This window comes from Diceros bicornis, unplaced genomic scaffold (genome assembly GCF_020826845.1).
Source record: "Diceros bicornis minor isolate mBicDic1 unplaced genomic scaffold, mDicBic1.mat.cur scaffold_61_ctg1, whole genome shotgun sequence".
NCBI lineage: Eukaryota > Metazoa > Chordata > Mammalia > Perissodactyla > Rhinocerotidae > Diceros > Diceros bicornis.
In genome coordinates, this window is record NW_026691491.1 from 3,893,935 (window position 1) to 3,962,335 (window position 68,401).

Sequence of the window (68,401 nt, forward strand, 5' to 3'; positions counted from 1 at the left end):
CCGAGCCAGGCTTGCAGTGGCCCTGGCGTGACACCTGCCACCTCAGGCAGAGGGCCTCCCGCGTGCCCTCCATGGCGGGTTTCTCCCCGGAGCCGTGGCCTGGGCACTAGGAAGGCCGGGCCTCCCCGACTCCCGGGAGGAGGGGCTAGCCCAGTTGCGCCCAGGCCCCCAAACCCTCTGGTGCCATCTGCCTGTCTCGGCACTTCTGACTCCACAGAGCCTTTCCTACATCTGGGCTGCCTGCCGTGGCAAAGTGCAGGCGTGGGGTGAGGCCATGGTTTTGTCTTTCCAGGAAAAAATGAGCCCCTGGCCGAAGCAGCAGGCCCAGGCACAGCCTTGAGCTTGAAGCCCAGTAGGTCTGTGGCCCTCAGGGCCAGAGCCATGCTTTCAAGGCAGGGAAGCGGCCTGCAAGCTGAGTGGGAGTGGGGGAGGGGAGGGAGACAGCTGAAGCCGAGTCCAGAAGGGCGGCGATGGAAGAGCTGCAGCTGGGTCAGAGCCTGGAGGGAGGGCGGGGCCATCACTGAGGACCCCCCGAGGCCAGCCCTAGGCCCTGGCGGTCGCGCAGGCGCCCTTGGCCTGTGCGGTGTGTGGGGGGTTGAACCCAAGCCCGCAGGGCTCCCGGAGCGGCCAGAGAAAGAAGGGCCCATGGAGAGGTAGGCGACGTGGGCAGGGGGCGCCACCTTACTCTCCTCAGCTCCCTGAGGGAGAGAGAGAGAGACAGAGACAGAGAGAGAGATCCCTGACCTCTGAGTCTCTGCCTCCACCGCTGGCTGGTGCCAACTCACGCGCCATCCCACTTCCAGCCATCACCCCCACGCCTGCCTTGGGGCCAGCCCCACCACAGACAGGCCCGTTGGTTCCTGCTCACCTCTGTGCCGTCCCTTCCCGACCTGACCCCAGTGCAGGGGATAAGCTTCAGACAAGTCTTTCCATGTCCCTCTGCATGACAATAGACTTCCTCCCCTCTCCCATTCCACAGGCCCACCCGGGACAGCCACCTTTGTCATTAGCTCAGGAGAGGATGCAAGATGAGAATCTCTGCTATTGTGTGGGGAGACTCAGTTTCCCGGGTTTCCCCCATGGACACATGTTCTTCAGCTGGGTCTGATTTTCTCCAGACAAGCTGTCTTGGGAAGGATTTGGCCAGCCCTAAGAACCTGAAGGGAAAGGGCGGAGGGGGGTTCTCTCTCTGCCCCCGACAGCCCCGAGCTGGGTCGGTCCCTCAGACCTGGCCAGGGGCACCCCATCCCCCGGCGCCCTTCCCCGGGGCATCCAAGGGCAGGCTCGGCGCCAGCCCCACCCCGCTCGCCACTGCCCGACCATCGTCCTCCCTCGGGGGGCCTGGGCAGGACAGGGACCCGGCTGTGGGAGGCCTCCAGATCTCAGGCCTGGCACACCGTTTACCAGGCTGCTTCCTCCTCTGACGGGGGCCCAGCACACGCCCCAGGAGACTTGGCAGCCGCCCCCAGGGCTCTATCCTCTGGAACTCGTCCCCTTGGAAGGGGCCTGGCCCAGGTGCCAGGTTCGGCTGGTCGGCCAGCCTCCTTTGGAGAAAGCAGGCAAGCCGAGCCAGGCTTGCAGTGGCCCTGGCGTGACACCTGCCACCTCAGGCAGAGGGCCTCCCGCGTGCCCTCCATGGCGGGTTTCTCCCCGGAGCCGTGGCCTGGGCACTAGGAAGGCCGGGCCTCCCCGACTCCCGGGAGGAGGGGCTAGCCCAGTTGCGCCCTGGCCCCCAAACCCTCTGGTGCCATCTGCCTGTCTCGGCACTTCTGACTCCACAGAGCCTTTCCTACATCTGGGCTGCCTGCCGTGGCAAAGTGCAGGCGTGGGGTGAGGCCATGGTTTTGTCTTTCCAGGAAAAAATGAGCCCCTGGCCGAAGCAGCAGGCCCAGGCAGAGCCTTGAGCTTGAAGCCCAGTAGGTCTGTGGCCCTCAGGGCCAGAGCCATGCTTTCAAGGCAGGGAAGCGGCCTGCAAGCTGAGTGGGAGTGGGGGAGGGGAGGGAGACAGCTGAAGCCGAGTCCAGAAGGGCGGCGATGGAAGAGCTGCAGCTGGGTCAGAGCCTGGAGGGAGGGCGGGGCCTTCACTGAGGACCCCCCGAGGCCAGCCCTAGGCCCTGGCGGTCGCGCAGGCGTCCTTGGCCTGTGCGGTGTGTGGGGGGTTGAACCCAAGCCCGCAGGGCTCCCGGAGCGGCCAGAGAAAGAAGGGCCCATGGAGAGGTAGGCGAGGTGGGCAGGGGGCGCCACCTTACTCTCCTCAGCTCCCTGAGGGAGAGAGAGAGAGACAGAGACAGAGAGAGAGATCCCTGACCTCTGAGTCTCTGCCTCCACCGCTGGCTGGTGCCAACTCACGCGCCATCCCACTTCCAGCCATCACCCCCACGCCTGCCCCGGGCCCGCCTCACCACAGAGAGGCCGGTTGGTTCCTGCTCACCTCTGTGCCGTCCCTTCCCGACCTGACCCCAGTGCAGGGGATAAGCTTCAGACAAGTCTTTCCATGTCCCTCTGCATGACAATAGACTTCCTCCCCTCTCCCATTCCACAGGCCCACCCGGGACAGCCACCTTTGTCATTAGCTCAGGAGAGGATGCAAGATGAGAATCTCTGCTATTGTGTGGGGAGACTCAGTTTCCCGGGTTTCCCCCATGGACACATGTTCTTCAGCTGGGTCTGATTTTCTCCAGACAAGCTGTCTTGGGAAGGATTTGGCCAGCCCTAAGAACCTGAAGGGAAAGGGCGGAGGGGGGTTCTCTCTCTGCCCCCGACAGCCCCGAGCTGGGTCGGTCCCTCAGACCTGGCCAGGGGCATCCCATCCCCCGGCGCCCTTCCCCGGGGCATCCAAGGGCAGGCTTGGCGCCAGCCCCACCCCGCTCGCCACTGCCCGACCATCGTCCTCCCTCGGGGGGCCTGGGCAGGACAGGGACCCGGCTGTGGGAGGCCTCCAGATCTCAGGCCTGGCACACCGTTTACCAGGCTGCTTCCTCCTCTGACGGGGGCCCAGCACACGCCCCAGGAGACTTGGCAGCCGCCCCCAGGGCTCTATCCTCTGGAACTCGTCCCCTTGGAAGGGGCCTGGCCCAGGTGCCAGGTTCGGCTGGTCGGCCAGCCTCCTTTGGAGAAAGCAGGCAAGCCGAGCCAGGCTTGTAGTGGCCCTGGCGTGACACCTGCCACCTCAGGCAGAGGGCCTCCCGCGTGCCCTCCATGGCGGGTTTCTCCCCGGAGCCGTGGCCTGGGCACTAGGAAGGCCGGGCCTCCCCGACTCCCGGGAGGAGGGGCTAGCCCAGTTGCGCCCAGGCCCCCAAACCCTCTGGTGCCATCTGCCTGTCTCGGCACTTCTGACTCCACAGAGCCTTTCCTACATCTGGGCTGCCTGCCGTGGCAAAGTGCAGGCGTGGGGTGAGGCCATGGTTTTGTCTTTCCAGGAAAAAATGAGTCCCTGGCCGAAGCAGCAGGCCCAGGCAGAGCCTTGAGCTTGAAGCCCAGTAGGTCTGTGGCCCTCAGGGCCAGAGCCATGCTTTCAAGGCAGGGAAGCGGCCTGCAAGCTGAGTGGGAGTGGGGGAGGGGAGGGAGACAGCTGAAGCCGAGTCCAGAAGGGCGGCGATGGAAGAGCTGCAGCTGGGTCAGAGCCTGGAGGGAGGGCGGGGCCATCACTGAGGTCCCCCCGAGGCCAGCCCTAGGCCCTGTTGGTCGCGCAGGCGCCCTTGGCCTGTGCGGTGTGTGGGGGGTTGAACCCAAGCCCGCAGGGCTCCCGGAGCGGCCAGAGAATGAAGGGCCCATGGAGAGGTAGGCGAGGTGGGCAGGGGGCGCCACCTTACTCTCCTCAGCTCCCTGAGGGAGAGAGAGAGAGACAGAGACAGAGAGAGAGATCCCTGACCTCTGAGTCTCTGCCTCCACCGCTGGCTGGTGCCAACTCACGCGCCATCCCACTTCCAGCCATCACCCCCACGCCTGCCTTGGGGCCAGCCCCACCACAGACAGGCCCGTTGGTTCCTGCTCACCTCTGTGCCGTCCCTTCCCGACCTGACCCCAGTGCAGGGGATAAGCTTCAGACAAGTCTTTCCATGTCCCTCTGCATGACAATAGACTTCCTCCCCTCTCCCATTCCACAGGCCCACCCGGGACAGCCACCTTTGTCATTAGCTCAGGAGAGGATGCAAGATGAGAATCTCTGCTATTGTGTGGGGAGACTCAGTTTCCCGGGTTTCCCCCATGGACACATGTTCTTCAGCTGGGTCTGATTTTCTCCAGACAAGCTGTCTTGGGAAGGATTTGGCCAGCCCTAAGAACCTGAAGGGAAAGGGCGGAGGGGGGTTCTCTCTCTGCCCCCGACAGCCCCGAGCTGGGTCGGTCCCTCAGACCTGGCCAGGGGCATCCCATCCCCCGGCGCCCTTCCCCGGGGCATCCAAGGGCAGGCTTGGCGCCAGCCCCACCCCGCTCGCCACTGCCCGACCATCGTCCTCCCTCGGGGGGCCTGGGCAGGACAGGGACCCGGGTGTGGGAGGCCTCCAGATCTCAGGCCTGGCACACCGTTTACCAGGCTGCTTCCTCCTCTGACGGGGGCCCAGCACACGCCCCAGGAGACTTGGCAGCCGCCCCCAGGGCTCTATCCTCTGGAACTCGTCCCCTTGGAAGGGGCCTGGCCCAGGTGCCAGGTTCGGCTGGTCGGCCAGCCTCCTTTGGAGAAAGCAGGCAAGCCGAGCCAGGCTTGCAGTGGCCCTGGCGTGACACCTGCCACCTCAGGCAGAGGGCCTCCCGCGTGCCCTCCATGGCGGGTTTCTCCCCGGAGCCGTGGCCTGGGCACTAGGAAGGCCGGGCCTCCCCGACTCCCGGGAGGAGGGGCTAACCCAGTTGCGCCCTGGCCCCCAAACCCTCTGGTGCCATCTGCCTGTCTCGGCACTTCTGACTCCACAGAGCCTTTCCTACATCTGGGCTGCCTGCCGTGGCAAAGTGCAGGCGTGGGGTGAGGCCATGGTTTTGTCTTTCCAGGAAAAAATGAGTCCCTGGCCGAAGCAGCAGGCCCAGGCAGAGCCTTGAGCTTGAAGCCCAGTAGGTCTGTGGCCCTCTGGGCCAGAGCCATGCTTTCAAGGCAGGGAAGCGGCCTGCAAGCTGAGTGGGAGTGGGGGAGGGGAGGGAGACAGCTGAAGCCAAGTCCAGAAGGGCGGCGATGGAAGAGCTGCAGCTGGGTCAGAGCCTGGAGTGAGGGCGGGGCCTTCACTGAGGACCCCCGAGGCCAGCCCTAGGCCCTGGCGGTCGCGCAGGCGCCCTTGGCCTGTGCGGTGTGTGGGGGGTTGAACCCAAGCCCGCAGGGCTCCCGGAGCGGCCAGAGAAAGAAGGGCACATGGAGAGGCAGGCGAGGTGGGCAGGGGGCGCCACCTTACTCTCCTCAGCTCCCTGAGGGAGAGAGAGAGAGACAGAGACAGAGAGAGAGATCCCTGACCTCTGAGTCTCTGCCTCCACCGCTGGCTGGTGCCAACTCACGCGCCATCCCACTTCCAGCCATCACCCCCACGCCTGCCCGGGGGCCAGCCCCACCACAGACATGCCGGTTGGTTCCTGCTCACCTCTGTGCTGTCCCTTCCCGACCTGACCCCAGTGCAGGGGATAAGCTTCAGACAAGTCTTTCCATGTCCCTCTGCATGACAATAGACTTCCTCCCCTCTCCCATTCCACAGGCCCACCCGGGACAGCCACCTTTGTCATTAGCTCAGGAGAGGATGCAAGATGAGAATCTCTGCTATTGTGTGGGGAGACTCAGTTTCCCGGGTTTCCCCCATGGACACATGTTCTTCAGCTGGGTCTGATTTTCTCCAGACAAGCTGTCTTGGGAAGGATTTGGCCAGCCCTAAGAACCTGAAGGGAAAGGGCGGAGGGGGGTTCTCTCTCTGCCCCCGACAGCCCCGAGCTGGGTCGGTCCCTCAGACCTGGCCAGGGGCACCCCATCCCCCGGCGCCCTTCCCCGGGGCATCCAAGGGCAGGCTCGGCGCCAGCCCCACCCCGCTCGCCACTGCCCGACCATCGTCCTCCCTCGGGGGGCCTGGGCAGGACAGGGACCCGGCTGTGGGAGGCCTCCAGATCTCAGGCCTGGCACACCGTTTACCAGGCTGCTTCCTCCTCTGACGGGGGCCCAGCACACGCCCCAGGAGACTTGGCAGCCGCCCCCAGGGCTCTATCCTCTGGAACTCGTCCCCTTGGAAGGGGCCTGGCCCAGGTGCCAGGTTCGGCTGGTCGGCCAGCCTCCTTTGGAGAAAGCAGGCAAGCCGAGCCAGGCTTGCAGTGGCCCTGGCGTGACACCTGCCACCTCAGGCAGAGGGCCTCCCGCGTGCCCTCCATGGCGGGTTTCTCCCCGGAGCCGTGGCCTGGGCACTAGGAAGGCCGGGCCTCCCCGACTCCCGGGAGGAGGGGCTAGCCCAGTTGCGCCCTGGCCCCCAAACCCTCTGGTGCCACCTGCCTGTCTCGGCACTTCTGACTCCACAGAGCCTTTCCTACATCTGGGCTGCCTGCCGTGGCAAAGTGCAGGCGTGGGGTGAGGCCATGGTTTTGTCTTTCCAGGAAAAAATGAGCCCCTGGCCGAAGCAGCAGGCCCAGGCAGAGCCTTGAGCTTGAAGCCCAGTAGGTCTGTGGCCCTCAGGGCCAGAGCCATGCTTTCAAGGCAGGGAAGCGGCCTGCAAGCTGAGTGGGAGTGGGGGAGGGGAGGGAGACAGCTGAAGCCGAGTCCAGAAGGGCGGCCATGGAAGAGCTGCAGCTGGGTCAGAGCCTGGAGGGAGGGCGGGGCCTTCACTGTGGACCTCCCCCCCCGGGGCCAGCCCTTGGCCCTGGCGGTCACGCATGCGCCCTTGGCCTGTGCGGTGTGTGGGGGGTTGAACCCAAGCCCGCAGGGCTCCCGGAGCGGCCAGAGAAAGGAGGGCCCATCGAGGGAGGCGAGGTGGGCAGGGGGCGCCACCTTACTCTCCTCAGCTCCCTGAGGGAGAGAGAGAGAGACAGAGACAGAGAGAGAGATCCCTGACCTCTGAGTCTCTGCCTCCACCGCTGGCTGGTGCCAACTCACGCGCCATCCCACTTCCAGCCATCACCCCCACGCCTGCCCCGGGGCCCGCCTCACCACAGAGAGGCCGGTTGGTTCCTGCTCACCTCTGTGCCGTCCCTTCCCAACCTGACCCCAGTGCAGGGGATAAGCTTCAGACAAGTCTTTCCATGTCCCTCTGCATGACAATAGACTTCCTCCCCTCTCCCATTCCACAGGCCCACCCGGGACAGCCACCTTTGTCATTAGCTCAGGAGAGGATGCAAGATGAGAATCTCTGCTATTGTGTGGGGAGACTCAGTTTCCCGGGTTTCCCCCATGGACACATGTTCTTCAGCTGGGTCTGATTTTCTCCAGACAAGCTGTCTTGGGAAGGATTTGGCCAGCCCTAAGAACCTGAAGGGAAAGGGCGGAGGGGGGTTCTCTCTCTGCCCCCGACAGCCCCGAGCTGGGTCGGTCCCTCAGACCTGGCCAGGGGCACCCCATCCCCCGGCGCACTTCCCCGGGGCATCCAAGTGCAGGCTCGGCGCCAGCCCCACCCCGCTCGCCACTGCCCGACCATCGTCCTCCCTCGGGGGGCCTGGGCAGGATAGGGACCCGGCTGTGGGAGGCCTCCAGATCTCAGGCCTGGCACACCGTTTACCAGGCTGCTTCCTCCTCTGACGGGGGCCCAGCACACGCCCCAGGAGACTTGGCAGCCGCCCCCAGGGCTCTATCCTCTGGCACTCGTCCCCTTGGAAGGGGCCTGGCCCAGGTGCCAGGTTCAGCTGGTCGGCCAGCCTCCTTTGGAGAAAGCAGGCAAGCCGAGCCAGGCTTGCAGTGGCCCTGGCGTGACACCTGCCACCTCAGGCAGAGGGCCTCCCGCGTGCCCTCCATGGCGGGTTTCTCCCCGGAGCCGTGGCCTGGGCACTAGGAAGGCCGGGCCTCCCCGACTCCCGGGAGGAGGGGCTAACCCAGTTTCGCCCTGGCCCCCAAACCCTCTGGTGCCATCTGCCTGTCTCGGCACTTCTGACTCCACAGAGCCTTTCCTACATCTGGGCTGCCTGCCGTGGCAAAGTGCAGGCTTGGGGTGAGGCCATGGTTTTGTCTTTCCAGGAAAAAATGAGCCCCTGGCCGAAGCAGCAGGCCCAGGCAGAGCCTTGAGCTTGAAGCCCAGTAGGTCTGTGGCCCTCAGGGCCAGAGCCATGCTTTCAAGGCAGGGAAGCGGCCTGCAAGCTGAGTGGGAGTGGGGGAGGGGAGGGAGACAGCTGAAGCCGAGTCCAGAAGGGCGGCGATGGAAGAGCTGCAGCTGGGTCAGAGCCTGGATGGAGGGCGGGGCCTTCACTGAGGACCCCCCGAGGCCAGCCCTAGGCCCTGGCGGTCACGCAGGCGCCCTTGGGGTGTGCGGTGTGTGGGGGGTTGAACCCAAGCCCGCAGGGCTCCCGGAGCGGCCAGAGAAAGAAGGGCCCATGGAGAGGTAGGCGAGGTGGGCAGGGGGCGCCAGCTTACTCTCCTCAGCTCCCTGAGGGAGAGAGAGAGAGACAGAGACAGAGAGAGAGATCCCTGACCTCTGAGTCTCTGCCTCCACCGCTGGCTGGTGCCAACTCACGCGCCATCCCACTTCCAGCCATCACCCCCACGCCTGCCCTGGGGCCAGCCCCACCACAGACAGGCCGGTTGGTTCCTACTCACCTCTGTGCAGTCCCTTCCCGACCTGACCCCAGTGCAGGGGATAAGCTTCAGACAAGTCTTTCCATGTCCCTCTGCATGACAATAGACTTCCTCCCCTCTCCCATTCCACAGGCCCACTCGGGACAGCCACCTTTGTCATTAGCTCAGGAGAGGATGCAAGATGAGAATCTCTGCTATTGTGTGGGGAGACTCAGTTTCCCGGGTTTCCCCCATGGACACATGTTCTTCAGCTGGGTCTGATTTTCTCCAGACAAGCTGTCTTGGGAAGGATTTGGCCAGCCCTAAGAACCTGAAGGGAAAGGGCGGAGGGGGGTTCTCTCTCTGCCCCCGACAGCCCCGAGCTGGGTCGGTCCCTCAGACCTGGCCAGGGGCAGCCCATCCCCGGCGCCCTTCCCCGGGGCATCCAAGGGCAGGCTCGGCGCCAGCCCCACCCCGCTCGCCACTGCCCGACCATCGTCCTCCCTCGGGGGGCCTGGGCAGGACAGGGACCCGGCTGTGGGAGGCCTCCAGATCTCAGGCCTGGCACACCGTTTACCAGGCTGCTTCCTCCTCTGACGGGGGCCCAGCACACGCCCCAGGAGACTTGGCAGCCGCCCCCAGGGCTCTATCCTCTGGAACTCGTCCCCTTGGAAGGGGCCTGGCCCAGGTGCCAGGTTCGGCTGGTCGGCCAGCCTCCTTTGGAGAAAGCAGGCAAGCCGAGCCAGGCTTGCAGTGGCCCTGGCGTGACACCTGCCACCTCAGGCAGAGGGCCTCCCGCGTGCCCTCCATGGCGGGTTTCTCCCCGGAGCCGTGGCCTGGGCACTAGGAAGGCCGGGCCTCCCCGACTCCCGGGAGGAGGGGCTAGCACACTTGCGCCCTGGCCCCCAAACCCTCTGGTGCCATCTGCCTGTCTCGGCACTTCTGACTCCACAGAGCCTTTCCTACATCTGGGCTGCCTGCCGTGGCAAAGTGCAGGCGTGGGGTGAGGCCATGGTTTTGTCTTTCCAGGAAAAAATGAGCCCCTGGCCGAAGCAGCAGGCCCAGGCAGAGCCTTGAGCTTGAAGCCCAGTAGGTCTGTGGCCCTCAGGGCCAGAGCCATGCTTTCAAGGCAGGGAAGCGGCCTGCAAGCTGAGTGGGAGTGGGGGAGGGGAGGGAGACAGCTGAAGCCGAGTCCAGAAGGGCGGCAATGGAAGAGCTGCAGCTGGGTCAGAGCCTGGAGGGAGGGCGGGGCCTTCACTGAGGACCCCCGCCCCCCGAGGCCAGCCCTAGGCCCCGGCGGTCACGCATGCGCCCTTGGCCTGTGCGGTGTGTGGGGGGTTGAACCCAAGCCCGCAGGGCTCCCGGAGCGGCCAGAGAAAGGAGGGCCCATGGAGAGGTAGGCGAGGTGGGCAGGGGGCGCCACCTTACTCTCCTCAGCTCCCTGAGGGAGAGAGAGAGAGACAGAGACAGAGAGAGAGATCCCTGACCTCTGAGTCTCTGCCTCCACCGCTGGCTGGTGCCAACTCACGCGCCATCCCACTTCCAGCCATCACCCCCACGCCTGCCCTGGGGCCCACCTCACCACAGAGAGGCCGGTTGGTTCCTGCTCACCTCTGTGCTGTCCCTTCCCGACCTGACCCCAGTGCAGGGGATAAGCTTCAGACAAGTCTTTCCAAGTCCCTCTGCATGACAATAGACTTCCTCCCCTCTCCCATTCCACAGGCCCACCCGGGACAGCCACCTTTGTCATTAGCTCAGGAGAGGATGCAAGATGAGAATCTCTGCTATTGTGTGGGGAGACTCAGTTTCCCGGGTTTCCCCCATGGACACATGTTCTTCAGCTGGGTCTGATTTTCTCCAGACAAGCTGTCTTGGGAAGGATTTGGCCAGCCCTAAGAACCTGAAGGGAAAGGGCGGAGGGGGGTTCTCTCTCTGCCCCCGACAGCCCCGAGCTGGGTCGGTACCTCAGACCTGGCCAGGGGCACCCCATCCCCCGGCGCCCTTCCCCGGGGCATCCAAGGGCAGGCTCGGCGCCAGCCCCACCCCGCTCGCCACTGCCCGACCATCGTCCTCCCTCGGGGGGCCTGGGCAGGACAGGGACCCGGCTGTGGGAGGCCTCCAGATCTCAGGCCTGGCACACACCGTTTACCAGGCTGCTTCCTCCTCTGACGGGGGCCCAGCACACGCCCCAGGAGACTTGGCAGCCGCCCCCAGGGCTCTAGCCTCTGGAACTCGTCCCCTTGGAAGGGGCCTGGCCCAGGTGCCAGGTTCGGCTGGTCGGCCAGCCTCCTTTGGAGAAAGCAGGCAAGCCGAGCCAGGCTTGCAGTGGCCCTGGCGTGACACCTGCCACCTCAGGCAGAGGGCCTCCCGCGTGCCCTCCATGGCGGGTTTCTCCCCGGAGCCGTGGCCTGGGCACTAGGAAGGCCGGGCCTCCCCGACTCCCGGGAGGAGGGGCTAGCCCAGTTGCGCCCTGGCCCCCAAACCCTCTGGTGCCGTCTGCCTGTCTCGGCACTTCTGACTCCACAGAGCCTTTCCTACATCTGGGCTGCCTGCCGTGGCAAAGTGCAGGCGTGGGGTGAGGCCATGGTTTTGTCTTTCCAGGAAAAAATGAGCCCCTGGCCGAAGCAGCAGGCCCAGGCAGAGCCTTGAGCTTGAAGCCCAGTAGGTCTGTGGCCCTCAGGGCCAGAGCCATGCTTTCAAGGCAGGGAAGCGGCCTGCAAGCTGAGTGGGAGTGGGGGAGGGGAGGGAGACAGCTGAAGCCGAGTCCAGAAGGGCGGCGATGGAAGAGCTGCAGCTGGGTCAGAGCCTGGAGGGAGGGCGGGGCCTTCACTGAGGACAACCCCCCCACCGAGGCCAGCCCTAGGCCCCGGCGGTCACGCATGCCCCCTTGGCCTGTGCGGTGTGTGGGGGGTTGAACCCAAGCCCGCAGGGCTCCCGGAGCGGCCAGAGAAAGAAGGGCCCATGGAGAGGTAGGCGAGGTGGGCAGGGGGCGCCACCTTACTCTCCTCAGCTCCCTGAGGGAGAGAGAGAGAGACAGAGACAGAGAGAAATCCCTGACCTCTGAGTCTCTGCCTCCACCGCTGGCTGGTGGCAACTCACGCGCCATCCCACTTCCAGCCATAACCCCCACGTCTGCCCAGGGCCCAGCCCCACCACAGACAGGCAGGTTGGTTCCTGCTCACCTCTGTGCCGTCCCTTCCCGACCTGACCCCAGTGCAGGGGATAAGCTTCAGACAAGTCTTTCCATGTCCCTCTGCATGACAATAGACTTCCTCCCCTCTCCCATTCCACAGGCCAACCCGGGACAGCCACCTTTGTCATTAGCTCAGGAGAGGATGCAAGATGAGAATCTCTGCTATTGTGTGGGGAGACTCAGTTTCCCGGGTTTCCCCCATGGACACATGTTCTTCAGCTGGGTCTGATTTTCTCCAGACAAGCTGTCTTGGGAAGGATTTGGCCAGCCCTAAGAACCTGAAGGGAAAGGGCGGAGGGGGGTTCTCTCTCTGCCCCCGACAGCCCCGAGCTGGGTCGGTCCCTCAGACCTGGCCAGGGGCATCCCATCCCCCGGCGCCCTTCCCCGGGGCATCCAAGGGCAGGCTCGGCGCCAGCCCCACCCCGCTCGCCACTGCCCGACCATCGTCCTCCCTCGGGGGGCCTGGGCAGGACAGGGACCCGGCTGTGGGAGGCCTCCAGATCTCAGGCCTGGCACACCGTTTACCAGGCTGCTTCCTCCTCTGACGGGGGCCCAGCACACGCCCCAGGAGACTTGGCAGCCGCCCCCAGGGCTCTATCCTCTGGAACTCGTCCCCTTGGAAGGGGCCTGGCCCAGGTGCCAGGTTCGGCTGGTCGGCCAGCCTCCTTTGGAGAAAGCAGGCAAGCCGAGCCAGGCTTGCAGTGGCCCTGGCGTGACACCTGCCACCTCAGGCAGAGGGCCTCCCGCGTGCCCTCCATGGCGGGTTTCTCCCCGGAGCCGTGGCCTGGGCACTAGGAAGGCCGGGCCTCCCCGACTCCCGGGAGGAGGGGCTAGCCCAGTTGCGCCCTGGCCCCCAAACCCTCTGGTGCCGTCTGCCTGTCTCGGCACTTCTGACTCCACAGAGCCTTTCCTACATCTGGGCTGCCTGCCGTGGCAAAGTGCAGGCGTGGGGTGAGGCCATGGTTTTGTCTTTCCAGGAAAAAATGAGCCCCTGGCCGAAGCAGCAGGCCCAGGCAGAGCCTTGAGCTTGAAGCCCAGTAGGTCTGTGGCCCTCAGGGCCAGAGCCATGCTTTCAAGGCAGGGAAGCGGCCTGCAAGCTGAGTGGGAGTGGGGGAGGGGAGGGAGACAGCTGAAGCCGAGTCCAGAAGGGCGGCGATGGAAGAGCTGCAGCTGGGTCAGAGCCTGGAGGGAGGGCGGGGCCTTCACTGAGGACCCCCCCCCCACCGAGGCCAGCCCTAGGCCCCGGCGGTCACGCATGCCCCCTTGGCCTGTGCGGTGTGTGGGGGGTTGAACCCAAGCCCGCAGGGCTCCCGGAGCGGCCAGAGAAAGAAGGGCCCATGGAGAGGTAGGCGAGGTGGGCAGGGGGCGCCACCTTACTCTCCTCAGCTCCCTGAGGGAGAGAGAGAGAGACAGAGACAGAGAGAAATCCCTGACCTCTGAGTCTCTGCCTCCACCGCTGGCTGGTGGCAACTCACGCGCCATCCCACTTCCAGCCATAACCCCCACGTCTGCCCCGGGCCCAGCCCCACCACAGACAGGCAGGTTGGTTCCTGCTCACCTCTGTGCCGTCCCTTCCCGACCTGACCCCAGTGCAGGGGATAAGCTTCAGACAAGTCTTTCCATGTCCCTCTGCATGACAATAGACTTCCTCCCCTCTCCCATTCCACAGGCCAACCCGGGACAGCCACCTTTGTCATTAGCTCAGGAGAGGATGCAAGATGAGAATCTCTGCTATTGTGTGGGGAGACTCAGTTTCCCGGGTTTCCCCCATGGACACATGTTCTTCAGCTGGGTCTGATTTTCTCCAGACAAGCTGTCTTGGGAAGGATTTGGACAGCCCTAAGAACCTGAAGGGAAAGGGCGGAGGGGGGTTCTCTCTCTGCCCCCGACAGCCCCGAGCTGGGTGGGTCCCTCAGACCTGGCCAGGGGCATCCCATCCCCCGGCGCCCTTCCCCGGGGCATCCAAGGGCAGGCTCGGCGCCAGCCCCACCCCGCTCGCCACTGCCCGACCATCGTCCTCCCTCGGGGGGCCTGGGCAGGACAGGGACCCGGCTGTGGGAGGCCTCCAGATCTCAGGCCTGGCACACCGTTTACCAGGCTGCTTCCTCCTCTGACGGGGGCCCAGCACACGCCCCAGGAGACTTGGCAGCCGCCCCCAGGGCTCTATCCTCTGGAACTCGTCCCCTTGGAAGGGGCCTGGCCCAGGTGCCAGGTTCGGCTGGTCGGCCAGCCTCCTTTGGAGAAAGCAGGCAAGCCGAGCCAGGCTTGCAGTGGCCCTGGCGTGACACCTGCCACCTCAGGCAGAGGGCCTCCCGCGTGCCCTCCATGGCGGGTTTCTCCCCGGAGCCGTGGCCTGGGCACTAGGAAGGCCGGGCCTCCCGGACTCCCGGGAGGAGGGGCTAACCCAGTTGCGCCCTGGCCCCCAAACCCTCTGGTGCCGTCTGACTGTCTCGGCACTTCTGACTCCACAGAGCCTTTCCTACATCTGGGCTGCCTGCCGTGGCAAAGTGCAGGCGTGGGGTGAGGCCATGTTTTGTCTTTCCAGGAAAAAATGAGCCCCTGGCCGAAGCAGCAGGCCCAGGGCAGAGCCTTGAGCTTGAAGCCCAGTAGGTCTGTGGCCCTCAGGGCCAGAGCCATGCTTTCAAGGCAGGGAAGCGGCCTGCAAGCTGAGTGGGAGTGGGGGAGGGGAGGGAGACAGCTGAAGCCGAGTCCAGAAGGGCGGCGATGGAAGAGCTGCAGCTGGGTCAGAGCCTGGAGGGAGGGCGGGGCCTTCACTGAGGACCCCCCGAGGCCAGCCCTAGGCCCTGGCGGTCGCGCAGGCTCCCTTGGGATGTGCGGTGTGTGGGGGGTTGAACCCAAGCCCGCAGGGCTCCCGGAGCGGCCAGAGAAAGAAGGGGCCCATGGAGAGGTAGGCGAGGTGGGCAGGGGGCGCCAGCTTACTCTCCTCAGCTCCCTGAGGGAGAGAGAGAGAGACAGAGACAGAGAGAGAGATCCCTGACCTCTGAGTCTCTGCCTTCCACCGCTGGCTGGTGCCAACTCACGCGCCATCCCACTTCCAGCCATCACCCCCACGCCTGCCCTGGGGCCAGCCCCACCACAGACAGGCCGGTTGGTTCCTACTCACCTCTGTGCCGTCCCTTCCCCGACCTGACCCCAGTGCAGGGGATAAGCTTCAGACAAGTCTTTCCATGTCCCTCTGCATGACAATAGACTTCCTCCCCTCTCCCATTCCACAGGCCCACTCGGGACAGCCACCTTTGTCATTAGCTCAGGAGAGGATGCAAGATGAGAATCTCTGCTATTGTGTGGGGAGACTCAGTTTCCCGGGTTTCCCCCATGGACACATGTTCTTCAGCTGGGTCTGATTTTCTCCAGACAAGCTGTCTTGGAAGGATTGGCCAGCCTAAGAACCTGAAGGGAAAGGGCGGAGGGGGGTTCTCTCTCTGCCCCCCGACAGCCCCGAGCTGGGTCGGTCCCTCAGACCTGGCCAGGGGCACCTCAGACCTGGCCAGGGGCACCCCATCCCCCGGCGCCCTTCCCCGGGGCATCCAAGGGCAGGCTCGGCGCCAGCCCCACCCCGCTCGCCACTGCCCGACCATCGTCCTCCCTCGGGGGGCCTGGGCAGGACAGGGACCCGGCTGTGGGAGGCCTCCAGATCTCAGGCCTGGCACACCGTTTACCAGGCTGCTTCCTCCTCTGACGGGGGCCCAGCACACGCCCCAGGAGACTTGGCAGCCGCCCCCAGGGCTCTATCCTCTGGAACTCGTCCCCTTGGAAGGGGCCTGGCCCAGGTGCCAGGTTCGGCTGGGCGGCCAGCCTCCTTTGGAGAAAGCAGGCAAGCCGAGCCAGGCTTGCAGTGGCCCTGGCGTGACACCTGCCACCTCAGGCAGAGGGCCTCCCGCGTGCCCTCCATGGCGGGTTTCTCCCCGGAGCCGTGGCCTGGGCACTAGGAAGGCCGGGCCTCCCCGACTCCCGGGAGGAGGGGCTAACCCAGTTGCGCCCTGGCCCCCAAACCCTCTGGTGCCATCTGCCTGTCTCGGCACTTCTGACTCCACAGAGCCTTTCCTACATCTGGGCTGACTGCCGTGGCAAAGTGCAGGCGTGGGGTGAGGCCATGGTTTTGTCTTTCCAGGAAAAAATGAGCCCCTGGCCGAAGCAGCAGGCCCAGGCAGAGCCTTGATCTTGAAGCCCAGTAGGTCTGTGGCCCTCAGGGCCAGAGCCATGCTTTCAAGGCAGGGAAGCGGCCTGCAAGCTGAGTGGGAGTGGGGGAGGGGAGGGAGACAGCTGAAGCCGAGTCGAGAAGGGCGGCGATGGAAGAGCTGCAGCTGGGTCAGAGCCTGGAGGGAGGGCGGGGCCTTCACTGAGGACCCCCCGAGGCCAGCCCTAGGCCCTGGCGGTCGCGCAGACGCCCTTGGCCTGTGCGGTGTGTGGGGGGTTGAACCCAAGCCCGCAGGGCTCCCGGAGCGGCCAGAGAAAGAAGGGCCCATGGAGAGGTAGGCGAGGTGGGCAGGGGGCGCCACCTTACTCTCCTCAGCTCCCTGAGGGAGAGAGAGAGAGACAGAGACAGAGAGAGAGATCCCTGACCTCTGAGTCTCTGCCTCCACCGCTGGCTGGTGCCAACTCACGCGCCATCCCACTTCCAGCCATCACCCCCACGCCTGCCCCGGGGCCAGCCCCACCACAGACAGGCCGGTTGGTTCCTGCTCACCTCTGTGCCGTCCCTTCCCGACCTGACCCCAGTGCAGGGGATAAGCTTCAGACAAGTCTTTCCATGTCCCTCTGCATGACAATAGACTTCCTCCCCTCTCCCATTCCACAGGCCCACCCGGGACAGCCACCTTTGTCATTAGCTCAGGAGAGGATGCAAGATGAGAATCTCTGCTATTGTGTGGGGAGACTCAGTTTCCCGGGTTTCCCCCATGGACACATGTTCTTCAGCTGGGTCTGATTTTCTCCAGACAAGCTGTCTTGGGAAGGATTTGGCCAGCCCTAAGAACCTGAAGGGAAAGGGCGGAGGGGGGTTCTCTCTCTGCCCCCGACAGCCCCGAGCTGGGTCGGTCCCTCAGACCTGGCCAGGGACACCCCATCCCCCGGCGCCCTTCCCCGGGGCATCCAAGGGCAGGCTCGGCGCCAGCCCCACCCCGCTCGCCACTGCCCGACCATCGTCCTCCCTCGGGGGGCCTGGGCAGGACAGGGACCCGGCTGTGGGAGGCCTCCATATCTCAGGCCTGGCACACCGTTTACCAGGCTGCTTCCTCCTCTGACGGGGGCCCAGCACACGCCCCAGGAGACTTGGCAGCCGCCCCCAGGGCTCTATCCTCTGGAACTCGTCCCCTTGGAAGGGGCCTGGCCCAGGTGCCAGGTTCGGCTGGTCGGCCAGCCTCCTTTGGAGAAAGCAGGCAAGCCGAGCCAGGCTTGCAGGTCGCCCCTGGCGTGACACCTGCCACCTCAGGCAGAGGGCCTCCTGCGTGCCCTCCATGGCGGGTTTCTCCCCGGAGCCGTGGCCTGGGCACTAGGAAGGCCGGGCCTCCCCGACTCCCGGGAGGAGGGGCTAGCCCAGTTGCGCCCTGGCCCCCAAACCCTCTGGTGCCACCTGCCTGTCTCGGCACTTCTGACTCCACAGAGCCTTTCCTACATCTGGGCTGCCTGCCGTGGCAAAGTGCAGGCGTGGGGTGAGGCCATGGTTTTGCCTTTCCAGGAAAAAATGAGCCCCTGGCCGAAGCAGCAGGCCCAGGCAGAGATTTGAGCTTGAGCCCAGTAGGTCTGTGGCCCTCAGGGCCAGAGCCATGCTTTCAAGGCAGGGAAGCGGCCTGCAAGCTGAGTGGGAGTGGGGGAGGGGAGGGAGACAGCTGAAGCCGAGTCCAGAAGGGCGGCGATGGAAGAGCTGCAGCTGGGTCAGAGCCTGGAGGGAGGGCGGGGCCTTCACTGAGGACCCCCCCCCCCAGGCCAGCCCTTGGCCCCGGTGGTCACCCATGCGCCCTTGGCCTGTGCGGTGTGTGGGGGGTTGAACCCAAGCCCGCAGGGCTCCCGGAGCGGCCAGAGAAAGGAGGGCCCATGGAGAGGTAGGCGAGGTGGGCAGGGGGCGCCACCTTACTCTCCTCAGCTCCCTGAGGGAGAGAGAGAGAGACAGAGACAGAGAGAGAGATCCCTGACCTCTGAGTCTCTGCCTCCACCGCTGGCTGGTGCCAACTCACGCGCCATCCCACTTCCAGCCATCACCCCCACGCCTGCCCCGGGGCCCACCTCACCACAGAGAGGCCGGTTGGTTCCTGCTCACCTCTGTGCCGTCCCTTCCCGACCTGACCCCAGTGCAGGGGATAAGCTTCAGACAAGTCTTTCCATGTCCCTCTGCATGACAATAGACTTCCTCCCCTCTCCCATTCCACAGGCCCACCCGGGACAGCCACATTTGTCATTAGCTCAGGAGAGGATGCAAGATGAGAATCTCTGCTATTGTGTGGGGAGACTCAGTTTCCCGGGTTTCCCCCATGGACACATGTTCTTCAGCTGGGTCTGATTTTCTCCAGACAAGCTGTCTTGGGAAGGATTTGGCCAGCCCTAAGAACCTGAAGGGAAAGGGCGGAGGGGGGTTCTCTCTCTGCCCCCGACAGCCCCGAGCTGGGTCGGTCCCTCAGACCTGGCCAGGGGCAGCCCATCCCCCGGCGCCCTTCCCCGGGGCATCCAAGGGCAGGCTCGGCGCCAGCCCCACCCCGCTCGCCACTGCCCGACCATCGTCCTCCCTCGGGGGGCCTAGGCAGGACAGGGACCCGGCTGTGGGAGGCCTCCAGATCTCAGGCCTGGCACACCGTTTACCAGGCTGCTTCCTCCTCTGACGGGGGCCCAGCACACGCCCCAGGAGACTTGGCAGCCGCCCCCAGGGCTCTATCCTCTGGAACTCGTCCCCTTGGAAGGGGCCTGGCCCAGGTGCCAGGTTCGGCTGGTCGGCCAGCCTCCTTTGGAGAAAGCAGGCAAGCCGAGCCAGGCTTGCAGTGGCCCTGGCGTGACACCTGCCACCTCAGGCAGAGGGCCTCCCGCGTGCCCTCCATGGCGGGTTTCTCCCCGGAGCCGTGGCCTGGGCACTAGGAAGGCCGGGCCTCCCCGACTCCCGGGAGGAGGGGCTAGCCCACTTGCGCCCTGGCCCCCAAACCCTCTGGTGCCATCTGCCTGTCTCGGCACTTCTGACTCCACAGAGCCTTTCCTACATCTGGGCTGCCTGCCGTGGCAAAGTGCAGGCGTGGGGTGAGGCCATGGTTTTGTCTTTCCAGGAAAAAATGAGCCCCTGGCCGAAGCAGCAGGCCCAGGCAGAGCCGAGATCTTGAAGACCAGTAGGTCTGTGGCCCTCAGGGCCAGAGCCATGCTTTCAAGGCAGGGAAGCGGCCTGCAAGCTGAGTGGGAGTGGGGGAAGGGAGGGAGACAGCTGAAGCCGAGTCCAGAAGGGCGGCGATGGAAGAGCTGCAGCTGGGTCAGAGCCTGGAGGGAGGGCGGGGCCTTCACTGAGGACCCCCCGAGGCCAGCCCTAGGCCCTGGCGGTCGCGCAGGCGCCCTTGGCCTGTGCGGTGTGTGGGGGGTTGAACCCAAGCCCGCAGGGCTCCCGGAGCGGCCAGAGAAAGAAGGGCCCTTGGAGAGGTAGGCGAGGTGGGCAGGGGGCGCCACCTTACTCTCCTCAGCTCCCTGAGGGAGAGAGAGAGAGACAGAGACAGAGAGAGAGATCCCTGACCTCTGAGTCTCTGCCTCCACCGCTGGCTGGTGCCAACTCACGCGCCATCCCACTTCCAGCCATCACCCCCAAGCCTGCCCCGGGGCCAGCCCCACCACAGACAGGCCGGTTGGTTCCTGCTCACCTCTGTGCCGTCCCTTCCCAACCTGACCCCAGTGCAGGGGATAAGCTTCAGACAAGTCTGTCCATGTCCCTCTGCATGACAATAGACTTCCTCCCCTCTCCCATTCCACAGGCCCACCCGGGACAGCCACCTTTGTCATTAGCTCAGGAGAGGATGCAAGATGAGAATCTCTGCTATTGTGTGGGGAGACTCAGTTTCCCGGGTTTCCCCCATGGACACATGTTCTTCAGCTGGGTCTGATTTTCTCCAGACAAGCTGTCTTGGGAAGGATTTGGCCAGCCCTAAGAACCTGAAGGGAAAGGGCGGAGGGGGGGTTCTCTCTCTGCCCCCGACAGCCCCGAGCTGGGTCGGTCCCTCAGACCTGGCCAGGGGCAGCCCATCCCCCGGCGCCCTTCCCCGGGGCATCCAAGGGCAGGCTCGGCACCAGCCCCACCCCGCTCGCCACTGCCCGACCATCGTCCTCCCTCGGGGGGCCTGGGCAGGACAGGGACCCGGCTGTGGGAGGCCTCCATATCTCAGGCCTGGCACACCGTTTACCAGGCTGCTTCCTCCTCTGACGGGGGCCCAGCACACGCCCCAGGAGACTTGGCAGCCGCCCCCAGGGCTCTATCCTCTGGAACTCGTCCCCTTGGAAGGGAAGGGGCCTGGCCCAGGTGCCAGGTTCGGCTGGTCGGCCAGCCTCCTTTGGAGAAAGCAGCAAGCCGAGCCAGGCTTGCAGTCGCCCTGGCGTGACACCTGACCCCTCAGCAGAGGGCCTCCTGCGTGCCCTCCATGGCGGGTTTCTCCCCGGAGCCGTGGCCTGGGCACTAGGAAGGCCGGGCCTCCCCGACTCCCGGGAGGAGGGGCTAGCCCAGTTGCGCCCTGGCCCCCAAACCCTCTGGTGCCACCTGCCTGTCTCGGCACTTCTGACTCCACAGAGCCTTTCCTACATCTGGGCTGCCTGCCGTGGCAAAGTGCAGGCGTGGGGTGAGGCCATGGTTTTGTCTTCAGGAAAAAATGAGCCCCTGGCCGAAGCAGCAGGCCCAGGCAGAGCCTTGAGCTTGAAGCCCAGTAGGTCTGTGGCCCTCAGGGCCAGAGCCATGCTTTCAAGGCAGGGAAGCGGCCTGCAAGCTGAGTGGGAGTGGGGGAAGGAGGGAGACAGCTGAAGCCGAGTCCAGAAGGGCGGCGATGGAAGAGCTGCAGCTGGGTCAGAGCCTGGAGGGAGGGCGGGGCCTTCACTGAGGACCCCCCGAGGCCAGCCCTAGGCCCTGGCGGGTCGCACAGGCGCCCTTGGCCTGTGCGGTGTGTGGGGGTTGAACCCAAGCCCGCAGGGCTCCCGGAGCGGCCAGAGAAAGAAGGGCCCATGGAGAGGTAGGCGAGGTGGGCAGGGGGCCACCAGCTTACTCTCCTCAGCTCCCTGAGGGAGAGAGAGAGAGACAGAGACAGAGAGAGAGATCCCTGACCTCTGAGTCTCTGCCTCCACCGCTGGCTGGTGCCAACTCACGCGCCATCCCACTTCCAGCCATCACCCCCATGCCTGCCCTGGGGCCAGCCCCACCACAGACAGGCCGGTTGGTTCCTGCTCACCTCTGTGCCGTCCCTTCCCGACCTGACCCCAGTGCAGGGGATAAGCTTCAGACAAGTCTTTCCATGTCCCTCTGCATGACAATAGACTTCCTCCCCTCTCCCATTCCACAGGCCCACCCGGGACAGCCACCTTTGTCATTAGCTCAGGAGAGGATGCAAGATGAGAATCTCTTCTAATGTGTGGGGAGACTCAGTTTCCCGGGTTTCCCCCATGGACACATGTTCTTCAGCTGGGTCTGATTTTCTCCAGACAAGCTGTCTTGGGAAGGATTTGGCCAGCCCTAAGAACCTGAAGGGAAAGGGCGGAGGGGGGTTCTCTCTCTGCCCCCGACAGCCCCGAGCTGGGTCGGTCCCTCAGACCTGGCCAGGGGCATCCCATCCCCCGGCGCCCTTCCCCGGGGCATCCAAGGGCAGGCTCGGCGCCAGCCCCACCCCGCTCGCCACTGCCCGACCATCGTCCTCCCTCGGGGGGCCTGGGCAGGACAGGGACCCGGCTGTGGGAGGCCTCCAGATCTCAGGCCTGGCACACCGTTTACCAGGCTGCTTCCTCCTCTGATGGGGGCCGAGCACACGCCCCAGGAAACTTGGCAGCCGCCCCCAGGGCTCTATCCTCTGGAACTCGTCCCCTTGGAAGGGGCCTGGCCCAGGTGCCAGGTTCGGCTGGTCGGCCAGCCTCCTTTGGAGAAAGCAGGCAAGCCGAGCCAGGCTTGCAGTGGCCCTGGCGTGACACCTGCCACCTCAGGCAGAGGGCCTCCCGCGTGCCCTCCATGGCGGGTTTCTCCCCGGAGCCGTGGCCTGGGCACTAGGAAGGCCGGGCCTCCCCGACTCCCGGGAGGAGGGGCTAGCCCACTTGCGCCCTGGTCCCCAAACCCTCTGGTGCCACCTGCCTGTCTCGGCACTTCTGACTCCACAGAGCCTTTCCTACATCTGGGCTGCCTGCCGTGGCAAAGTGCAGGCGTGGGGTGAGGCCATGGTTTTGTCTTTCCAGGAAAAAATGAGCCCCTGGCCGAAGCAGCAGGCCCAGGCAGAGCCTTGAGCTTGAAGCCCAGTAGGTCTGTGGCCCTCAGGGCCAGAGCCATGCTTTCAAGGCAGGGAAGCGGCCTGCAAGCTGAGTGGGAGTGGGGGAGGGGAGAGAGACAGCTGAAGCCCAGTCCAGAAGGGCGGCTATGGAAGAGCTGCAGCTGGGTCAGAGCCTGGAGGGAGGGCGGGGCCTTCACTGAGGACCCCCCCCACCCAGGCCAGCCCTTGGCCCCGGCGGTCACGCATGCGCCCTTGGCCTGTGCGGTGTGTGGGGGGTTGAACCCAAGCCCGCAGGGCTCCCGGAGCGGCCAGAGAAAGAAGGGCCCATGGAGAGGTAGGCGAGGTGGGCAGGGGGCGCCAGCTTACTCTCCTCAGCTCCCTGAGGGAGAGAGAGAGAGACAGAGACAGAGAGAGAGATCCCTGACCTCTGAGTCTCTGCCTCCACCGCTGGCTGGTGCCAACTCACGCGCCATCCCACTTCCAGCCGTCACCCCCACGCCTGCCCAGGGGCCAGCCCCACCACAGACAGGCCGGTTGGTTCCTGCTCACCTCTGTGCCGTCCCTTCCCGACCTGACCCCAGTGCAGGGGATAAGCTTCAGACAAGTCTTTCCATGTCCCTCTGCATGACAATAGACTTCCTCCCCTCTCCCATTCCACAGGCCCACCCGGGACATCCACCTTTGTCATTAGCACAGGAGAGGATGCAAGATGAGAATCTCTGCTATTGTGTGGGGAGACTCAGTTTCCCGGGTTTCCCCCATGGACACATGTTCTTCAGCTGGGTCTGATTTTCTCCAGACAAGCTGTCTTGGGAAGGATTTGGCCAGCCCTAAGAACCTGAAGGGAAAGGGCGGAGGGGGGTTCTCTCTCTGCCCCCGACAGCCCCGAGCTGGGTCGGTCCCTCAGACCTGGCCAGGGACACCCCATCCCCCGGCGCCCTTCCCCGGGGCATCCAAGGGCAGGCTCGGCGCCAGCCCCACCCCGCTCGCCACTGCCCGACCATCGTCCTCCCTCGGGGGGCCTGGGCAGGACAGGGACCCGGCTGTGGGAGGCCTCCATATCTCAGGCCTGGCACACCGTTTACCAGGCTGCTTCCTCCTCTGACGGGGGCCCAGCACACGCCCCAGGAGACTTGGCAGCGGCCCCCAGGGCTCTATCCTCTGGAACTCGTCCCCTTGGAAGGGGCCTGGCCGAGGTGCCAGGTTCGGCTGGTCGGCCAGCCTCCTTTGGAGAAAGCAGGCAAGCCGAGCCAGGCTTGCAGTCGCCCTGGCGTGACACCTGCCACCTCAGGCAGAGGGCCTCCTGCGTGCCCTCCATGGCGGGTTTCTCCCCGGAGCCGTGGCCTGGGCACTAGGAAGGCCGGGCCTCCCCGACTCCCGGGAGGAAGGGCTAGCCCAGTTGCGCCCTGGCCCCCAAACACTCTGGTGCCACCTGCCTGTCTCGGCACTTCTGACTCCACAGAGCCTTTCCTACATCTGGGCTGCCTGCCGTGGCAAAGTGCAGGCGTGGGGTGAGGCCATGGTTTTGTCTTTCCAGGAAAAAATGAGCCCCTGGCCGAAGCAGCAGGCCCAGGCAGAGCCTTGAGCTTGAAGCCCAGTAGGTCTGTGGCCCCCAGGGCCAGAGCCATGCTTTCAAGGCAGGGAAGCGGCCTGTAAGCTGAGTGGGAGTGGGGGAGGGGAGGGAGACAGCTGAAGCCTAGTCCAGAAGGGCGGCGATGGAAGAGCTGCAGCTGGGTCAGAGCCTGGAGGGAGGGCGGGGCCTTCACTGAGGACCCCCCCCCCAGGCCAGCCCTTGGCCCCGGCGGTCACGCATGCGCCCTTGGCCTGTGCGGTGTGTGGGGGGTTGAACCCAAGCCCGCAGGGCTCCCGGAGCGGCCAGAGAAAGGAGGGCCCATGGAGAGGTAGGCGAGGTGGGCAGGGGGCGCCACCTTACTCTCCTCAGCTCCCTGAGGGAGAGAGAGAGAGACAGAGACAGAGAGAGAGATCCCTGACCTCTGAGTCTCTGCCTCCACCGCTGGCTGGTGCCAACTCACGCGCCATCCCACTTCCAGCCATCACCCCCACGCCTGCCCCGGGGCCCGCCTCACCACAGAGAGGCCGGTTGGTTCCTGCTCACCTCTGTGCCGTCCCTTCCCGACCTGACCCCAGTGCAGGGGATAAGCTTCAGACAAGTCTTTCCATGTTCCTCTGCATGACAATAGACTTCCTCCCCTCTCCCATTCCACAGGCCCACCCGGGACATCCACCTTTGTCATTAGCTCAGGAGAGGATGCAAGATGAGAATCTCTGCTATTGTGTGGGGAGACTCAGTTTCCCGGGTTTCCCCCATGGACACATGTTCTTCAGCTGGGTCTGATTTTCTCCAGACAAGCTGTCTTGGGAAGGATTTGGCCAGCCCTAAGAACCTGAAGGGAAAGGGCGGAGGGAGGTTCTCTCTCTGCCCCCGACAGACCCGAGCTGGGTCGGTCCCTCAGACATGGCCAGGGGCAGCCCATCCCCCGGCGCCCTTCCCCGGGGCATCCAAGGGCAGGCTCGGCGCCAGCCCCACCCCGCTCGCCACTGCCCGACCATCGTCCTCCCTCGGGGGGCCTGGGCAGGATAGGGACCCGGCTGTGGGAGGCCTCCAGATCTCAGGCCTGGCACACCGTTTACCAGGCTGCTTCCTCCTCTGACGGGGGCCCAGCACACGCCCCAGGAGACTTGGCAGCCGCCCCCAGGGCTCTATCCTCTGGCACTCGTCCCCTTGGAAGGGGCCTGGCCCAGGTGCCAGGTTCAGCTGGTCGGCCAGCCTCCTTTGGAGAAAGCAGGCAAGCCGAGCCAGGCTTGCAGTGGCCCTGGCGTGACACCTGCCACCTCAGGCAGAGGGCCTCCCGCGTGCCCTCCATGGCGGGTTTCTCCCCGGAGCCGTGGCCTGGGCACTAGGAAGGCCGGGCCTCCCCGACTCCCGGGAGGAGGGGCTAACCCAGTTGCGCCCTGGCCCCCAAACCCTCTGGTGCCATCTGCCTGTCTCGGCACTTCTGACTCCACAGAGCCTTTCCTACATCTGGGCTGCCTGCCGTGGCAAAGTGCAGGCGTGGGGTGAGGCCATGGTTTTGTCTTTCCAGGAAAAAATGAGCCCCTGGCCGAAGCAGCAGGCCCAGGCAGAGCCTTGAGCTTGAAGCCCAGTAGGTCTGTGGCCCTCAGGGCCAGAGCCATGCTTTCAAGGCAGGGAAGCGGCCTGCAAGCTGAGTGGGAGTGGGGGAGGGGAGGGAGACAGCTGAAGCCGAGTCCAGAAGGGCGGCGATGGAAGAGCTGCAGCTGGGTCAGAGCCTGGAGGGAGGGCGGGGCCTTCACTGAGGACCCCCCGAGGCCAGCCCTAGGCCCTGGCGGTCGCGCAGGCGCCCTTGGCCTGTGCGGTGTATGGGGGGTTGAACCCAAGCCCGCAGGGCTCCCGGAGCGGCCAGAGAAAGAAGGGCCCATGGAGAGGTAGGGGAGGTGGGCAGGGGGCGCCACCTTACTCTCCTCAGCTCCCTGAGGGAGAGAGAGAGAGACAGAGACAGAGAGAGAGATCCCTGACCTCTGAGTCTCTGCCTCCACCGCTGGCTGGTGCCAACTCACGCGCCATCCCACTTCCAGCCATCACCCCCACGCCTGCCCCGGGGCCAGCCCCACCACAGACAGGCCGGTTAGTTCCTGCTCACCTCTGTGCAGTCCCTTCCCGACCTGACCCCAGTGCAGGGGATAAGCTTCAGACAAGTCTTTCCATGTCCCTCTGCATGACAATAGACTTCCTCCCCTCTCCCATTCCACAGGCCCACCCGGGACAGCCACCTTTGTCATTAGCTCAGGAGAGGATGCAAGATGAGAATCTCTGCTATTGTGTGGGGAGACTCATTTTCCCGGGTTTCCCGCAGGGACACATGTTCTTCAGCTGGGTCTGATTTTCTCCAGACAAGCTGTCTTGGGAAGGATTTGGCCAGCCCTAAGAACCTGAAGGGAAAGGGCGGAGGGGGGTTCTCTCTCTGCCCCCGACAGCCCCGAGCTGGGTCGGTCCCTCAGACCTGGCCAGGGGCATCCCATCCCCCGGCGCCCTTCCCCGGGGCATCCAAGGGCAGGCTCGGCGCCAGCCCCACCCCGCTCGCCACTGCCCGACCATCGTCCTCCCTCGGGGGGCCTGGGCAGGACAGGGACCCGGCTGTGGGAGGCCTCCAGATCTCAGGCCTGGCACACCGTTTACCAGGCTGCTTCCTCCTCTGATGGGGGCCCAGCACACGCCCCAGGAAACTTGGCAGCCGCCCCCAGGGCTCTATCCTCTGGAACTCGTCCCCTTGGAAGGTGCCTGGCCCAGGTGCCAGGTTCGGCTGGTCGGCCAGCCTCCTTTGGAGAAAGCAGGCAAGCCGAGCCAGGCTTGCAGTGGCCCTGGCGTGACACCTGCCACCTCAGGCAGAGGGCCTCCCGCGTGCCCTCCATGGCGGGTTTCTCCCCGGAGCCGTGGCCTGGGCACTAGGAAGGCCGGGCCTCCCCGACTCCCGGGAGGAGGGGCTAGCCCACTTGCGCCCTGGTCCCCAAAACCTCTGGTGCCACCTGCCTGTCTCGACACTTCTGACTCCACAGAGCCTTTCCTACATCTGGGCTGCCTGCCGTGGCAAATTGCAGGCGTGGGGTGAGGCCATGGTTTTGTCTTTCCAGGAAAAAATGAGCCCCTGGCCGAAGCAGCAGGCCCAGGCAGAGCCTTGAGCTTGAAGCCCAGTAGGTCTGTGGCCCTCAGGGCCAGAGCCATGCTTTCAAGGCAGGGAAGCGGCCTGCAAGCTGAGTGGGAGTGGGGGAGGGGAGGGAGACAGCTGAAGCCCAGTCCAGAAGGGCGGCGATGGAAGAGCTGCAGCTGGGTCAGAGCCTGGAGGGAGGGCGGGGCCTTCACTGAGTACCCCACCCACCCAGGCCAGCCCTTGGCCCCGGCGGTCACGCTTGCGCCCTTGGCCTGTGCGGTGTGTGGGGGGTTGAACCCAAACCCGCAGGGCTCCCGGAGCGGCCAGAGAAAGGAGGGCCCATGGAGAGGTAGGCGAGGTGGGCAGGGGGCGCCACCTTACTCTCCTCAGCTCCCTGAGGGAGAGAGAGAGAGACAGAGACAGAGAGAGAGATCCCTGACCTCTGAGTCTCTGCCTCCACCGCTGGCTGGTGCCAACTCACGCGCCATCCCACTTCCAGCCATCACCCCCACGCCTGCCCCGGGGCCCGCGTCACCACAGAGAGGCCGGTTGGTTCCTGCTCACCTCTGTGCCGTCCCTTCCTGACCTGACCCCAGTGCAGGGGATAAGCTTCAGACAAGTCTTTCCATGTCCCTCTGCATGACAATAGACTTCCTCCCCTCTCCCATTCCACAGGCCCACCCGGGACATCCACCTTTGTCATTAGCTCAGGAGAGGATGCAAGATGAGAATCTCTGCTATTGTGTGGGGAGACTCAGTTTCCCGGGTTTCCCCCATGGACACATGTTCTTCAGCTGGGTCTGATTTTCTCCAGACAAGCTGTCTTGGGAAGGATTTGGCCAGCCCTAAGAACCTGAAGGGAAAGGGCGGAGGGAGGTTCTCTCTCTGCCCCCGACAGACCCGAGCTGTGTCGGTCCCTCAGACATGGCCAGGGGCAGCCCATCCCCCGGCGCCCTTCCCCGGGGCATCCAAGGGCAGGCTCGGCGCCAGCCCCACCCCGCTCGCCACTGCCCGACCATCGTCCTCCCTCGGGGGGCCTGGGCAGGATAGGGACCCGGCTGTGGGAGGCCTCCAGATCTCAGGCCTGGCACACCGTTTACCAGGCTGCTTCCTCCTCTGACGGGGGCCCAGCACACGCCCCAGGAGACTTGGCAGCCGCCCCCAGGGCTCTATCCACTGGCACTCGTCCCCTTGGAAGGGGCCTGGCCCAGGTGCCAGGTTCAGCTGGTCGGCCAGCCTCCTTTGGAGAAAGCAGGCAAGCCGAGCCAGGCTTGCAGTGGCCCTGGCGTGACACCTGCCACCTCAGGCAGAGGGCCTCCCGCGTGCCCTCCATGGCGGGTTTCTCCCCGGAGCCGTGGCCTGGGCACTAGGAAGGCCGGGCCTCCCCGACTCCCGGGAGGAGGGGCTAACCCAGTTGCGCCCTGGCCCCCAAACCCTCTGGTGCCATCTGCCTGTCTCGGCACTTCTGACTCCACAGAGCCTTTCCTACATCTGGGCTGCCTGCCGTGGCAAAGTGCAGGCGTGGGGTGAGGCCATGGTTTTGTCTTTCCAGGAAAAAATGAGCCCCTGGCCGAAGCAGCAGGCCCAGGCAGAGCCTTGAGCTTGAAGCCCAGTAGGTCTGTGGCCCTCAGGGCCAGAGCCATGCTTTCAAGGCAGGGAAGCGGCCTGCAAGCTGAGTGGGAGTGGGGGAGGGGAGGGAGACAGCTGAAGCCGAGTCCAGAAGGGCGGCGATGGAAGAGCTGCAGCTGGGTCAGAGCCTGGAGGGAGGGCGGGGCCTTCACTGAGGACCCCCCGAGGCCAGCCCTAGGCCCTGGCGGTCGCGCAGGCGCCCTTGGCCTGTGCGGTGTGTGGGGGGTTGAACCCAAGCCCGCAGGGCTCCCGGAGCGGCCAGAGAAAGAAGGGCCCATGGAGAGGTAGGGGAGGTGGGCAGGGGGCGCCACCTTACTCTCCTCAGCTCCCTGAGGGAGAGAGAGAGAGACAGAGACAGAGAGAGAGATCCCTGACCTCTGAGTCTCTGCCTCCACCGCTGGCTGGTGCCAACTCACGCGCCATCCCACTTCCAGCCATCACCCCCCACGCCTGCCCCGGGGCCAGCCCCACCACAGACAGGCCGGTTAGTTCCTGCTCACCTCTGTGCTGTCCCTTCCCGACCTGACCCCAGTGCACGGGATAAGCTTCAGACAAGTCTTTCCATGTCCCTCTGCATGACAATAGACTTCCTCCCCTCTCCCATTCCACAGGCCCACCCGGGACAGCCACCTTTGTCATTAGCTCAGGAGAGGATGCAAGATGAGAATCTCTGCTATTGTGTGGGGAGACTCAGTTTCCCGGGTTTCCCGCATGGACACATGTTCTTCAGCTGGGTCTGATTTTCTCCAGACAAGCTGTCTTGGGAAGGATTTGGCCAGCCCTAAGAACCTGAAGGGAAAGGGCGGAGGGGGGTTCTCTCTCTGCCCCCGACAGCCCCGAGCTGGGTCGGTCCCTCAGACCTGGCCAGGGGCAGCCCATCCCCCGGCGCCCTTCCCCGGGGCATCCAAGGGCAGGCTCGGCGCCAGCCCCACCCCGCTCGCCACTGCCCGACCATCGTCCTCCCTCGGGGGGCCTGGGCAGGACAGGGACCCGGCTGTGGGAGGCCTCCAGATCTCAGGCCTGGCACACCGTTTACCAGGCTGCTTCCTCCTCTGATGGGGGCCCAGCACACGCCCCAGGAAACTTGGCAGCCGCCCCCAGGGCTCTATCCTCTGGAACTCGTCCCCTTGGAAGGTGCCTGGCCCAGGTGCCAGGTTCGGCTGGTCGGCCAGCCTCCTTTGGAGAAAGCAGGCAAGCCGAGCCAGGCTTGCAGTGGCCCTGGCGTGACACCTGCCACCTCAGGCAGAGGGCCTCCCGCGTGCCCTCCATGGCGGGTTTCTCCCCGGAGCCGTGGCCTGGGCACTAGGAAGGCCGGGCCTCCCCGACTCCCGGGAGGAGGGGCTAGCCCAGTTGCGCCCTGGTCCCCAAACCCTCTGGTGCCACCTGCCTGTCTCGGCACTTCTGACTCCACAGAGCCTTTCCTACATCTGGGCTGCCTGCCGTGGCAAAGTGCAGGCGTGGGGTGAGGCCATGGTTTTGTCTTTCCAGGAAAAAATGAGCCCCTGGCCGAAGCAGCAGGCCCAGGCAGAGCCTTGAGCTTGAAGCCCAGTAGGTCTGTGGCCCTCAGGGCCAGAGCCATGCTTTCAAGGCAGGGAAGCGGCCTGCAAGCTGAGTGGGAGTGGGGGAGGGGAGGGAGACAGCTGAAGCCCAGTCCAGAAGGGCGGCGATGGAAGAGCTGCAGCTGGGTCAGAGCCTGGAGGGAGGGCGGGGCCTTCACTGAGGACCCCCCCCCACCGAGGCCAGCCCTAGGAACCGGCGGTCACGCATGCCCCCTTGGCCTGTGCGGTGTGTGGGGGGTTGAACCCAAGCCCGCAGGGCTCCCGGAGCGGCCAGAGAAAGACGGGCCCATGGAGAGGTAGGCGAGGTGGGCAGGGGGCGCCACCTTACTCTCCTCAGCTCCCTGAGGGAGAGAGAGAGAGACAGAGACAGAGAGAAATCCCTGACCTCTGAGTCTCTGCCTCCACCGCTGGCTGGTGGCAACTCACGCGCCATCCCACTTCCAGCCATAACCCCCACGTCTGCCCCGGGCCCAGCCCCACCACAGACAGGCAGGTTGGTTCCTGCTCACCTCTGTGCCGTCCCTTCCCGACCTGACCCCAGTGCAGGGGATAAGCTTCAGACAAGTCTTTCCATGTCCCTCTGCATGACAATAGACTTCCTCCCCTCTCCCATTCCACAGGCCCACCCGGGACAGCCACCTTTGTCATTAGCTCAGGAGAGGATGCAAGATGAGAATCTCTGCTATTGTGTGGGGAGACTCAGTTTCCCGGGTTTCCCCCATGGACACATGTTCTTCAGCTGGGTCTGATTTTCTCCAGACAAGCTGTCTTGGGAAGGATTTGGCCAGCCCTAAGAACCTGAAGGGAAAGGGCGGAGGGGGGTTCTCTCTCTGCCCCCGACAGCCCCGAGCTGGGTCGGTCCCTCAGACCTGGCCAGGGACACCCCATCCCCCGGCGCCCTTCCCCGGGGCATCCAAGGGCAGGCTCGGCGCCAGCCCCACCCCGCTCGCCACTGCCCGACCATCGTCCTCCCTCGGGGGGCCTGGGCAGGACAGGGACCCGGCTGTGGGAGGCCTCCAGATCTCAGGCCTGGCACACCGTTTACCAGGCTGCTTCCTCCTCTGACGGGGGCCCAGCACACGCCCCAGGAGACTTGGCAGCCGCCCCCAGGGCTCTATCCTCTGGAACTCGTCCCCTTGGAAGGGGCCTGGCCCAGGTGCCAGGTTCGGCTGGTCGGCCAGCCTCCTTTGGAGAAAGCAGGCAAGCCGAGCCAGGCTTGCAGTGGCCCTGGCGTGACACCTGCCACCTCAGGCAGAGGGCCTCCCGCGTGCCCTCCATGGCGGGTTTCTCCCCGGAGCCGTGGCCTGGGCACTAGGAAGGCCGGGCCTCCCCGACTCCCGGGAGGAGGGGCTAACCCAGTTGCGCCCTGGCCCCCAAACCCTCTGGTGCCGTCTGACTGTCTCGGCACTTCTGACTCCACAGAGCCTTTCCTACATCTGGGCTGCCTGCCGTGGCAAAGTGCAGGCGTGGGGTGAGGCCATGGTTTTGTCTTTCCAGGAAAAAATGAGCCCCTGGCCGAAGCAGCAGGCCCAGGCAGAGCCTTGAGCTTGAAGCCCAGTAGGTCTGTGGCACTGAGGGCCAGAGCCATGCTTTCAAGGCAGGGAAGCAGCCTGCAAGCTGAGTGGGAGTGGGGGAGGGGAGGGAGACAGCTGAAGCAGAGTCCAGAAGGGCGGCGATGGAAGAGCTGCAGCTGGGTCAGAGCCTGGAGGGAGGGCGGGGCCTTCACTGAGGACCCCCCGAGGCCAGCCCTAGGCCCTGGCGGTCGCGCAGGCGCCCTTGGGGTGTGCGGTGTGTGGGGGGTTGAACCCAAGCCCGCAGGGCTCCCGGAGCGGCCAGAGAAAGAAGGGCCCATGGAGAGGTAGGCGAGGTGGGCAGGGGGCGCCAGCTTACTCTCCTTAGCTCCCTGAGGGAGAGAGAGAGAGACAGAGACAGAGAGAGAGATCCCTGACCTCTGAGTCTCTGCCTCCACCGCTGGCTGGTGCCAACTCACACGCCATCCCACTTCCAGCCATCACCCCCATGCCTGCCCTGGGGCCAGCCCCACCACAGACAGGCCGGTTGGTTCCTGCTCACCTCTGTGCCGTCCCTTCACTACCTAACCCCAGTGCAGGGGATAAGCTTCAGACAAGTCTTTCCATGTCCCTCTGCATGACAATAGACTTCCTCCCCTCTCCCATTCCACAGGCCCACCCGGGACAGCCACCTTTGTCATTAGCTCAGGAGAGGATGCAAGATGAGAATCTCTGCTAATGTGTGGGGAGACTCAGTTTCCCGGGTTTCCCCCATGGACACATGTTCTTCAGCTGGGTCTGATTTTCTCCAGACAAGCTGTCTTGGGAAGGATTTGGCCAGCCCTAAGAACCTGAAGGGAAAGGGCGGAGGGGGGTTCTCTCTCTGCCCCCGACAGCCCCGAGCTGGGTCGGTCCCTCAGACCTGGCCAGGGGCACCCCATCCCCCGGCGCCCTTCCCCGGGGCATCCAAGGGCAGGCTCGGCGCCAGCCCCACCCCGCTCGCCACTGCCCGACCATCGTCCTCCCTCGGGGGGCCTGGGCAGGACAGGGACCCGGCTGTGGGAGGCCTCCAGATCTCAGGCCTGGCACACCGTTTACCAGGCTGCTTCCTCCTCTGACGGGGGCCCAGCACACGCCCCAGGAGACTTGGCAGCCGCCCCCAGGGCTCTAGCCTCTGGAACTCGTCCCCTTGGAAGGGGCCTGGCCCAGGTGCCAGGTTCGGCTGGTCGGCCAGCCTCCTTTGGAGAAAGCAGGCAAGCCGAGCCAGGCTTGCAGTGGCCCTGGCGTGACACCTGCCACCTCAGGCAGAGGGCCTCCCGCGTGCCCTCCATGGCGGGTTTCTCCCCGGAGCCGTGGCCTGGGCACTAGGAAGGCCGGGCCTCCCCGACTCCCGGGAGGAGGGGCTAACCCAGTTGCGCCCTGGCCCCCAAACCCTCTGGTGCCATCTGCCTGTCTCGGCACTTCTGACTCCACAGAGCCTTTCCTACATCTGGGCTGCCTGCCGTGGCAAAGTGCAGGCGTGGGGTGAGGCCATGGTTTTGTCTTTCCAGGAAAAAATGAGCCCCTGGCCGAAGCAGCAGGCCCAGGCAGAGCCTTGAGCTTGAAGCCCAGTAGGTCTGTGGCCCTCAGGGCCAGAGCCATGCTTTCAAGGCAGGGAAGCGGCCTGCAAGCTGAGTGGGAGTGGGGGAGGGGAGGGAGACAGCTGAAGCCGAGTCCAGAAGGGCGGCGATGGAAGAGCTGCAGCTGGGTCAGAGCCTGGAGGGAGGGCGGGGCCTTCACTGAGGACCCCCCGAGGCCAGCCCTAGGCCCTGGCGGTCGCGCAGGCGCCCTTGGCCTGTGCGGTGTGTGGGGGGTTGAACCCAAGCCCGCAGGGCTCCCGGAGCGGCCAGAGAAAGAAGGGCCCATGGAGAGGTAGGGGAGGTGGGCAGGGGGCGCCACCTTACTCTCCTCAGCTCCCTGAGGGAGAGAGAGAGAGACAGAGACAGAGAGAGAGATCCCTGACCTCTGAGTCTCTGCCTCCACCGCTGGCTGGTGCCAACTCACGCGCCATCCCACTTCCAGCCATCACCCCCACGCCTGCCCCGGGGCCAGCCCCACCACAGACAGGCCGGTTAGTTCCTGCTCACCTCTGTGCTGTCCCTTCCCGACCTGACCCCAGTGCACGGGATAAGCTTCAGACAAGTCTTTCCATGTCCCTCTGCATGACAATAGACTTCCTCCCCTCTCCCATTCCACAGGCCCACCCGGGACAGCCACCTTTGTCATTAGCTCAGGAGAGGATGCAAGATGAGAATCTCTGCTATTGTGTGGGGAGACTCAGTTTCCCGGGTTTCCCGCATGGACACATGTTCTTCAGCTGGGTCTGATTTTCTCCAGACAAGCTGTCTTGGGAAGGATTTGGCCAGCCCTAAGAACCTGAAGGGAAAGGGCGGAGGGGGGTTCTCTCTCTGCCCCCGACAGCCCCGAGCTGGGTCGGTCCCTCAGACCTGGCCAGGGGCAGCCCATCCCCCGGCGCCCTTCCCCGGGGCATCCAAGGGCAGGCTCGGCGCCAGCCCCACCCCGCTCGCCACTGCCCGACCATCGTCCTCCCTCGGGGGGCCTGGGCAGGACAGGGACCCGGCTGTGGGAGGCCTCCAGATCTCAGGCCTGGCACACCGTTTACCAGGCTGCTTCCTCCTCTGATGGGGGCCCAGCACACGCCCCAGGAAACTTGGCAGCCGCCCCCAGGGCTCTATCCTCTGGAACTCGTCCCCTTGGAAGGTGCCTGGCCCAGGTGCCAGGTTCGGCTGGTCGGCCAGCCTCCTTTGGAGAAAGCAGGCAAGCCGAGCCAGGCTTGCAGTGGCCCTGGCGTGACACCTGCCACCTCAGGCAGAGGGCCTCCCGCGTGCCCTCCATGGCGGGTTTCTCCCCGGAGCCGTGGCCTGGGCACTAGGAAGGCCGGGCCTCCCCGACTCCCGGGAGGAGGGGCTAGCCCAGTTGCGCCCTGGTCCCCAAACCCTCTGGTGCCACCTGCCTGTCTCGGCACTTCTGACTCCACAGAGCCTTTCCTACATCTGGGCTGCCTGCCGTGGCAAAGTGCAGGCGTGGGGTGAGGCCATGGTTTTGTCTTTCCAGGAAAAAATGAGCCCCTGGCCGAAGCAGCAGGCCCAGGCAGAGCCTTGAGCTTGAAGCCCAGTAGGTCTGTGGCCCTCAGGGCCAGAGCCATGCTTTCAAGGCAGGGAAGCGGCCTGCAAGCTGAGTGGGAGTGGGGGAGGGGAGGGAGACAGCTGAAGCCCAGTCCAGAAGGGCGGCGATGGAAGAGCTGCAGCTGGGTCAGAGCCTGGAGGGAGGGCGGGGCCTTCACTGAGGACCCCCCCCCACCGAGGCCAGCCCTAGGAACCGGCGGTCACGCATGCCCCCTTGGCCTGTGCGGTGTGTGGGGGGTTGAACCCAAGCCCGCAGGGCTCCCGGAGCGGCCAGAGAAAGACGGGCCCATGGAGAGGTAGGCGAGGTGGGCAGGGGGCGCCACCTTACTCTCCTCAGCTCCCTGAGGGAGAGAGAGAGAGACAGAGACAGAGAGAAATCCCTGACCTCTGAGTCTCTGCCTCCACCGCTGGCTGGTGGCAACTCACGCGCCATCCCACTTCCAGCCATAACCCCCACGTCTGCCCCGGGCCCAGCCCCACCACAGACAGGCAGGTTGGTTCCTGCTCACCTCTGTGCCGTCCCTTCCCGACCTGACCCCAGTGCAGGGGATAAGCTTCAGACAAGTCTTTCCATGTCCCTCTGCATGACAATAGACTTCCTCCCCTCTCCCATTCCACAGGCCCACCCGGGACATCCACCTTTGTCATTAGCTCAGGAGAGGATGCAAGATGAGAATCTCTGCTATTGTGTGGGGAGACTCAGTTTCCCGGGTTTCCCCCATGGACACATGTTCTTCAGCTGGGTCTGATTTTCTCCAGACAAGCTGTCTTGGGAAGGATTTGGCCAGCCCTAAGAACCTGAAGGGAAAGGGCGGAGGGGGGTTCTCTCTCTGCCCCCGACAGCCCCGAGCTGGGTCGGTCCCTCAGACCTGGCCAGGGACACCCCATCCCCCGGCGCCCTTCCCCGGGGCATCCAAGGGCAGGCTCGGCGCCAGCCCCACCCCGCTCGCCACTGCCCGACCATCGTCCTCCCTCGGGGGGCCTGGGCAGGACAGGGACCCGGCTGTGGGAGGCCTCCAGATCTCAGGCCTGGCACACCGTTTACCAGGCTGCTTCCTCCTCTGACGGGGGCCCAGCACACGCCCCAGGAGACTTGGCAGCCGCCCCCAGGGCTCTATCCTCTGGAACTCGTCCCCTTGGAAGGGGCCTGGCCCAGGTGCCAGGTTCGGCTGGTCGGCCAGCCTCCTTTGGAGAAAGCAGGCAAGCCGAGCCAGGCTTGCAGTGGCCCTGGCGTGACACCTGCCACCTCAGGCAGAGGGCCTCCCGCGTGCCCTCCATGGCGGGTTTCTCCCCGGAGCCGTGGCCTGGGCACTAGGAAGGCCGGGCCTCCCCGACTCCCGGGAGGAGGGGCTAACCCAGTTGCGCCCTGGCCCCCAAACCCTCTGGTGCCGTCTGACTGTCTCGGCACTTCTGACTCCACAGAGCCTTTCCTACATCTGGGCTGCCTGCCGTGGCAAAGTGCAGGCGTGGGGTGAGGCCATGGTTTTGTCTTTCCAGGAAAAAATGAGCCCCTGGCCGAAGCAGCAGGCCCAGGCAGAGCCTTGAGCTTGAAGCCCAGTAGGTCTGTGGCACTGAGGGCCAGAGCCATGCTTTCAAGGCAGGGAAGCAGCCTGCAAGCTGAGTGGGAGTGGGGGAGGGGAGGGAGACAGCTGAAGCCGAGTCCAGAAGGGCAGCGATGGAAGAGCTGCAGCTGGGTCAGAGCCTGGAGGGAGGGCGGGGCCTTCACTGAGGACCCCCCGAGGCCAGCCCTAGGCCCTGGCGGTCGCGCAGGCGCCCTTGGGGTGTGCGGTGTGTGGGGGGGTTGAACCCAAGCCCGCAGGGCTCCCGGAGCGGCCAGAGAAAGAAGGGCCCATGGAGAGGTAGGCGAGGTGGGCAGGGGGCGCCAGCTTACTCTCCTTAGCTCCCTGAGGGAGAGAGAGAGAGACAGAGACAGAGAGAGAGATCCCTGACCTCTGAGTCTCTGCCTCCACCGCTGGCTGGTGCCAACTCACACGCCATCCCACTTCCAGCCATCACCCCCATGCCTGCCCTGGGGCCAGCCCCACCACAGACAGGCCGGTTGGTTCCTGCTCACCTCTGTGCGGTCCCTTCACTACCTGACCCCAGTGCAGGGGATAAGCTTCAGACAAGTCTTTCCATGTCCCTCTGCATGACAATAGACTTCCTCCCCTCTCCCATTCCACAGGCCCACCCGGGACAGCCACCTTTGTCATTAGCTCAGGAGAGGATGCAAGATGAGAATCTCTGCTAATGTGTGGGGAGACTCAGTTTCCCGGGTTTCCCCATGGACACATGTTCTTCAGCTGGGTCTGATTTTCTCCAGACAAGCTGTCTTGGGAAGGATTTGGCCAGCCCTAAGAACCTGAAGGGAAAGGGCGGAGGGGGGTTCTCTCTCTGCCCCCGACAGCCCCGAGCTGGGTCGGTCCCTCAGACCTGGCCAGGGGCAGCCCATCCCCCGGCGCCCTTCCCCGGGGCATCCAAGGGCAGGCTCGGCGCCAGCCCCACCCCGCTCGCCACTGCCCCGACCATCGTCCTCCCTCGGGGGGCCTGGGCAGGACAGGGACCCGGCTGTGGGAGGCCTCCAGATCTCAGGCCTGGCACACCGTTTACCAGGCTGCTTCCTCCTCTGACGGGGGCCCAGCACACGCCCCAGGAGACTTGGCAGCCGCCCCCAGGGCTCTAGCCTCTGGAACTCGTCCCCTTGGAAGGGGCCTGGCCCAGGTGCCAGGTTCGGCTGGTCGGCCAGCCTCCTTTGGAGAAAGCAGGCAAGCCGAGCCAGGCTTGCAGTGGCCCTGGCGTGACACCTGCCACCTCAGGCAGAGGGCCTCCCGCGTGCCCTCCATGGCGGGTTTCTCCCCGGAGCCGTGGCCTGGGCACTAGGAAGGCCGGGCCTCCCGACTCCCGGGAGGAGGGGCTACCCAGTTGCGCCCTGGCCCCCAAACCCTCTGGTGCCATCTGCCTTTCTCGGCACTTCTGACTCCACAGAGCCTTTCCTACATCTGGGCTGCCTGCCGTGGCAAAGTGCAGGCGTGGGGTGAGGCCATGGTTTTGTCTTTCCAGGAAAAAATGAGCCCCTGGCCGAAGGAGCAGGCCCAGGCAGAGCCTTGATCTTGAAGCCCAGTAGGTCTGTGGCCCTCAGGGCCAGAGCCATGCTTTCAAGGCAGGGAAGCGGCCTGCAAGCTGAGTGGGAGTGGGGGGAGGGGAGGGAGACAGCTGAAGCCGAGTCCAGAAGGGCGGCGATGGAAGAGCTGCAGCTGGGTCAGAGCCTGGAGGGAGGGCGGGGGCCTTCACTGAGGACCCCCCGAGGCCAGCCCTAGGCCCTGGCGGTCGCGCAGGCGCCCTTGGCCTGTGCGGTGTGTGGGGGGTTGAACCCAAGCCCGCAGGGCTCCCGGAGCGGCCAGAGAAAGAAGGGCCCATGGAGAGGTAGGCGAGGTGGGCAGGGGGCGCCACCTTACTCTCCTCAGCTCCCTGAGGGAGAGAGAGAGAGACAGAGACAGAGAGAGAGATCCCTGACCTCTGAGTCTCTGCCTCCACCGCTGGCTCGTGCCAACTCACGCGCCATCCCACTTCCAGCCATCACCCCCACGCCTGCCCCGGGGCCAGCCCCACCACAGACAGGCCGGTTGGTTCCTGCTCACCTCTGTGAAGTCCCTTCCCAACCTGACCCCAGTGCAGGGGATAAGCTTCAGACAAGTCTTTCCATGTCCCTCTGCATGACAATAGACTTCCTCCCCTCTCCCATTCCACAGGCCCGCCCTGGACAGCCACCTTTGTCATTAGCTCAGGAGAGGATGCAAGATGAGAATCTCTGCTATTGTGTGGGGAGACTCAGTTTCCCGGGTTTCCCCCATGGACACATGTTCTTCAGCTGGGTCTGATTTTCTCCAGACAAGCTGTCTTGGGAAGGATTTGGCCAGCCCTAAGAACCTGAAGGGAAAGGGCGGAGGGGGGGTTCTCTCTCTGCCCCCGACAGCCCCGAGCTGGGTCGGTCCCTCAGACCTGTCCAGGGGCAGCCCATCCCCCGGCGCCCTTCCCCGGGGCATCCAAGGGCAGGCTCGGCGCCAGCCCCACCCCGCTCGCCACTGCCCGACCATCGTCCTCCCTCGGGGGGGCCTGGGCAGGACAGGGACCCGGCTGTGGGAGGCCTCCAGATCTCAGGCCTGGCACACCGTTTACCAGGCTGCTTCCTCCTCTGATGGGGGGCCCAGCACACGCACCAGGAAACTTGGCAGCCGCCCCCAGGGCTCTATCCTCTGGAACTCGTCCCCTTGGAAGGGGCCTGGCCCAGGTGCCCGGTTCGGCTGGTCGGCCAGCCTCCTTTGGAGAAAGCAGGCAAGCCGAGCCAGGCTTGCAGTGGCCCTGGCGTGACACCTGCCACCTCAGGCAGAGGGCCTCCCGCGTGCCCTCCATGGCGGGTTTCTCCCCGGAGCCGTGGCCTGGGCACTAGGAAGGCCGGGCCTCCCCGACTCCCGGGAGGAGGGGCTAGCCCAGTTGCGCCCTGGCCCCCAACCCTCTGGTGCCACCTGCCTGTCTCGGCACTTCTGACTCCACAGAGCCTTTCCTACATCTGGGCTGCCTGCCGTGGCAAAGTGCAGGCGTGGGGTGAGGCCATGGTTTTGTCTTTCCAGGAAAAAATGAGCCCCTGGCCGAAGCAGCAGGCCCAGGCAGAGCCTTGAGCTTGAAGCCCAGTAGGTCTGTGGCCCTCAGGGCCAGAGCCATGCTTTCAAGGCAGGGAAGCGGCCTGCAAGCTGAGTGGGAGTGGGGGAGGGGAGGGAGACAGCTGAAGCCCAGTCCAGAAGGGCGGCGATGGAAGAGCTGCAGCTGGGTCAGAGCCTGGAGGGAGGGCGGGGCCTTCACTGAGGACCCCCCGAGGCCAGCCCTAGGCCCTGGCGGTCGCGCAGGCGCCCTTGGCCTGTGCGGTGTGTGGGGGGTTGAACCCAAGCAGCCCGCAGGGCTCCCGGAGCGGCCAGAGAAAGAAGGGCCCATGGAGAGGTAGGCGAGGTGGGCAGGGGGCGCCAGCTTACTCTCCTCAGCTCGCTGAGGGAGAGAGAGAGAGACAGAGACAGAGAGAGAGATCCCTGACCTCTGAGTCTCTGCCTCCACCGCTGGCTGGTGCCAACTCACGCGCCATCCCACTTCCAGCCATCACCCCCACGCCTGCCCCGGGGCCAGCCCCACCACAGACAGGCCGGTTGGTTCCTGCTCACCTCTGTGCCGTCCCTTCCCGACCTGACCCCAGTGCAGGGGATAAGCTTCAGACAAGTCTTTCCATGTCCCTCTGCATGACAATAGACTTCCTCCCCTCTCCCATTCCACAGGCCCACCCGGGACATCCACCTTTGTCATTAGCTCAGGAGAGGATGCAAGATGAGAATCTCTGCTATTGTGTGGGGAGACTCAGTTTCCCGGGTTTCCCCCATGGACACATGTTCTTCAGCTGGGTCTGATTTTCTCCAGACAAGCTGTCTTGGGAAGGATTTGGCCAGCCCTAAGAACCTGAAGGGAAAGGGCGGAGGGGGGTTCTCTCTCTGCCCCCAACAGCCCCGAGCTGGGTCGGTCCCTCAGACCTGGCCAGGGGCATCCCATCCCCCGGCGCCCTTCCCCGGGGCATCCAAGGGCAGGCTCGGCGCCAGCCCCACCCCGCTCGCCACTGCCCGACCATCGTCCTCCCTCGGGGGGCCTGGGCAGGACAGGGACCTGGCTGTGGGAGGCCTCCAGATCTCAGGCCTGGCACACCGTTTACCAGGCTGCTTCCTCCTCTGACGGGGGCCCAGCACACGCCCCAGGAGACTTGGCAGCCGCCCCCAGGGCTCTATCCTCTGGAACTCGTCCCCTTGGAAGGGGCCTGGCCCAGGTGCAAGGTTCGGCTGGTCGGCCAGCCTCCTTTGGAGAAAGCAGGCAAGCCGAGCCAGGCTTGCAGTGGCCCTGGCGTGACACCTGCCACCTCAGGCAGAGGGCCTCCCGCGTGCCCTCCATGGCGGGTTTCTCCCCGGAGCCGTGGCCTGGGCACTAGGAAGGCCGGGCCTCCCCGACTCCCGGGAGGAGGGGCTAACCCAGTTGCGCCCTGGCCCCCAAACCCTCTGGTGCCGTCTGACTGTCTCGGCACTTCTGACTCCACAGAGCCTTTCCTACATCTGGGCTGCCTGCCGTGGCAAAGTGCAGGCGTGGGGTGAGGCCATGGTTTTGTCTTTCCAGGAAAAAATGAGCCCCTGGCCGAAGGAGCAGGCCCAGGCAGAGCCTTGAGCTTGAAGCCCAGTAGGTCTGTGACCCTCAGGGCCAGAGCCTTGCTTTCAAGGCAGGGAAGCGGCCTGCAAGCTGAGTGGGAGTGGGGGAGGGGAGGGAGACAGCTGAAGCCGAGTCGAGAAGGGCGGCGATGGAAGAGCTGCAGCTGGGTCAGAGCCTGGAGGGAGGGCGGGGGCCTTCACTGAGGACCCCCCCGAGGCCAGCACTAGGCCTGGCGGTCGCGCAGGCGCCCTTGGCCTGTGCGGTGTGTGGGGGGTTGAACCCAAGCCCGCAGGGCTCCCGGAGCGGCCAGAGAAAGAAGGGCCCATGGAGAGGTAGGCGAGGTGGGCAGGGGGCGCCAGCTTACTCTCCTCAGCTCCCTGAGGGAGAGAGAGAGAGACAGAGACAGAGAGAGAGATCCCTGACCTCTGAGTCTCTGCCTCCACCGCTGGCTGGTGCCAACTCACGCGCCATCCCACTTCCAGCCATCACCCCCACGCCTGCCCTGGGGCCAGCCCCACCACAGACAGGCCGGTTGGTTCCTGCTCACCTCTGTGCCGTCCCTTCCCGACCTGACCCCAGTGCAGGGGATAAGCTTCAGACAAGTCTTTCCATGTCCCTCTGCATGACAATAGACTTCCTCCCCTCTCCCATTCCACAGGCCCACTCGGGACAGCCACCTTTGTCATTAGCTCAGGAGAGGATGCAAGATGAGAATCTCTGCTATTGTGTGGGGAGACTCAGTTTCCCGGGTTTCCCCCATGGACACATGTTCTTCAGCTGGGTCTGATTTTCTCCAGACAAGCTGTCTTGGGAAGGATTTGGCCAGCCCTAAGAACCTGAAGGGAAAGGGCGGAGGGGGGTTCTCTCTCTGCCCCCGACAGCCCCGAGCTGGGTCGGTCCCTCAGACCTGGCCAGGGGCAGCCCATCCCCCGGCGCCCTTCCCCGGGGCATCCAAGGGCAGGCTCGGCGCCAGCCCCACCCCGCTCGCCACTGCCCGACCATCGTCCTCCTTCGGGGGGCCTGGGCAGGACAGGGACCCGGCTGTGGGAGGCCTCCAGATCTCAGGCCTGGCACACCGTTTACCAGGCTGCTTCCTCCTCTGACGGGGGCCCAGCACACGCCCCAGGAGACTTGGCAGCCGCCCCCAGGGCTCTATCCTCTGGAACTCGTCCCCTTGGAAGGGGCCTGGCCCAGGTGCAAGGTTCGGCTGGTCGGCCAGCCTCCTTTGGAGAAAGCAGGCAAGCCGAGCCAGGCTTGCAGTGGCCCTGGCGTGACACCTGCCACCTCAGGCAGAGGGCCTCCCGCGTGCCCTCCATGGCGGGTTTCTCCCCGGAGCCGTGGCCTGGGCACTAGGAAGGCCGGGCCTCCCCGACTCCCGGGAGGAGGGGCTAACCCAGTTGCGCCCTGGCCCCCAAACCCTCTGGTGCCGTCTGACTGTCTCGGCACTTCTGACTCCACAGAGCCTTTCCTACATCTGGGCTGCCTGCCGTGGCAAAGTGCAGGCGTGGGGTGAGGCCATGGTTTTGTCTTTCCAGGAAAAAATGAGCCCCTGGCCGAAGCAGCAGGCCCAGGCAGAGCCTTGAGCTTGAAGCCCAGTAGGTCTGTGGCCCTCAGGGCCAGAGCCATGCTTTCAAGGCAGGGAAGCGGCCTGCAAGCTGAGTGGGAGTGGGGGAGGGGAGGGAGACAGCTGAAGCCGAGTCCAGAAGGGCGGCGATGGAAGAGCTGCAGCTGGGTCAGAGCCTGGAGGGAGGGCGGGGCCTTCACTGAGGACCCCCCCCCCCCCCCCCGATTCCAGCCCTAGGGCCTGGCGGTCGCGCAGGCGCCCTTGGCCTGTGCGGTGTGTGGGGGGTTGAACCCAAGCCCGCAGGGCTCCCGGAGCGGCCAGAGAAAGAAGGGCCCATGGAGAGGTAGGCGAGGTGGGCAGGGGGCGCCAGCTTACTCTCCTCAGCTCCCTGAGGGAGAGAGAGAGAGAAAGAGACAGAGAGAGAGATCCCTGACCTCTGAGTCTCTGCCTCCACCGCTGGCTGGTGCCAACTCACGCGCCATCCCACTTCCAGCCATCACCCCCACGCCTGCCCCGGGGCCCGCCTCACCACAGAGAGGCCGGTTGGTTCCTGCTCACCTCTGTGCCGTCCCTTCCCGACCTGACCCCAGTGCAGGGGATAAGCTTCAGACAAGTCTTTCCATGTCCCTCTGCATGACAATAGACTTCCTCCCCTCTCCCATTCCACAGGCCCACCCGGGACAGCCACCTTTGTCATTAGCTCAGGAGAGGATGCAAGATGAGAATCTCTGCTATTGTGTGGGGAGACTCAGTTTCCCGGGTTTCCCCCATGGACACATGTTCTTCAGCTGGGTCTGATTTTCTCCAGACAAGCTGTCTTGGGAAGGATTTGGCCAGCCCTAAGAACCTGAAGGGAAAGGGCGGAGGGGGGTTCTCTCTCTGCCCCCGACAGCCCCGAGCTGGGTTGGTCCCTCAGACCTGGCCAGGGGCATCCCATCCCCCGGCGCCCTTCCCCGGGGCATCCAAGGGCAGGCTCGGCGCCAGCCCCACCCCGCTCGCCACTGCCCGACCATCGTCCTCCCTCGGGGGGCCTGGACAGGACAGGGACCCGGCTGTGGGAGGCCTCCAGATCTCAGGCCTGGCACACCGTTTACCAGGCTGCTTCCTCCTCTGACGGGGGCCCAGCACACGCCCCAGGAGACTTGGCAGCCGCCCCCAGGGCTCGATCCTCTGGAACTCGTCCCCTTGGAAGGGGCCTGGCCCAGGTGCCAGGTTCGGCTGGTCGGCCAGCCTCCTTTGGAGAAAGCAGGCAAGCCGAGCCAGGCTTGCAGTGGCCCTGGCGTGACACCTGCCACCTCAGGCAGAGGGCCTCCCGCGTGCCCTCCATGGCGGGTTTCTCCCCGGAGCCGTGGCCTGGGCACTAGGAAGGCCGGGCCTCCCCGACTCCCGGGAGGAGGGGCTAGCCCAGTTGCGCCCTGGCCCCCAAACCCTCTGGTGCCATCTGCCTGTCTCGGCACTTGTGACTCCACAGAGCCTTTCCTACATCTGGGCTGCCTGCCGTGGCAAAGTGCAGGCGTGGGGTGAGGCCATGGTTTTGTCTTTCCAGGAAAAAATGAGCCCCTGGCCGAAGCAGCAGGCCCAGGCAGAGCCTTGAGCTTGAAGCCCAGTAGGTCTGTGGCCCTCAGGGCCAGAGCCATGCTTTCAAGGCAGGGAAGCGGCCTGCAAGCTGAGTGGGAGTGGGGGAGGGGAGGGAGACAGCTGAAGCCGAGTCCAGAAGGGCGGCGATGGAAGAGCTGCAGCTGGGTCAGAGCCTGGAGGGAGGGCGGGGCCTTCACTGAGGACGCCCCCCCCCCCCCCCCGAGGCCAGCCCTAGGCCCCAGTGGTAAGGCATGCGCCCTTGGCCTGTGCGGTGTGTGGGGGGTTGAACCCAAGCCCGCAGGGCTCCTGGAGCGGCCAGAGATAGAAGGGCCCATTGAGAGGTAGGCGAGGTGGGCAGGGGGCGCCACCTTACTCTCCTCAGCTCCCTGAGGGAGAGAGAGAGAGACAGAGACAGAGAGAGAGATCCCTGACCTCTGAGTCTCTGCCTCCACCGCTGGCTGGTGCCAACTCACGCGCCATCCCACTTCCAGCCATCACCCCCACGCCTGCCCCGGGGCCAGCCCCAGCACAGAGAGGCCGGTTGGTTCCTGCTCACCTCTGTGCCGTCCCTTCCCGACCTGACCCCAGTGCAGGGGATAAGCTTCAGACAAGTCTTTCCATGTCCCTCTGCATGACAATAGACTTCCTCCCCTCTCCCATTCCACAGGCCCACCCGGGACAGCCACCTTTGTCATTAGCTCAGGAGAGGATGCAAGATGAGAATCTCTGCTATTGTGTGGGGAGACTCAGTTTCCCGGGTTTCCCCCATGGACACATGTTCTTCAGCTGGGTCTGATTTTCTCCAGACAAGCTGTCTTGGGAAGGATTTGGCCAGCCCTAAGAACCTGAAGGGAAAGGGCGGAGGGGGGTTCTCTCTCTGCCCCCGACAGCCCCGAGCTGGGTCGGTCCCTCAGACCTGGCCAGGGGCATCCGATCCCCCGGCGCCCTTCCCCGGGGCATCCAAGGGCAGGCTCGGCGCCAGCCCCACCCCGCTCGCCACTGCCCGACCATCGTCCTCCCTCGGGGGGCCTGGGCAGGACAGGGACCCGGCTGTGGGAGGCCTCCAGATCTCAGGCCTGGCACACCGTTTACCAGGCTGCTTCCTCCTCTGACGGGGGCCCAGCACACGCCCCAGGAGACTTGGCAGCCGCCCCCAGGGCTCTATCCTCTGGAACTCGTCCCCTTGGAAGGGGCCTGGCCCAGGTGCCAGGTTCGGCTGGTCGGCCAGCCTCCTTTGGAGAAAGCAGGCAAGCCGAGCCAGGCTTGCAGTGGCCCTGGCGTGACACCTGCCACCTCAGGCAGAGGGCCTCCCGCGTGCCCTCCATGGCGGGTTTCTCCCCGGAGCCGTGGCCTGGGCACTAGGAAGGCCGGGCCTCCCCGACTCCCGGGAGGAGGGGCTAGCCCAGTTGCGCCCTGGCCCCCAAACCCTCTGGTGCCATCTGCCTGTCTCGGCACTTCTGACTCCACAGAGCCTTTCCTACATCTGGGCTGCCTGCCGTGGCAAAGTGCAGGCGTGGGGTGAGGCCATGGTTTTGTCTTTCCAGGAAAAAATGAGCCCCTGGCCGAAGCAGCAGGCCCAGGCAGAGCCTTGAGCTTGAAGCCCAGTAGGTCTGTGGCCCTCAGGGCCAGAGCCATGCTTTCAAGGCAGGGAAGCGGCCTGCAAGCTGAGTGGGAGTGGGGGAGGGGAGGGAGACAGCTGAAGCCGAGTCCAGAAGGGCGGCGATGGAAGAGCTGCAGCTGGGTCAGAGCCTGGAGGGAGGGCGGGGCCTTCACTGAGCACCCCCCGAGGCCAGCCCTAGGCCCTGGCGGTCGCGCAGGCGCCCTTGGCCTGTGCGGTGTGTGGGGGGTTGAACCCAAGCCCGCAGGGCTCCTGGAGCGGCCAGAGATAGAAGGGCCCATGGAGAGGTAGGCGAGGTGGGCAGGGGGCGCCACCTTACTCTCCTCAGCTCCCTGAGGGAGAGAGAGAGAGACAGAGACAGAGAGAGAGATCCCTGACCTCTAAGTCTCTGCCTCCACCGCTGGCTGGTGCCAACTCACGCGCCATCCCACTTCCAGCCATCACCCCCACGCCTGCCCCGGGGCCAGCCCCACCACAGAGAGGCCGGTTGGTTCCTGCTCACCTCTGTGCCGTCCCTTCCCAACCTGACCCCAGTGCAGGGGATAAGCTTCAGACAAGTCTTTCCATGTCCCTCTGCATGACAATAGACTTCCTCCCCTCTCCCATTCCACAGGCCCACCCGGGACAGCCACCTTTGTCATTAGCTCAGGAGAGGATGCAAGATGAGAATCTCTGCTATTGTGTGGGGAGACTCAGTTTCCCGGGTTTCCCCCATGGACACATGTTCTTCAGCTGGGTCTGATTTTCTCCAGACAAGCTGTCTTGGGAAGGATTTGGCCAGCCCTAAGAACCTGAAGGGAAAGGGCGGAGGGGGGTTCTCTCTCTGCCCCCGACAACCCCGAGCTCGGTCGGTCCCTCAGACCTGGCCAGGGGCATCCCATCCCCCGGCGCCCTTCCCCGGGGCATCCAAGGGCAGGCTCGGCGCAAGCCCCACCCCGCTCGCCACTGCCCGACCATCGTCCTCCCTCGGGGGGCCTGGGCAGGACAGGGACCCGGCTGTGGGAGGCCTCCAGATCTCAGGCCTGGCACACCGTTTACCAGGCTGCTTCCTCCTCTGACGGGGGCCCAGCACACGCCCCAGGAGACTTGGCAGCCGCCCCCAGGGCTCTATCCTCTGGAACTCGTCCCCTTGGAAGGGGCCTGGCCCAGGTGCCAGGTTCGGCTGGTCGGCCAGGCTCCTTTGGAGAAAGCAGGCAAGCCGAGCCAGGCTTGCAGTGGCCCTGGCGTGACACCTGCCACCTCAGGCAGAGGGCCTCCCGCGTGCCCTCCATGACGGGTTTCTCCCCGGAGCCGTGGCCTGGGCACTAGGAAGGCCGGGCCTCCCCGACTCCCGGGAGGAGGGGCTAGCCCACTTGCGCCCTGGCCCCCAAACCCTCTGGTGCCATCTGCCTGTCTCGGCACTTCTGACTCCACAGAGCCTTTCCTACATCTGGGCTGCCTGCCGTGGCAAAGTGCAGGCGTGGGGTGAGGCCATGGTTTTGTCTTTCCAGGAAAAAATGAGCCCCTGGCCGAAGCAGCAGGCCCAGGCAGAGCCTTGAGCTTGAAGCCCAGTAGGTCTGTGGCCCTCAGGGCCAGAGCCATGCTTTCAAGGCAGGGAAGCGGCCTGCAAGCTGAGTGGGAGTGGGGGAGGGGAGGTAGACAGCTGAAGCCAAGTCCAGAAGGGCGGCGATGGAAGAGCTGCAGCTGGGTCAGAGCCTGGAGGGAGGGCGGGGCCTTCACTGAGGACCCCCCCCCCCCGAGGCCAGCCCTAGGCCCCAGTGGTAACGCATGCGCCCTTGGCCTGTGCGGTGTGTGGGGGTTTGAACCCAAGCCCGCAGGGCTCCTGGAGCGGCCAGAGATAGAAGGGCCCATGGAGAGGTAGGCGAGGTGGGCAGGGGGCGCCACCTTACTCTCCTCAGCTCCCTGAGGGAGAGAGAGAGAGACAGAGACAGAGGGAGAGATCCCTGACCTCTGAGTCTCTGCCTCCACCGCTGGCTGGTGCCAACTCACGCGCCATAACACTTCCAGCCATCACCCCCACGCCTGCCCCGGGGCCAGCCCCACCACAGAGAGGCCGGTTGGTTCCTGCTCACCTCTGTGCCCTCCCTTCCCGACCTGACCCCAGTGCAGGGGATAAGCTTCAGACAAGTCTTTCCATGTCCCTCTGCATGACAATAGACTTCCTCCCCTCTCCCATTCCACAGGCCCACCCGGGACAGCCACCTTTGTCATTAGCTCAGGAGAGGATGCAAGATGAGAATCTCTGCTATTGTGTGGGGAGACTCAGTTTCCCGGGTTTCCCCCATGGACACATGTTCTTCAGCTGGGTCTGATTTTCTCCAGACAAGCTGTCTTGGGAAGGATTTGGCCAGCCCTAAGAACCTGAAGGGAAAGGGCGGAGGGGGGTTCTCTCTCTGCCCCCGACAGCCCCGAGCTGGGTCGGTCCCTCAGACCTGGCCAGGGGCATCCCATCCCCCGGCGCCCTTCCCCGGGGCATCCAAGGGCAGGCTCGGCGCCAGCCCCACCCCGCTCGCCACTGCCCGACCATCGTCCTCCCTCGGGGGGCCTGGACAGGACAGGGACCCGGCTGTGGGAGGCCTCCAGATCTCAGGCCTGGCACACCGTTTACCAGGCTGCTTCCTCCTCTGACGGGGGCCCAGCACACGCCCCAGGAGACTTGGCAGCCGCCCCCAGGGCTCTATCCTCTGGAACTCGTCCCCTTGGAAGGGGCCTGGCCCAGGTGCCAGGTTCGGCTGGTCGGCCAGCCTCCTTTGGAGAAAGCAGGCAAGCCGAGCCAGGCTTGCAGTGGCCCTGGCGTGACACCTGCCACCTCAGGCAGAGGGCCTCCCGCGTGCCCTCCATGGCGGGTTTCTCCCCGGAGCCGTGGCCTGGGCACTAGGAAGGCCGGGCCTCCCCGACTCCCGGGAGGAGGGGCTAGCCCAGTTGCGCCCTGGCCCCCAAACCCTCTGGTGCCATCTGCCTGTCTCGGCACTTCTGACTCCACAGAGCCTTTCCTACATCTGGGCTGCCTGCCGTGGCAAAGTGCAGGCGTGGGGTGAGGCCATGGTTTTGTCTTTCCAGGAAAAAATGAGCCCCTGGCCGAAGCAGCAGGCCCAGGCAGAGCCTTGAGCTTGAAGCCCAGTAGGTCTGTGGCCCTCAGGGCCAGAGCCATGCTTTCAAGGCAGGGAAGCGGCCTGCAAGCTGAGTGGGAGTGGGGGAGGGGAGGGAGACAGCTGAAGCCGAGTCCAGAAGGGCGGCGATGGAAGAGCTGCAGCTGGGTCAGAGCCTGGAGGGAGGGCGGGGCCTTCACTGAGGACCCCCCCCCCCCCGAGGCCAGCCCTAGGCCCCAGTGGTAACGCATGCGCCCTTGGCCTGTGCGGTGTGTGGGGGTTTGAACCCAAGCCCGCAGGGCTCCTGGAGCGGCCAGAGATAGAAGGGCCCATGGAGAGGTAGGCGAGGTGGTCAGGGGGCGCCACCTTACTCTCCTCAGCTCCCTGAGGGAGAGAGAGAGAGACAGAGACAGAGAGAGAGATCCCTGACCTCTGAGTCTCTGCCTCCACCGCTGGCTGGTGCCAACTCACGCGCCATCCCACTTCCAGCCATCACCCCCACGCCTGCCCCGGGGCCCGCGTCACCACAGAGAGGCCAGTTGGTTCCTGCTCACCTCTGTGCCGTCCCTTCCCGACCTGACCCCAGTGCAGGGGATAAGCTTCAGACAAGTCTTTCCATGTCCCTCTGCATGACAATAGACTTCCTCCCCTCTCCCATTCCACAGGCCCACCCGGGACATCCACCTTTGTCATTAGCTCAGGAGAGGATGCAAGATGAGAATCTCTGCTATTGTGTGGGGAGACTCAGTTTCCCGGGTTTCCCCCATGGACACATGTTCTTCAGCTGGGTCTGATTTTCTCCAGACAAGCTGTCTTGGGAAGGATTTGGCCAGCCCTAAGAACCTGAAGGGAAAGGGCGGAGGGGGGTTCTCTCTCTGCCCCCGACAGCCCCGAGCTGGGTCGGTCCCTCAGACCTGGCCAGGGGCATCCCATCCCCCGGCGCCCTTCCCCGGGGCATCCAAGGGCAGGCTCGGCGCCAGCCCCACCCCGCTCGCCACTGCCCGACCATCGTCCTCCCTCGGGGGGCCTGGGCAGGACAGGGACCCGGCTGTGGGAGGCCTCCAGATCTCAGGCCTGGCACACCGTTTACCAGGCTGCTTCCTCCTCTGACGGGGGCCCAGCACACGCCCCAGGAGACTTGGCAGCCGCCCCCAGGGCTCTATCCTCTGGAACTCGTCCCCTTGGAAGGGGCCTGGCCCAGGTGCCAGGTTCGGCTGGTCGGCCAGCCTCCTTTGGAGAAAGCAGGCAAGCCGAGCCAGGCTTGCAGTGGCCCTGGCGTGACACCTGCCACCTCAGGCAGAGGGCTTCCCGCGTGCCCTCCATGGCGGGTTTCTCCCCGGAGCCGTGGCCTGGGCACTAGGAAGGCCGGGCCTCCCCGACTCCCGGGAGGAGGGGCTAGCCCAGTTGCGCCCTGGCCCCCAAACCCTCTGGTGCCATCTGCCTGTCTCGGCACTTCTGACTCCACAGAGCCTTTCCTACATCTGGGCTGCCTGCCGTGGCAAAGTGCAGGCGTGGGGTGAGGCCATGGTTTTGTCTTTCCAGGAAAAAATGAGCCCCTGGCCGAAGCAGCAGGCCCAGGCAGAGCCTTGAGCTTGAAGCCCAGTAGGTCTGTGGCACTCAGGGCCAGAGCCATGCTTTCAAGGCAGGGAAGCGGCCTGCAAGCTGAGTGGGAGTGGGGGAGGGGAGGGAGACAGCTGAAGCCGAGTCCAGAAGGGCGGCGATGGAAGAGCTGCAGCTGGGTCAGAGCCTGGAGGGAGGGCGGGGCCTTCACTGAGGACCCCCCCCCCCGAGGCCAGCCCTAGGCCCCAGTGGTAACGCATGCGCCCTTGGCCTGTGCGGTGTGTGGGGGTTTGAACCCAAGCCCGCAGGGCTCCTGGAGCGGCCAGAGATAGAAGGGTCCATGGAGAGGTAGGCGAGGTGGTCAGGGGGCGCCACCTTACTCTCCTCAGCTCCCTGAGGGAGAGAGAGAGAGACAGAGACAGAGAGAGAGATCCCTGACCTCTGAGTCTCTGCCTCCACCGCTGGCTGGTGCCAACTCACGCGCCATCCCACTTCCAGCCATCACCCCCACGCCTGCCCCGGGGCCCGCGTCACCACAGAGAGGCCGGTTGGTTCCTGCTCACCTCTGTGCCGTCCCTTCCCGACCTGACCACAGTGCAGGGGATAAGCTTCAGACAAGTCTTTCCATGTCCCTCTGCATGACAATAGTCTTCCTCCCCTCTCCCATTCCACAGGCCCACCCGGGACATCCACCTTTGTCATTAGCTCAGGAGAGGATGCAAGATGAGAATCTCTGCTATTGTGTGGGGAGACTCAGTTTCCCGGGTTTCCCCCATGGACACATGTTCTTCAGCTGGGTCTGATTTTCTCCAGACAAGCTGTCTTGGGAAGGATTTGGCCAGCCCTAAGAACCTGAAGGGAAAGGGCGGAGGGGGGTTCTCTCTCTGCCCCCGACAGCCCCGAGCTGGGTCGGTCCCTCAGACCTGGCCAGGGGCATCCCATCCCCCGGCGCCCTTCCCCGGGGCATCCAAGGGCAGGCTCGGCGCCAGCCCCACCCCGCTCGCCACTGCCCGACCATCGTCCTCCCTCGGGGGGCCTGGGCAGGACAGGGACCCGGCTGTGGGAGGCCTCCAGATCTCAGGCCTGGCACACCGTTTACCAGGCTGCTTCCTCCTCTGACGGGGGCCCAGCACACGCCCCAGGAGACTTGGCAGCCGCCCCCAGGGCTCTATCCTCTGGAACTCGTCCCCTTGGAAGGGGCCTGGCCCAGGTGCCAGGTTCGGCTGGTCGGCCAGCCTCCTTTGGAGAAAGCAGGCAAGCCGAGCCAGGCTTGCAGTGGCCCTGGCGTGACACCTGCCACCTCAGGCAGAGGGCCTCCCGCGTGCCCTCCATGGCGGGTTTCTCCCCGGAGCCGTGGCCTGGGCACTAGGAAGGCCGGGCCTCCCCGACTCCCGGGAGGAGGGGCTAGCCCACTTGCGCCCTGGCCCCCAAACCCTCTGGTGCCATCTGCCTGTCTCGGCACTTCTGACTCCACAGAGCCTTTCCTACATCTGGGCTGCCTGCCGTGGCAAAGTGCAGGCGTGGGGTGAGGCCATGGTTTTGTCTTTCCAGGAAAAAATGAGCCCCTGGCCGAAGCAGCAGGCCCAGGCAGAGCCTTGAGCTTGAAGCCCAGTAGGTCTGTGGCCCTCAGGGCCAGAGCCATGCTTTCAAGGCAGGGAAGCGGCCTGCAAGCTGAGTGGGAGTGGGGCAGGGGAGGGAGACAGCTGAAGCCGAGTCCAGAAGGGCGGCGATGGAAGAGCTGCAGCTGGGTCAGAGCCTGGAGGGAGGGCGGGGCCTTCACTGAGGACCCCCCCCCCCAGGCCAGCCCTAGGCCCCAGTGGTAACGCATGCGCCCTTGGCCTGTGCGGTGTGTAGTGGTTTGAACCCAAGCCCGCAGGGCTCCTGGAGCGGCCAGAGATAGAAGGGCCCATGGAGAGGTAGGCGAGGTGGGCAGGGGGCGCCACCTTACTCTCCTCAGCTCCCTGAGGGAGAGAGAGAGAGACAGAGACAGAGGGAGAGATCCCTGACCTCTGAGTCTCTGCCTCCACCGCTGGCTGGTGCCAACTCACGCGCCATCCCACTTCCAGCCATCACCCCCACGCCTGCCCCGGGGCCCGCGTCACCACAGAGAGGCCGGTTGGTTCCTGCTCACCTCTGTGCCGTCCCTTCCCGACCTGACCCCAGTGCAGGGGATAAGCTTCAGACAAGTCTTTCCATGTCCCTCTGCATGACAATAGACTTCCTCCCCTCTCCCATTCCACAGGCCCACCCGGGACATCCACCTTTGTCATTAGCTCAGGAGAGGATGCAAGATGAGAATCTCTGCTATTGTGTGGGGAGACTCAGTTTCCCGGGTTTCCCCCATGGACACATGTTCTTCAGCTGGGTCTGATTTTCTCCAGACAAGCTGTCTTGGGAAGGATTTGGCCAGCCCTAAGAACCTGAAGGGAAAGGGCGGAGGGGGGTTCTCTCTCTGCCCCCGACAGCCCCGAGCTGGGTCGGTCCCTCAGACCTGGCCAGGGGCATCCCATCCCCCGGCGCCCTTCCCCGGGGCATCCAAGGGCAGGCTCGGCGCCAGCCCCACCCCGCTCGCCACTGCCCGACCATCGTCCTCCCTCGGGGGGCCTGGGCAGGACAGGGACCCGGCTGTGGGAGGCCTCCAGATCTCAGGCCTGGCACACCGTTTACCAGGCTGCTTCCTCCTCTGACGGGGGCCCAGCACACGCCCCAGGAGACTTGGCAGCCGCCCCCAGGGCTCTATCCTCTGGAACTCGTCCCCTTGGAAGGGGCCTGGCCCAGGTGCCAGGTTCGGCTGGTCGGCCAGCCTCCTTTGGAGAAAGCAGGCAAGCCGAGCCAGGCTTGCAGTGGCCCTGGCGTGACACCTGCCACCTCAGGCAGAGGGCCTCCCGCGTGCCCTCCATGGCGGGTTTCTCCCCGGAGCCGTGGCCTGGGCACTAGGAAGGCCGGGCCTCCCCGACTCCCGGGAGGAGGGGCTAGCCCAGTTGCGCCCTGGCCCCCAAACCCTCTGGTGCCATCTGCCTGTCTCGGCACTTCTGACTCCACAGAGCCTTTCCTACATCTGGGCTGCCTGCCGTGGCAAAGTGCAGGCGTGGGGTGAGGCCATGGTTTTGTCTTTCCAGGAAAAAATGAGCCCCTGGCCGAAGCAGCAGGCCCAGGCAGAGCCTTGAGCTTGAAGCCCAGTAGGTCTGTGGCCCTCAGGGCCAGAGCCATGCTTTCAAGGCAGGGAAGCGGCCTGCAAGCTGAGTGGGAGTGGGGGAGGGGAGGGAGACAGCTGAAGCCGAGTCCAGAAGGGCGGCGATGGAAGAGCTGCAGCTGGGTCAGAGCCTGGAGGGAGGGCGGGGCCTTCACTGAGGACCCCCCCCCCCCCCCCGAGGCCAGCCCTAGGCCCCAGTGGTAACGCATGCGCCCTTGGCCTGTGCGGTGTGTGGGGGTTTGAACCCAAGCCCGCAGGGCTCCTGGAGCGGCCAGAGATAGAAGGGCCCATGGAGAGGTAGGCGAGGTGGTCAGGGGGCGCCACCTTACTCTCCTCAGCTCCCTGAGGGAGAGAGAGAGAGACAGAGACAGAGAGAGAGATCCCTGACCTCTGAGTCTCTGCCTCCACCGCTGGCTGGTGCCAACTCACGCGCCATCCCACTTCCAGCCATCACCCCCACGCCTGCCCCGGGGCCCGCGTCACCACAGAGAGGCCGGTTGGTTCCTGCTCACCTCTGTGCCTTCCCTTCCCGACCTGACCCCAGTGCAGGGGATAAGCTTCAGACAAGTCTTTCCATGTCCCTCTGCATGACAATAGACTTCCTCCCCTCTCCCATTCCACAGGCCCACCCGGGACATCCACCTTTGTCATTAGCTCAGGAGAGGATGCAAGATGAGAATCTCTGCTATTGTGTGGGGAGACTCAGTTTCCCGGGTTTCCCCCATGGACACATGTTCTTCAGCTGGGTCTGATTTTCTCCAGACAAGCTGTCTTGGGAAGGATTTGGCCAGCCCTAAGAACCTGAAGGGAAAGGGCGGAGGGGGGTTCTCTCTCTGCCCCCGACAGCCCCGAGCTGGGTCGGTCCCTCAGACCTGGCCAGGGGCAGCCCATCCCCCGGCGCCCTTCCCCGGGGCATCCAAGGGCAGGCTCGGCGCCAGCCCCACCCCGCTCGCCACTGCCCGACCATCGTCCTCCCTCGGGGGTCCTGGGCAGGACAGGGACCCGGCTGTGGGAGGCCTCCAGATCTCAGGCCTGGCACACCATTTACCAGGCTGCTTCCTCCTCTGACGGGGGCCCAGCACACGCCCCAGGAGACTTGGCAGCCGCCCCCAGGGCTCTATCCTCTGGAACTCGTCCCCTTGGAAGGGGCCTGGCCCAGGTGCCAGGTTCGGCTGGTCGGCCAGCCTCCTTTGGAGAAAGCAGGCAAGCCGAGCCAGGCTTGCAGTGGCCCTGGCGTGACACCTGCCACCTCAGGCAGAGGGCCTCCCGCGTGCCCTCCATGGCGGGTTTCTCCCCGGAGCCGTGGCCTGGGCACTAGGAAGGCCGGGCCTCCCCGACTCCCGGGAGGAGGGGCTAACCCAGTTGCGCCCTGCCCCCCAAACCCTCTGGTGCCATCTGCCTGTCTCGGCACTTCTGACTCCACAGAGCCTTTCCTACATCTGGGCTGCCTGCCGTGGCAAAGTGCAGGCGTGGGGTGAGGCCATGGTTTTGTCTTTCCAGGAAAAAATGAGCCCCTGGCCGAAGCAGCAGGCCCAGGCAGAGCCTTGAGCTTGAAGCCCAGTAGGTCTGTGGCCCTCAGGGCCAGAGCCATGGTTTCAAGGCAGGGAAGCGGCCTGCAAGCTGAGTGGGAGTGGGGGAGGGGAGGGAGACAGCTGAAGCCAAGTCGAGAATGGCGGCGATGGAAGAGCTGCAGCTGGGTCAGAGCCTGGAGGGAGGGCGGGGCCTTCACTGAGGACCCCCCCCCCCGAGGCCAGCCCTAGGCCCCAGTGGTAACGCATGCGCCCTTGGCCTGTGCGGTGTGTGGGGGTTTGAACCCAAGCCCGCAGGGCTCCTGGAGCGGCCAGAGATAGAAGGGCCCATGGAGAGGTAGGCGAGGTGGTCAGGGGGCGCCACCTTACTCTCCTCAGCTCCCTGAGGGAGAGAGAGAGAGACAGAGACAGAGAGAGAGATCCCTGACCTCTGAGTCTCTGCCTCCACCGCTGGCTGGTGCCAACTCACGCGCCATCCCACTTCCAGCCATCACCCCCACGCCTGCCCCGGGGCCCGCGTCACCACAGAGAGGCCGGTTGGTTCCTGCTCACCTCTGTGCCTTCCCTTCCCGACCTGACCCCAGTGCAGGGGATAAGCTTCAGACAAGTCTTTCCATGTCCCTCTGCATGACAATAGACTTCCTCCCCTCTCCCATTCCACAGGCCCACCCGGGACATCCACCTTTGTCATTAGCTCAGGAGAGGATGCAAGATGAGAATCTCTGCTATTGTGTGGGGAGACTCAGTTTCCCGGGTTTCCCCCATGGACACATGTTCTTCAGCTGGGTCTGATTTTCTCCAGACAAGCTGTCTTGGGAAGGATTTGGCCAGCCCTAAGAACCTGAAGGGAAAGGGCGGAGGGGGGTTCTCTCTCTGCCCCCGACAGCCCCGAGCTGGGTCGGTCCCTCAGACCTGGCCAGGGGCATCCCATCCCCCGGCGCCCTACCCCGGGGCATCCAAGGGCAGGCTCGGCGCCAGCCCCACCCCGCTCGCCACTGCCCGACCATCGTCCTCCCTCGGGGGGCCTGGGCAGGACAGGGACCCGGCTGTGGGAGGCCTCCAGATCTCAGGCCTGGCACACCGTTTACCAGGCTGCTTCCTCCTCTGACGGGGGCCCAGCACACGCCCCAGGAGACTTGGCAGCCGCCCCCAGGGCTCTATCCTCTGGAACTCGTCCCCTTGGAAGGGGCCTGGCCCAGGTGCCAGGTTCGGCTGGTCGGCCAGCCTCCTTTGGAGAAAGCAGGCAAGCCGAGCCAGGCTTGCAGTGGCCCTGGCGTGACACCTGCCACCTCAGGCAGAGGGCCTCCCGCGTGCCCTCCATGACGGGTTTCTCCCCGGAGCCGTGGCCTGGGCACTAGGAAGGCCGGGCCTCCCCGACTCCCGGGAGGAGGGGCTAACCCAGTTGCGCCCTGCCCCCCAAACCCTCTGGTGCCATCTGCCTGTCTCGGCACTTCTGACTCCACAGAGCCTTTCCTACATCTGGGCTGCCTGCCGTGGCAAAGTGCAGGCGTGGGGTGAGGCCATGGTTTTGTCTTTCCAGGAAAAAATGAGCCCCTGGCCGAAGCAGCAGGCCCAGGCAGAGCCTTGAGCTTGAAGCCCAGTAGGTCTGTGGCCCTCAGGGCCAGAGCCATGCTTTCAAGGCAGGGAAGCGGCCTGCAAGCTGAGTGGGAGTGGGGGAGGGGAGGGAGACAGCTGAAGCCGAGTCCAGAAGGGCGGCGATGGAAGAGCTGCAGCTGGGTCAGAGCCTGGAGGGAGGGCGGGGCCTTCACTGAGGACCCCCCCCCCCCCCGAGGCCAGCCCTAGGCCCCGGCGGTCACGCATGCGCCCTTGGCCTGTGCGGTGTGTGGGGGGTTGAACCCAAGCCCGCAGGGCTCCCGGAGCGGCCAGAGAAAGAAGGGCCCATGGAGAGGTAGGCGAGGTGGGCAGGGGGCGCCAGCTTACTCTCCTCAGCTCCCTGAGGGAGAGAGAGAGAGACAGAGACAGAGAGAGAGATCCCTGACCTCTGAGTCTCTGCCTCCACCGCTGGCTGGTGCCAACTCACGCGCCATCCCACTTCCAGCCATCACCCCCACGCCTGCCCCGGGGCCCACCTCACCACAGAGAGGCCGGTTGGTTCCTGCTCACCTCTGTGCCGTCCCTTCCCGACCTGACCCCAGTGCAGGGGATAAGCTTCAGACAAGTCTTTCCATGTCCCTCTGCATGACAATAGACTTCCTCCCCTCTCCCATTCCACAGGCCCACCCGGGACAGCCACCTTTGTCATTAGCTCAGGAGAGGATGCAAGATGAGAATCTCTGCTATTGTGTGGGGAGACTCAGTTTCCCGGGTTTCCCCCATGGACACATGTTCTTCAGCTGGGTCTGATTTTCTCCAGACAAGCTGTCTTGGGAAGGATTTGGCCAGCCCTAAGAACCTGAAGGGAAAGGGCGGAGGGGGGTTCTCTCTCTGCCCCCGACAGCCCCGAGCTGGGTCGGTCCCTCAGACCTGGCCAGGGGCATCCCATCCCCCGGCGCCCTTCCCCGGGGCATCCAAGGGCAGGCTCGGCGCCAGCCCCACCCCGCTCGCCACTGCCCGACCATCGTCCTCCCTCGGGGGGCCTGGGCAGGACAGGGACCCGGCTGTGGGAGGCCTCCAGATCTCAGGCCTGGCACACCGTTTACCAGGCTGCTTCATCCAATGACGGGGGCCCAGCACACGCCCCAGGAGACTTGACAACCGCCCCCAGGGCTCTATCCTCTGGAACTCGTCCCCTTGGAAGGGGCCTGGCCCAGGTGCCAGGTTCGGCTGGTCGGCCAGCCTCCTTTGGAGAAAGCAGGCAAGCCGAGCCAGGCTTGCAGTGGCCCTGGCGTGACACCTGCCACCTCAGGCAGAGGGCCTCCCGCGTGCCCTCCATGGCGGGTTTCTCCCCGGAGCCGTGGCCTGGGCACTAGGAAGGCCGGGCCTCCCCGACTCCCGGGAGGAGGGGCTAACCCAGTTGCGCCCTGCCCCCCAAACCCTCTGGTGCCATCTGCCTGTCTCGGCACTTCTGACTCCACAGAGCCTTTCCTACATCTGGGCTGCCTGCCGTGGCAAAGTGCAGGCGTGGGGTGAGGCCATGGTTTTGTCTTTCCAGGAAAAAATGAGCCCCTGGCCGAAGCAGCAGGCCCAGGCAGAGCCTTGAGCTTGAAGCCCAGTAGGTCTGTGGCCCTCAGGGCCAGAGCCATGCTTTCAAGGCAGGGAAGCGGCCTGCAAGCTGAGTGGGAGTGGGGGAGGGGAGGGAGACAGCTGAAGCCGAGTCCAGAAGGGCGGCGATGGAAGAGCTGCAGCTGGGTCAGAGCCTGGAGGGAGGGCGGGGCCTTCACTGAGGACCCCCCCCCCCCGAGGCCAGCCCTAGGCCCCGGCGGTCACGCATGCGCCCTTGGCCTGTGCGGTGTGTGGGGGGTTGAACCCAAGCCCGCAGGGCTCCCGGAGCGGCCAGAGAAAGAAGGGCCCATGGAGAGGTAGGCGACGTGGGCAGGGGGCGCCAGCTTACTCTCCTCAGCTCCCTGAGGGAGAGAGAGAGAGACAGAGACAGAGAGAGAGATCCCTGACCTCTGAGTCTCTGCCTCCACCGCTGGCTGGTGCCAACTCACGCGCCATCCCACTTCCAGCCATCACCCCCACGCCTGCCCCGGGGCCCACCTCACCACAGAGAGGCCGGTTGGTTCCTGCTCACCTCTGTGCCGTCCCTTCCCGACCTGACCCCAGTGCAGGGGATAAGCTTCAGACAAGTCTTTCCATGTCCCTCTGCATGACAATAGACTTCCTCCCCTCTCCCATTCCACAGGCCCACCCGGGACAGCCACCTTTGTCATTAGCTCAGGAGAGGATGCAAGATGAGAATCTCTGCTATTGTGTGGGGAGACTCAGTTTCCCGGGTTTCCCCCATGGACACATGTTCTTCAGCTGGGTCTGATTTTCTCCAGACAAGCTGTCTTGGGAAGGATTTGGCCAGCCCTAAGAACCTGAAGGGAAAGGGCGGAGGGGGGTTCTCTCTCTGCCCCCGACAGCCCCGAGCTGGGTCGGTCCCTCAGACCTGGCCAGGGGCATCCCATCCCCCGGCGCCCTTCCCCGGGGCATCCAAGGGCAGGCTCGGCGCCAGCCCCACCCCGCTCGCCACTGCCCGACCATCGTCCTCCCTCGGGGGGCCTGGGCAGGACAGGGACCCGGCTGTGGGAGGCCTCCAGATCTCAGGCCTGGCACACCGTTTACCAGGCTGCTTCCTCCTCTGACGGGGGCCCAGCACACGCCCCAGGAGACTTGGCAGCCGCCCCCAGGGCTCTATCCTCTGGAACTCGTCCCCTTGGAAGGGGCCTGGCCCAGGTGCCAGGTTCGGCTGGTCGGCCAGCCTCCTTTGGAGAAAGCAGGCAAGCCGAGCCAGGCTTGCAGTGGCCCTGGCGTGACACCTGCCACCTCAGGCAGAGGGCCTCCCGCGTGCCCTCCATGGCGGGTTTCTCCCCGGAGCCGTGGCCTGGGCACTAGGAAGGCCGGGCCTCCCCGACTCCCGGGAGGAGGGGCTAACCCAGTTGCGCCCTGGCCCCCAAACCCTCTGGTGCCATCTGACTGTCTCGGCACTTCTGACTCCACAGAGCCTTTCCTACATCTGGGCTGCCTGCCGTGGCAAAGTGCAGGCGTGGGGTGAGGCCATGGTTTTGTCTTTCCAGGAAAAAATGAGCCCCTGGCCGAAGCAGCAGGCCCAGGCAGAGCCTTGAGCTTGAAGCCCAGTAGGTCTGTGGCCCTCAGGGCCAGAGCCATGCTTTCAAGGCAGGGAAGCGGCCTGCAAGCTGAGTGGGAGTGGGGGAGGGGAGGGAGACAGCTGAAGCCAAGTCGAGAATGGCGGCGATGGAAGAGCTGCAGCTGGGTCAGAGCCTGGAGGGAGGGCGGGGCCTTCACTGAGGACCCCCCCCCCCCGAGGCCAGCCCTAGGCCCCAGTGGTAACGCATGCGCCCTTGGCCTGTGCGGTGTGTGGGGGTTTGAACCCAAGCCCGCAGGGCTCCTGGAGCGGCCAGAGATAGAAGGGCCCATGGAGAGGTAGGCGAGGTGGGCAGGGGGCGCCAGCTTACTCTCCTCAGCTCCCTGAGGGAGAGAGAGAGAGAAAGAGACAGAGAGAGAGATCCCTGACCTCTGAGTCTCTGCCTCCACCGCTGGCTGGTGCCAACTCACGCGCCATCCCACTTCCAGCCATCACCCCCACGCCTGCCCCGGGGCCCGCCTCACCACAGAGAGGCCGGTTGGTTCCTGCTCACCTCTGTGCCGTCCCTTCCCGACCTGACCCCAGTGCAGGGGATAAGCTTCAGACAAGTCTTTCCATGTCCCTCTGCATGACAATAGACTTCCTCCCCTCTCCCATTCCACAGGCCCACCCGGGACAGCCACCTTTGTCATTAGCTCAGGAGAGGATGCAAGATGAGAATCTCTGCTATTGTGTGGGGAGACTCAGTTTCCCGGGTTTCCCCCATGGACACATGTTCTTCAGCTGGGTCTGATTTTCTCCAGACAAGCTGTCTTGGGAAGGATTTGGCCAGCCCTAAGAACCTGAAGGGAAAGGGCGGAGGGGGGTTCTCTCTCTGCCCCCGACAGCCCCGAGCTGGGTGGGTCCCTCAGACCTGGCCAGGGGCAGCCCACCCCCCGGCGCCCTTCCCCGGGGCATCCAAGGGACGGCTCGGCGCCAGCCCCACCCCGCTCGCCACTGCCCGACCATCGTCCTCCCTCGGGGGGCCTGGGCAGGACAGGGACCCGGCTGTGGGAGGCCTCCAGATCTCAGGCCTGGCACACCGTTTACCAGGCTGCTTCCTCCTCTGACGGGGGCCCAGCACACGCCCCAGGAGACTTGGCAGCCGCCCCCAGGGCTCTAGCCTCTGGAACTCGTCCCCTTGGAAGGGGCCTGGCCCAGGTGCCAGGTTCGGCTGGTCGGCCAGCCTCCTTTGGAGAAAGCAGGCAAGCCGAGCCAGGCTTGCAATGGCCCTGGCGTGACACCTGCCACCTCAGGCAGAGGGCCTCCCGCGTGCCCTCCATGGCGGGTTTCTCCCCGGAGCCGTGGCCTGGGCACTAGGATGGCCGGGCCTCCCCGACTCCCGGGAGGAGGGGCTAACCCAGTTGCGCCCTGGCCCCCAAACCCTCTGGTGCCATCTGCCTGTCTCGGCACTTCTGACTCCACAGAGCCTTTCCTACATCTGGGCTGCCTGCCGTGGCAAAGTGCAGGCGTGGGGTGAGGCCATGGTTTTGTCTTTCCAGGAAAAAATGAGCCCCTGGCCGAAGCAGCAGGCCCAGGCAGAGCCTTGAGCTTGAAGCCCAGTAGGTCTGTGGCCCTCAGGGCCAGAGCCATGCTTTCAAGGCAGGGAAGCGGCCTGCAAGCTGAGTGGGAGTGGGGGAGGGGAGGGAGACAGCTGAAGCCAAGTCCAGAAGGGCGGCGATGGAAGAGCTGCAGCTGGGTCAGAGCCTGGAGGGAGGGCGGGGCCTTCACTGAGGACCCCCCCCCCCGAGGGCAGCCCTAGGCCCTGGCAGTCACGCATGCGCCCTTGGCCTGTGCGGTGTGTGGGGGGTTGAACCCAAGCCCGCAGGGCTCCCGGAGCGGCCAGAGAAAGAAGGGCCCATGGAGAGGTAGGCGAGGTGGGCAGGGGGCGCCACCTTACTCTCCTCAGCTCCCTGAGGGAGAGAGAGAGAGACAGAGACAGAGAGAGAGATCCCTGACCTCTGAGTCTCTGCCTCCACCGCTGGCTGGTGCCAACTCACGCGCCATCCCACTTCCAGCCATCACCCCCACGCCTGCCCCGGGGCCCGCCTCACCACAGAGAGGCCGGTTGGTTCCTGCTCACCTCTGTGCCGTCCCTTCCCGACCTGACCCCAGTGCAGGGGATAAGCTTCAGACAAGTCTTTCCATGTCCCTCTGCATGACAATAGACTTCCTCCCCTCTCCCATTCCACAGGCCCACCCGGGACAGCCACCTTTGTCATTAGCTCAGGAGAGGATGCAAGATGAGAATCTCTGCTATTGTGTGGGGAGACTCAGTTTCCCGGGTTTCCCCCATGGACACATGTTCTTCAGCTGGGTCTGATTTTCTCCAGACAAGCTGTCTTGGGAAGGATTTGGCCAGCCCTAAGAACCTGAAGGGAAAGGGCGGAGGGGGGTTCTCTCTCTGCCCCCGACAGCCCCGAGCTGGGTGGGTCCCTCAGACCTGGCCAGGGGCAGCCCATCCCCCGGCGCCCTTCCCCGGGGCATCCAAGGGCAGGCTCGGCGCCAGCCCCACCCCGCTCGCCACTGCCCGACCATCGTCCTCCCTCGGGGGGCCTGGGCAGGACAGGGACCCGGCTGTGGGAGGCCTCCAGATCTCAGGCCTGGCACACCGTTTACCAGGCTGCTTCCTCCTCTGACGGGGGCCCAGCACACGCCCCAGGAGACTTGGCAGCCGCCCCCAGGGCTCTATCCTCTGGAACTCGTCCCCTTGGAAGGGGCCTGGCCCAGGTGCCAGGTTCGGCTGGTCGGCCAGCCTCCTTTGGAGAAAGCAGGCAAGCCGAGCCAGGCTTGCAATGGCCCTGGCGTGACACCTGCCACCTCAGGCAGAGGGCCTCCCGCGTGCCCTCCATGGCGGGTTTCTCCCCGGAGCCGTGGCCTGGGCACTAGGATGGCCGGGCCTCCCCGACTCCCGGGAGGAGGGGCTAACCCAGTTGCGCCCTGGCCCCCAAACCCTCTGGTGCCATCTGCCTGTCTCGGCACTTCTGACTCCACAGAGCCTTTCCTACATCTGGGCTGCCTGCCGTGGCAAAGTGCAGGCGTGGGGTGAGGCCATGGTTTTGTCTTTCCAGGAAAAAATGAGCCCCTGGCCGAAGCAGCAGGCCCAGGCAGAGCCTTGAGCTTGAAGCCCAGTAGGTCTGTGGCCCTCAGGGCCAGAGCCATGCTTTCAAGGCAGGGAAGCGGCCTGCAAGCTGAGTGGGAGTGGGGGAGGGGAGGGAGACAGCTGAAGCCAAGTCCAGAAGGGCGGCGATGGAAGAGCTGCAGCTGGGTCAGAGCCTGGAGGGAGGGCGGGGCCTTCACTGATGACCCCCCCCCCCCGAAGCCAGCCCTAGGCCCCGGCGGTCACGCATGCGCCCTTGGCCTGTGCGGTGTGTGGGGGGTTGAACCCAAGCCCGCAGGGCTCCCGGAGCGGCCAGAGAAAGAAGGGCCCATGGAGAGGTAGGCGAGGTGGGCAGGGGGCGCCAGCTTACTCTCCTCAGCTCCCTGAGGGAGAGAGAGAGAGAAAGAGACAGAGAGAGAGATCCCTGACCTCTGAGTCTCTGCCTCCACCGCTGGCTGGTGCCAACTCACGCGCCATCCCACTTCCAGCCATCACCCCCACGCCTGCCCCGGGGCCCGCCTCACCACAGAGAGGCCGGTTGGTTCCTGCTCACCTCTGTGCCGTCCCTTCCCGACCTGACCCCAGTGCAGGGGATAAGCTTCAGACAAGTCTTTCCATGTCCCTCTGCATGACAATAGACTTCCTCCCCTCTCCCATTCCACAGGCCCACCCGGGACATCCACCTTTGTCATTAGCTCAGGAGAGGATGCAAGATGAGAATCTCTGCTATTGTGTGGGGAGACTCAGTTTCCCGGGTTTCCCCCATGGACACATGTTCTTCAGCTGGGTCTGATTTTCTCCAGACAAGCTGTCTTGGGAAGGATTTGGCCAGCCCTAAGAACCTGAAGGGAAAGGGCGGAGGGGGGTTCTCTCTCTGCCCCCGACAGCCCCGAGCTGTGTCGGTCCCTCAGACATGGCCAGGGGCATCCCATCCCCCGGCGCCCTTCCCCGGGGAATCCAAGGGCAGGCTCGGCGCCAGCCCCACCCCGCTCGCCACTGCCCGACCATCGTCCTCCCTCGGGGGGCCTGGGCAGGACAGGGACCCGGCTGTGGGAGGCCTCCAGATCTCAGGCCTGGCACACCGTTTACCAGGCTGCTTCCTCCTCTGACGGGGGCCCAGCACACGCCTCAGGAGACTTGGCAGCCGCCCCCAGGGCTCGATCCTCTGGAACTCGTCCCCTTGGAAGGGGCCTGGCCCAGGTGCCAGGTTCGGCTGGTCGGCCAGCCTCCTTTGGAGAAAGCAGGCAAGCCGAGCCAGGCTTGCAGTGGCCCTGGCGTGACACCTGCCACCTCAGGCAGAGGGCCTCCCGCGTGCCCTCCATGGCGGGTTTCTCCCCGGAGCCGTGGCCTGGGCACTAGGAAGGCCGGGCCTCCCCGACTCCCGGGAGGAGGGGCTAACCCAGTTGCGCCCTGGCCCCCAAACCCTCTGGTGCCATCTGCCTGTCTCGGCACTTCTGACTCCACAGAGCCTTTCCTACATCTGGGCTGCCTGCCGTGGCAAAGTGCAGGCGTGGGGTGAGGCCATGGTTTTGTCTTTCCAGGAAAAAATGAGCCCCTGGCCGAAGCAGCAGGCCCAGGCAGAGCCTTGAGCTTGAAGCCCAGTAGGTCTGTGGCCCTCAGGGCCAGAGCCATGCTTTCAAGGCAGGGAAGCGGCCTGCAAGCTGAGTGGGAGTGGGGGAGGGGAGGGAGACAGCTGAAGCCGAGTCCAGAAGGGCGGCGATGGAAGAGCTGCAGCTGGGTCAGAGCCTGGAGGGAGGGCGGGGCCTTCACTGAGGACGCCCCACCCCCCCCGAGGCCAGCCCTAGGCCCCAGTGGTAAGGCATGCGCCCTTGGCCTGTGCGGTGTGTGGGGGGTTGAACCCAAGCCCGCAGGGCTCCCGGAGCGGCCAGAGAAAGAAGGGCCCATGGAGAGGTAGGCGAGGTGGGCAGGGGGCGCCAGCTTACTCTCCTCAGCTCCCTGAGGGAGAGAGAGAGAGACAGAGACAGAGAGAGAGATCCCTGACCTCTGAGTCTCTGCCTCCACCGCTGGCTGGTGCCAACTCACGCGCCATCCCACTTCCAGCCATCACCCCCACGCCTGCCCCGGGGCCCACCTCACCACAGAGAGGCCGGTTGGTTCCTGCTCACCTCTGTGCCGTCCCTTCCCGACCTGACCCCAGTGCAGGGGATAAGCTTCAGACAAGTCTTTCCATGTCCCTCTGCATGACAATAGACTTCCTCCCCTCTCCCATTCCACAGGCCCACCCGGGACAGCCACCTTTGTCATTAGCTCAGGAGAGGATGCAAGATGAGAATCTCTGCTATTGTGTGGGGAGACTCAGTTTCCCGGGTTTCCCCCATGGACACATGTTCTTCAGCTGGGTCTGATTTTCTCCAGACAAGCTGTCTTGGGAAGGATTTGGCCAGCCCTAAGAACCTGAAGGGAAAGGGCGGAGGGGGGTTCTCTCTCTGCCCCCGACAGCCCCGAGCTGGGTCGGTCCCTCAGACCTGGCCAGGGGCATCCCATCCCCCGGCGCCCTTCCCCGGGGCATCCAAGGGCAGGCTCGGCGCCAGCCCCACCCCGCTCGCCACTGCCCGACCATCGTCCTCCCTCGGGGGGCCTGGGCAGGACAGGGACCCGGCTGTGGGAGGCCTCCAGATCTCAGGCCTGGCACACCGTTTACCAGGCTGCTTCCTCCTCTGACGGGGGCCCAGCACACGCCCCAGGAGACTTGGCAGCCGCCCCCAGGGCTCTATCCTCTGGAACTCGTCCCCTTGGAAGGGGCCTGGCCCAGGTGCCAGGTTCGGCTGGTCGGCCAGCCTCCTTTGGAGAAAGCAGGCAAGCCGAGCCAGGCTTGCAGTGGCCCTGGCGTGACACCTGCCACCTCAGGCAGAGGGCCTCCCGCGTGCCCTCCATGGCGGGTTTCTCCCCGGAGCCGTGGCCTGGGCACTAGGAAGGCCGGGCCTCCCCGACTCCCGGGAGGAGGGGCTAACCCAGTTGCGCCCTGGCCCCCAAACCCTCTGGTGCCATCTGACTGTCTCGGCACTTCTGACTCCACAGAGCCTTTCCTACATCTGGGCTGCCTGCCGTGGCAAAGTGCAGGCGTGGGGTGAGGCCATGGTTTTGTCTTTCCAGGAAAAAATGAGCCCCTGGCCGAAGCAGCAGGCCCAGGCAGAGCCTTGAGCTTGAAGCCCAGTAGGTCTGTGGCCCTCAGGGCCAGAGCCATGCTTTCAAGGCAGGGAAGCGGCCTGCAAGCTGAGTGGGAGTGGGGGAGGGGAGGGAGACAGCTGAAGCCAAGTCGAGAATGGCGGCGATGGAAGAGCTGCAGCTGGGTCAGAGCCTGGAGGGAGGGCGGGGCCTTCACTGAGGACCCCCCCCCCCCGAGGCCAGCCCTAGGCCCCAGTGGTAACGCATGCGCCCTTGGCCTGTGCGGTGTGTGGGGGTTTGAACCCAAGCCCGCAGGGCTCCTGGAGCGGCCAGAGATAGAAGGGCCCATGGAGAGGTAGGCGAGGTGGGCAGGGGGCGCCAGCTTACTCTCCTCAGCTCCCTGAGGGAGAGAGAGAGAGAAAGAGACAGAGAGAGAGATCCCTGACCTCTGAGTCTCTGCCTCCACCGCTGGCTGGTGCCAACTCACGCGCCATCCCACTTCCAGCCATCACCCCCACGCCTGCCCCGGGGCCCGCCTCACCACAGAGAGGCCGGTTGGTTCCTGCTCACCTCTGTGCCGTCCCTTCCCGACCTGACCCCAGTGCAGGGGATAAGCTTCAGACAAGTCTTTCCATGTCCCTCTGCATGACAATAGACTTCCTCCCCTCTCCCATTCCACAGGCCCACCCGGGACAGCCACCTTTGTCATTAGCTCAGGAGAGGATGCAAGATGAGAATCTCTGCTATTGTGTGGGGAGACTCAGTTTCCCGGGTTTCCCCCATGGACACATGTTCTTCAGCTGGGTCTGATTTTCTCCAGACAAGCTGTCTTGGGAAGGATTTGGCCAGCCCTAAGAACCTGAAGGGAAAGGGCGGAGGGGGGTTCTCTCTCTGCCCCCGACAGCCCCGAGCTGGGTCGGTCCCTCAGACCTGGCCAGGGGCATCCCATCCCCCGGCGCCCTTCCCCGGGGCATCCAAGGGCAGGCTCGGCGCCAGCCCCACCCCGCTCGCCACTGCCCGACCATCGTCCTCCCTCGGGGGGCCTGGGCAGGACAGGGACCCGGCTGTGGGAGGCCTCCAGATCTCAGGCCTGGCACACCGTTTACCAGGCTGCTTCCTCCTCTGACGGGGGCCCAGCACACGCCCCAGGAGACTTGGCAGCCGCCCCCAGGGCTCTATCCTCTGGAACTCGTCCCCTTGGAAGGGGCCTGGCCCAGGTGCCAGGTTCGGCTGGTCGGCCAGCCTCCTTTGGAGAAAGCAGGCAAGCCGAGCCAGGCTTGCAATGGCCCTGGCGTGACACCTGCCACCTCAGGCAGAGGGCCTCCCGCGTGCCCTCCATGGCGGGTTTCTCCCCGGAGCCGTGGCCTGGGCACTAGGATGGCCGGGCCTCCCCGACTCCCGGGAGGAGGGGCTAACCCAGTTGCGCCCTGGCCCCCAAACCCTCTGGTGCCATCTGCCTGTCTCGGCACTTCTGACTCCACAGAGCCTTTCCTACATCTGGGCTGCCTGCCGTGGCAAAGTGCAGGCGTGGGGTGAGGCCATGGTTTTGTCTTTCCAGGAAAAAATGAGCCCCTGGCCGAAGCAGCAGGCCCAGGCAGAGCCTTGAGCTTGAAGCCCAGTAGGTCTGTGGCCCTCAGGGCCAGAGCCATGCTTTCAAGGCAGGGAAGCGGCCTGCAAGCTGAGTGGGAGTGGGGGAGGGGAGGGAGACAGCTGAAGCCAAGTCCAGAAGGGCGGCGATGGAAGAGCTGCAGCTGGGTCAGAGCCTGGAGGGAGGGCGGGGCCTTCACTGATGACCCCCCCCCCGAAGCCAGCCCTATGCCCCGGCGGTCACGCATGCGCCCTTGGCCTGTGCGGTGTGTGGGGGGTTGAACCCAAGCCCGCAGGGCTCCCGGAGCGGCCAGAGAAAGAAGGGCCCATGGAGAGGTAGGCGAGGTGGGCAGGGGGCGCCAGCTTACTCTCCTCAGCTCCCTGAGGGAGAGAGAGAGAGAAAGAGACAGAGAGAGAGATCCCTGACCTCTGAGTCTCTGCCTCCACCGCTGGCTGGTGCCAACTCACGCGCCATCCCACTTCCAGCCATCACCCCCACGCCTGCCCCGGGGCCCGCCTCACCACAGAGAGGCCGGTTGGTTCCTGCTCACCTCTGTGCCGTCCCTTCCCGACCTGACCCCAGTGCAGGGGATAAGCTTCAGACAAGTCTTTCCATGTCCCTCTGCATGACAATAGACTTCCTCCC